The following is a 69957-nucleotide window of genomic DNA, read 5'->3' on the forward strand; positions in this document are numbered from 1 at the left end:
TCATGGATCTGTCATTGTGAGAACAAATGGAGCTGTCGTTCCCATCGAGTGTCATTATTTTAGGTAATAGATGAGTGATTTTTATTAATGAATTTTCAGTCCAATGCAAGTTCTCTGAAGTTGTCCTAAAATGACTCTCCTGTCCTTCCAGGAAGGGGAATGTGAGCAGTAACCCCATCAAGCCCACCTGGATCCCATTCAGCTCCACCAAGTCTGGAGAAGGGCATCTGTCATTCTCTCTGCGCCTAATGAATGGTATGTGATGGGTGGATGGGGAGTGATTTCCTGTACTCACCCACTGGGAGTTGTACCCACTGTCTCCAACCCTTGTCCTCTTGTACTTCAGATGACTGGCTTACAGAGCGCACCTCGACTGTCTACTACCTGGGTGACCTCATTCACATTGAGGCCTCTGTTTTAACGACCAACCACATGCCCCTGAAGCTCTACATTGACCACTGTGTAGCTACATTGAGCCCAGACAAGGATTCCACCCCGAGATACAGCATCATTGACTATAATGGGTAAGGAGCTCTCTGCTTTCTCCAGTTGGTCCCATCTCAATGGCTTCACTTGATTCAATTCATGTCCCTTTTTTGAATCTTTCTCCAGTTGCCTCCTGGACAGCAAAGCTGAGGACTCCTTTTCAACCTTCGTGTTGCCAAGAGACGAGCGTGAGCTGGACAAGCTCCGGTTTGACCTGGATGCTTTCCGCTTCTTTGGAGATGACCGTTCCTTGGTAAGAGGAATCTGATCATTGGGCCCTCCATGTTTGGAGGGAGTCACTAAATGACTTGTGTTGAAATTTATCCCTCAGATTTTCATCACCTGTCACCTGAAAGTTGCTGCAGTGGATCAGAGAGATTCCATGAACAAAGCTTGTACTTTCCAGAAGATGCAGAATGTGTAAGTTCCCTTTTCTCTCCTGAGGGATGTTGTATGAAAAGGTGATGGACAACCTGGTTGAGCAACTTTCTCTTGTTTAGCTGGACCCCATTGGAGCAATCCAACAATGACATTTGTGCCTGTTGCCATGTGGGTAACTGTGGTGCCACAAGGGAGTTCCGATTTCCTTCCAGAGGAAGGAGGGATCTTGTACCTGAAGCTGGTAGGACATTGATCCTCTAGATGTGGGAGGTCTCCCTTTACCCCCTCTAACTGGCATGTTTGATATTGCAGAGAGTGAAGCTGGATTGAAGTGGGAGGGTGAGGCCTCACTTGGACCCCTGCTCATTCTGGATACTGAGGTGACTGACCTGGCAACGGAGTCCTTGAATGAGGTTGAGCGAAGGCTGCAGGCGAGGTCTCCAGGTGGTGAGTTGGCTGACTGCTAGTTTCCATTTTCCCTTCAGTGTTTCCTTCACTAACCATTGGTATCTCATTGCTTTGTAGGTGTGGAGTCTGAGGTGGTCCTGATTGTGGCCCTGACTGTGACAGCTGTCTGTCTGATCTCTGCTTCATTGATTGCTTTGTTCCTGTACAGAAAACGCAAGCAAACTCCAGTTCTCCAATGATCAATAAAGCAATGATACTTGTATCTTTTTCTATTTATTTCGTGTCAGCCCAATGAACAACAGCCCAGTTTAGTGATACTAGAGCATTCTTCTAATTGTGAAATAGACCAATTTCTCCCGAACCTATTTCGGGTTTGGACTTGTCAAGTTGCAGCCTGACCTATCAGAAGGATTAGTGAAATGAATCCGATCTGAGCTGATTTATCTATTCAGCTGCATCTCAGTCCCATGTTGCTGAGATTTATCCACCAGTTAGAGGAGCTGTCTGGTTGGCCAATAAAGGTGAACATTCTGAGGTCCATGGATGTATCCTCTCCACCTGAGTTCATGTCAATGTCCCATATCCCTGTGGTTTTCTACAACCTAAGGGCATTGCTGTGCAGAGTTGAGGCTGGTTGTTAGTTTCCTTTTGGCTTTCATTGACAGCTTAGGTTTTTTTTTCATATGGGCATTCGACTGACTGTCACTTGTGGGAAGCTACAAGCATTGGGGAGGATGAGCAGTTTAGCTATGAGTTGCTTGGTCAAGTTCTCTAACTGTCGAAGACTAATTGGATTTTGAAGTTACTACCAAGTGAGTTGTTTGGCATGTTGTCTGTGGACCTCAAAGGTTCCCTGTAAGACTGAGGCAGCCTTTTCCACTTGGATGTGGTTTTGGGAGATACTAAGTGTTTATATTGACTGGGATGTGACCAGTGGTGATCCCTCGGGTTCTACAGTCTGTACTGGCTACTGTTACATGAAGGAATCTTGATGTGTTATATCCAAGTTTGCAGGTGATCTCCTGTGCCAATGAGAGCAGGAAGTTCCAAAAGGGGCACTGAGTGGATGGGCAGAGTGACAACTGCAGCTGACTGAAATTCTTCACTCAAGTCTGAAGATTAAAAATTTAAGTCAAATTCTCACCAATGAGATTTGAAGGTCCAAGTCCTTTATTTTAATAAACTATAGCAAACATTTTGCTGAACTATAGGCTTGTCACAAAGTGGAATGGCTGATGGTTCAGTTGCTGTGTACTTTGTCCAAACTCCAATGTTTTGGAGTACTAAAAATTTTGGGCACTACATCTGGGAAGGATACTGCTGGATTTGGTTGGGTTGTAGCACAGGTTGACCAGGGTTAAGTTGAGGGCTAGTTGCACAAACCTGTGAAGATGATTGGAAGAATGACCTAATCAAGGGCCTGTTAAATGTTAGGGTTTGATAGGATAGATAGACATTATGGGGAGGTGGTGGCCTAGTGGCATATCACTGGATTAGTAACCTGGAGACCCAGGGTATTTCTCTGGGGACATGGCTTCAAATCCCACCACAGCAGAAGGTGGAATTTGAATTCAATTAATAAATCTGGAATTAAAAAGCTAGTCTAATGATGGCCATGAAACCATTGTCTGTTTAAAAACCCATCTGGTTCACTAATTCCCTTTTTTTTTATAGGGAAGGAAATCTGCTGTCCTTACCTGGTCTGGCCTGCATGTGACTCCAGATCCACAGCAATGTGGTTAACTCTAACACTCAGTGCAAGGGCGATTGGGGATGGGTAATAAATGCTGGCCTGGCCTATGACACCCACATCCCGTGAAAGAATTTAAAAAAAAAAAAAAACTTAATGTGGGGTGTTAAAGGGAGCTAAACTTAATAGATTATTCAGGAGTTATCTCTTACTCAGCCATTGTGTTGTGACGTGTGTTTGTCAGGTTGTCTCTGACTATTTGAGCGGCACCATCTTTAGTCCTGGCATCCAGAAGTCGCAGTCCATGACGTTTTAGAGGCATTTGCGCATGTGCCACAGCACTGCCACCTAGTGGTAGTTTTTGGAGGGCCAGCAGCTCACCAGCCACAGTGGTGACACTGGGATGAGTGGTCACTGCTGGGACTGCACCCGGCCAGGAGCAACAAGATGGAACAGGTCCCAGAACCCAGGGAAGTGGGGTCAGGCTGACCGGGGCCAGTCAGGCAGGGTGGTAAGGGGGTTGTTGGCAAGGGCAGAGTGGAGGGTGTTTCAGTGGGGGCAGCCCTCCACCAGGTGTCCCCTCCATGGGCCACAGGGTGCCCGATCAGGAGGGCTTCCCCATAACCCAAGCCCACATGGAGGACGACAGCTTTTACTGGGTAGACTTCCCACGTGCTGGAGGGACTCCAACCCATCGGCCATTGGGGCTCAGGGCAGGAATGCCATCCTCCACCATCCCCCACCCCCGGTTGAACCAGATGGAGTCGGGAACGGCGACAGGCATTCCCCGTCCCGCTTTCCCTTCCGATTCCACGACCTCCTACGAACCTATGAATTAGGAGCAGAAGCAGGCCATTCAGCCCCTCGAGCCTGCTCCGCCATCAATAAGATCATGGATGATCTGTTTGTGTCTGAATTCCACACTGCTTGGAAACATGTGTTTTGTGTTGCAGGTCTGACTGACTGGGGGCCAGGAGAGCAAGTCATCGGCGTAAAGAAGTTCACAGATGAGTTTTTCCTGTACCTTTGTGTGAGTCTGAAGACGCCTGAGGTTGGAAAGGTCTCCATCAGTCCGGCAGTGAACGTAAACTCCATCCTCAAGGTCTTCCGTTGCCTGCTGCACCATCATGCTGTGCAGGAAACGCGAGCAAACTCTGATCATTGTCAAATGATCAATAAAGCAATGATACTTGTATCTGGTAGCTCATTTGTCACTGGATCCTCTTAATTGACTCATTTAATGTATCTAATCACTGGTATCAGCCTGGAACGAGACTTGAGGTGGTGAGGTAGAACTGGATGTTATCAACATATATGTGGAAACTGACTGTCTTTAGATCACCAAGGGGCAGCATGCCAATAAATAAGAGGGAGCTGATCGAACCTTGTGCCACACTGGAAAGTGTTTCTGGAGTAGCACGAGTAGATGTTCCTATGGCTCGGACTGGATTGCTAAGAATAGAAGCAGGTGACTTTAAAGCAGCTGCCCAATGAGGGAGAGGAATTGGAGAAGCAGGTTGTGGTTGCTCCTGGCAGACTGCAGCTAGGTCAGGAATGACGGAGGGATAGTTTATCACGGTTGCAACATTCCATTATGTTTTTGATGAGCCATTCTGGTGTTGCGATCGCCGTACTGCTAATTGGAGTGATGACAAACATGGGGGTCCCATTTGTCTGGAACTCAATATGGGAGGTGTCATGTTCAAGGATGTTGGTGATGGAGAGAGAGGTAGATTACAAGGACAGAGGGGTCAGCTTGCTTGAGAAGGGGGGGGTAATGATGGCAGATGTGAAGGGGAGTGGAACAAATGAGAAGCAAGTATCAGCTAATTTAGGGGCCGAGAAGGGAAATTGGGTGGTTTGCAGTTTAGTGGGAATAGGGTTGAGAAGATGAGGTGGGGTGTCAGACAAGATGAGCTTGGAGTGGCACTGAGGGAAGATAGAGGAAGATACATTTTAGGGCAGGGTGTCAGGTGATCCTTTAGCCCAGCAGGCCAAACATGTTGTTAGGAAGTAGCAGAAGCAGCTGAATGGTCTTTGTAGTTAGATGTGAGCGTGGGGTTAGAGAGTAAATCTCCCTCGACTCTGTCCCATCTAACACTCCCAGGACAAGTTAGAGTGTAGATGGCATGTAACCTCTGCAGCATGAGGGAAACCCTGGTCCATACGTACATCCTAGCTGCATCTACCCTGTCTATCCCTTTGAAACTTACAAAATACTTAATGAGATCACCTCTCATTCTTTGAAATGCGAGAGAATACAGGCTCAGTTTCCCCAATCTCTCTTCATAGGACAGTCCCATCATGCCAGGAAAAAGTGTGGGGAATTTCTGTTACACTCCCTCGATGGTAATAATATCCAGGTGCTGTCTAACCAAGGTTCTATACAATTCCCACGTTCTATTCCATCTGCCACATTCTTGCCCACTCACTAAGTCTGTCCAAATCCCTTTGAAGCCGCTTTGCATCTTCCTCACAACACACATTCCCACCTAGTTTTGTGTCATCCGCGAACTTGGAAATACTACATTTGGTCCCCACATCCAAATCATTGATATGTATTGCAAACAGCTGGGGCCCAAGCACTGATCCCTGCGGCACCCCACTAGTCACAGCCTGCCAACGTGAGAATGCCCCATTTATTCCTACTTTCTGTTTTCTGCCTGTTAACCAATCCTTAATCCAAGCCAGTATATTACCTCCTATCCCATGTGCTTTAATTTTACTAACCAACCTCCTGTGGGGGACTTGATCAAAAGCCTTCTGCTTATCCTCGTATACTACGTCCACCGACTCCCCTTTATCAATTCTGTTAGTAACATCCTCAAAAAAACTCCAAGAGGTTTGTCAAACATGATTTCCCATTCATAACTCCATGTTGAGTATGCCCAATCAGATCATTATTTCCCGGTGTCCCTTTATCACATCCTTTCGAAAAGATTATAGCATTTCCCCAACAGGTCTGTAATTCCCTGTTTCTCTCTCCCTTCCTTCTTATTTTCTACCTTCCAATCTGCAGGAACCAATCCAGAATCTATAGAATTTTGAAAGGTGATCACCAATGCATTCACTATCTGAATAGCTACCTCTTTCAACACTCTGGAATGTAGAATATCAGGTCCTGAGGACTTATCAACCTTCAGCCCCTTAATTTCTCCAATACAACCTGCTTACTAATACTAATTTCCTTCAATTCCTCATTCTCCCTAATCCCTTGGATCTCTAATTCCGGGAGATTTCTTGTATCTTCCTCAGTGAAGACAGACACAAAGTAATCATTTAGCTTCTCTGCCATTTCTCTATTCCCCATTATAAATTCTCCTGACTCTGTCTGTAATGCCTATGTACTGTCATGTGTATTCATGTATTTTCCCAATCCACCTCAGCCACTTAGGCCCTTATTCTTCAAAATTCCCTTTGTTCAAATTTAACACCCTGGCTTCAGATTGAACTACCTCACTTTCAAACATAATGTAATATTATGGTCACTCATCCCTAAAGGTTCTTTTACAACAAGATTATTAATTAGCCCTTTCTCATCACATATACTAGATGTAAAATAGCCTGTTCCCTAGTCGGTTCCACAACATACTGCACCAGAAAACCATCCCTAGCACACTCCAGACACTCGACCTCCACAGCATTAATGCTCATTAGGTTTACCCATTCTATAGTTATTTTCTTTGCATTTCAAAAGAAGTCAAATGCAGACACTATCAATCAATACCTGCCTGTGTCACACAGCTTCATGCAGCTTTTATGAAAACTTAGAAACTTCAAGCACACCGTGGACCAATTCTGTAGCACAATCCACTTACACACACACACACACACACACACACACACACGCGCACACACTCTCTCCCCAACTTTTTCTTCTGGTCACACATTCCAGAAGCATCAAGGTAATTAAACAATCAGAATCAACACAAATTGTCGACTCTGTGAAATAGCTTAGAAATTCCAAAATGCCAATTTCTGATGGAATACAGGGATAATAGGCTGGAGTAGATATATTTTCGGCATACTTAATATATTATACCTCTTAGAATTAAAGATTGAGTGAATGGTTAGGGTTTCAAGACTCACTGACATTCCCCTTTAAGAAGGTAGACTTAGAAATTTCGAGGTCCCTGTTGCAAACTTTTAAGTTGGAGAATCCATTTCAGTGCCTCTGTTGCGAGGGACTTGGTAGATAAACTTGCACATTGAAATATCCTGCGTCATATCAGTAACAGGTAACCATAAATTTAACTAATTGATGGTGTTGGTAAATGTCGACAGATTGACCCACAAGGGAAGTTCAAACTACAATAAAAAAGGCAATCAAGAGTACTCACAGGAACAAGAGGTCAGGTAAACACAATTATAAACATTTTGACCAGATAAATGCTCACAACTTCAAGAGCAAGAGAACTCCAGTAAAACATTAAGTGGAGATGGTAAAGATATGGATTTTAAAAAACAAGGAAAACACACACAGGAAGGTAACGCCTATATGCTAAAAGTCAGATGACACTTCAGAAACAGTAAAAACATGAGAAGTTTGAAGCAAAGATTAGAAATGTTGAATCCTCAAAAATGCTTCTCAACTACGGGGAATTTAAGGTAAAATTTTTACTTTAAATTTTGATGGAAATTCGGGATATTCTAAGATATTTTGCTGTAACATTAGCAAGGTTAAACTTTTGGATTCTATGTTAGAAATAAGATTGTGTTACATCTTTTAGTAATATTTAATATTGTAATATACTTATCCACTTAGACGTGTATTGCATGTTAACATTTATATATTTATTAAATAATTTAATAAATTGCCACATGTAACATTCTGTATACAACTGCAAAGAACCCCCTCTCTGTGTCTCTTTAAGTGGAGAGATACGTATTGAAGAGAGTTCCCAGACCCTGACAATATCTGGGATATTTATGACTTAGCCATAATTATTAAAAGTAGGCTATCCGAAAGATGGTAATATTCTCTGTTGGTTTTCTTTTCTTGAGGGAAACCTAGTACAATTCTTTGGACCCAAATAAGTGTCTGAGAATTTGTCTGGTTTGAACTTGATTAAAGGAGATTCATAGGGATGTACTCCTGATTTGGTTTGGTCCCTATAAGAGGTTAAAGTCATAAATCACTTCAAATTATTGATTTGATAATCTCATGTTCCAGAATTAGAGACTCTCATGCAATTCACAACAACCAGAATTTCACCGTGGCCGCAATAAAAGACCGGTTTTCACAACTTAATATGTTAATCAAACTGAACGTGTGCTCCTCGTGTCTCAGGAGCTGAAGAGGCATCTGACTGCTGCTCCTCCGTACATAATGTCTTCAGGCACATGGGAGACGGTGGTGGAAGTGGAAATGTCATTGAACTAGTACTCCAGAGGCCCAGGCTAATGACCTAGGGACATGGATTCAAATGCCACCATGGCAGCTGGTGGAAATTAAATATTCAATTAAACAATTAAAAAATCAATTAATTCACAAAAATCTGGAATCAAAAGGTAGTCTCAGTAACGGTGCCATGAAACTATCATCGATTGTTGTAAAAGCCCATCTGGTTCATGAATGCCCTTGAGGGAAGGAAATCTGCCATCCTGACCTGGTCTGACCTACATGTGACTCCAGACACACAGCAATGTGCTTGACTCTGAACTGCCCTCTGAAATGGCCTGGCAAGCCACTCAGTTCAAGGGCAATTAGGGATGGGCAATAAATGCTGGCCTTGTCAGTGATGCCCACATCCCAAGAAAGAATGAAAAGACTTGAACCATGCGGATTTGGGACTCCAAAGTTAGAGATGATAAAGTGGGATGTGGAAAGGAGCAGTGACCGCACTCCGTGTCCCAAAGCCCCCTTGTCAACTTTTGGAGCTATAGTTTCTGCTCTCATGGACTTACAATCTCACCTCACTTTATTCCAGATGAGAATTGAGGATGAAACACAATTCCCACAACATTGAGAAATAATAAAAAGGAGAAGAGAGTTTCAATCTGGCAGTGGTGATTAGGGATAGGTATTCCCACAGTGCTGTTGGGAAGGGAATTCCAGGATTTTGACCCAGCGACAGTGAAGGAACGGCGATATAGTTCCAAGTCAAGATGGTGTGTGGCCTGAAGGGGAACTTGCAGGTGCTGGTGTTCCCATGCATTTTCTGCCCTTGACCTTCTAGGTGGTAGAGGTCACAGGTTTGGAAGGTGCTGTCGAAGGAGCCTGGGCGCGTTGCTGCAGTGCGTCTTGTAGATGGTACACACTGCTGCCACTGTGCGACGGTGGTGGAGGGAGTGAATGTGTATGGATGGGGTGCCAATCAAGCGGGCTGCTTTGTCCTGGATGGTGTCGAGCTCCTTGAGTGTTATTGGAGCTGCACCCATCCAGGCAAGTGGAGAGTATTCCATCACACTCCTGACATGTGCCTTGTAGATGGTGGACAGGCTTTGGGGAGTCAGGAGGTGAGTTACTCACCGCAGGATTCCCAGCCTCTGACCTGCTCTGGTAACTACGGTATTTATATGGTTACTTTAGTTCAGTTTCTGGTCAATGGTAACCCCCAGGATGTCGATAGCAGGGAATTTAATGATTATAATTCCATTGAATGTCAAGGGGTGATGGTTAGATTCTCTCTTGTTGGAAATGGTCATTGCCTGGTACTTGTATGGCGCGAATGTTACTTGCCACTTATCAGCCCAAGCCTGGATGTTGTCTACACAGGCATTTCTACACGGATTGCTTCAGTATCTGAGGAGTCGCAAATGGTGCTGAACATTGTGCAATCATCAGCGAACATCCCTACTTCTGACCTTATGACTGAAGGAAGGTCATTGATGAAGCAGCTGAAGATGGTTGGGCCGAGGACACTACCCTGAGGAACTCATGCAATGATGTCCTGGGACTGAGATGATTGACCTCCAACAGACACAACCATCTTCCTTTTCACTAGGTATGACTCCATCCAGTGGAGAGTTTTACCCCTGATTTCCATTGACTCCAGTCTTGCTAGGGCTCCTTCATGCCATACTCGGTCAAATGCTGCCTTGATGATACCTCACCTCGAGAGTTCAGCTCTTTTGTCCATGTTTGAATCATGGCTGTAATGAGGTAAGAAGCTGAGTGGCCCTGGCAGAACCCAAACTGAGCATCAGTGAGCAGATTATTGCTAAGCAAGTGCCGCTTGATAGCACTGTTAACGACACCTTCCCTCACTTTACTGATGATCGAGAGTAGACTGATGGGGCGGTGATTGGCCGGGTTGGACTTGTCCTGCTTTTTGTGTACAGGACATACCTGGGCAATTTTACACATTGCCGGGTAGATGCCAGTGTTGTAGCTGTAATGGGGCATGGCTTATTTTGGGGCACAGGTCTACAGTACAATTGCAGGAATATGACTATGATTGTGCAGACAATGAAACCGTTGCCTAGATTGCAACATATTGGGGAAGGAGGGACAGTCAGTCGGAGTCTATGTTTGGTCTGATTAAAATCTAGTCAGAATTTGGAATATATCCCCCTCTGCTATAAACACATCTTTCCAATATTGTTTCCCTTTCTGAAGCCCCAGTTCCTTGGTACAGAATTCCCACATCTGGGGGGACAGCGATGGATTTACAGGCAGTAGGCAGATTACATTGCCTTGTAAAGGAGGCAGGTTTTGCAGCTGAGAGAGGAAGACACTTTTCACAGCTGATAAATCTTTCCCAAACATGTCTATTCTGTAAACATAGTTTCCCATTGGATCTCTGTAGGGAGCTGTGCCCAAACTCACAGCACGTGTGTTCTCCTTTCTATCTGCTATCCAGCTGATATCCCGCTTCAGTAAAATATCCAGGTTGCTCTCCAGTGGTTTGAATACGCCTCCTCTGTGAACGATTCTCCTGCCCGGCAGCACTGTGTCAATTACGGTTCTGTTCAGGAATACCGACCTCACTTCATCTGGTTGCAGGGAGATCGGTTCCCAATATTCAGCCCCACTTTTCTTCATGTTACTGATCAGCTCACTCTTCAAAGTGGGAACATTTATTGATGGAAATCGAAGAGAAATCAAGGACTGGAAACAAAAGATATCGGGGAAAGGGTTAGTGATGAAATGTGAGATGAGGATTAAATATTAAATACATGAAATTTAATGCAAAGTGATACATTTTGGTCAGGAGCACGAGGAGAGGCAATACAAAATAAAGGGTCCAATTCTAAAGGGGCTTCAGGAACAGAGGGACCAGGGGGCTATGTGTACACAAAGCATTGAAAGTGGGTAATAAGGCACATGGGATCCTGGGCTTTATAAATAGAAGCATTGAGTCGAAAGACAAGGAAGTTATGAAGGATCTTTATAAAAACATTAGTTTGGCCTCAACTGGAGTATTGTGTCCAATTCTGGACACTACATTTAGGAAGGATGTGAAGGCTTTAGAGAGGATGCAGAAAAGATTCACAAGAATGGTTCCAGGGATGAGGAACTTCAGTTACGTGGATAGATTGGAGAAGCTGGGGCTGTTCTCCTCCGAGAAGAGAAGGTTGAGAGGAGATTTGATAGAGGTGTTCAAAATGATGAGGGATCTAGACAGAGTAGATTGGGAGAAACTGTTCCTATTGGCAGAGGGGTCAAGAACGAGAGGACAATGATTTAAAGTGAATGGCAAAAGAACCAAAGGCAACATGAGGAATTATTTTATTTACACACAGCCAGTGGTTACGATCTGGAATTCAGGAGCTGAGAGGGTGATGGAGGAAATATCAGCAGGGCTACGAGGAAAGGGAGGGGAGAGTGGGACGGACTAAATTGTTCTTGCAGAGAGCCTGCACGGACATGATGGGCTGAATGGCCTCCTTCTGTGCTGTTATCATTCGATGATTCTATATTATTCACCAGTGGAATGTTTAATAGTAAAAATATTCAGAGAATCTCTCACTATCTCCTTCTTGTAAAATATGCATTTCTGACAAACCTTTTCTGTCAAACCTCATCTGAAACTATTTTCCAGTATAACAGAATTTGTTTATTACTGGGGTTTGTTAAAATATTCCAGGTGAAATCATTATGCTAATCAATGCAAATCTATGTGAGAGTTTAGCTGCATGTTAATCGCACCTGTTTGCCTCGTGGATGAAATCCCTTGAAAATGTCTTGCCCTGTGACACCGCTCTGGTTCTTCACCTCCGGGTACCTCGCTCTTATACACTGGAGAATGTGTTTGTAAATCAGCCGTCCAATTCCTTTGCCCCTTTCTGAAGGATGAACATTTAATGCTTCCATTGCAGCTGTCTGTCCATCATCCACGATGTGAGCAGAAACCAGAGCGACCTGGAAATAGAGAGGAAGACAGGGAGGATTCCCACTGGTGTCCATGTATCAGAAGCACAAGTGTATAAAGCAGAGCGACTGACCTGTTCTTTCTGCCTGATGCTATGGGTTTACATTGGTGTTTCACCTGAAACACTCCAAACTTCTAAGACTTTGCTTCAGATTTCCATCATCTGCAGATCTTTTGCCATTTGGTTTTAAAGAAAAACAAATCCAGAGTGCGGAGAGAACATTCTAGAATCCAACAGCACAGAAGGAGGCCATTCTACCCATCAAGCCTGTGCCGGCTCTCCAATTCGTCCCACTCCAGCCTCCCACGTTTTCATTCAATTTTCTCAATGTTTGGGGCCTTGGATAGTGAGGAGAGAGGGGGTAAATGGGCAGGTATTACACCTCCTGCGATTGCAGGGGAAGGTGACGTGGGACGGGGACGAGGTGGTGGGGGGTAATGGAGGAGTGGACCAGGGTGTCACGGAGGGAACGATCCCTTCGGAATGCTGACAGGGGAAGGGAGGGGAAGATACATTTGGTAGTGGCATCACACTGGATGTGGCAGAAGTGGCGGAGGATGATCCTTTGATCTGGAGGCTGGTGGAGTGGAAAGTCTGGACAAGGGGAACCCTGTCGCGGTTCTGGGAGGGAGGGAAGGGGTGAGGGTAGAGGTACAGGAAATGGGCCGGACACAGTTGAGGGCCCTGTCAACCACAGTGAGGGGGAATCCTCAGTTGAGGGAAAAGGAAGACATATCAGAAGCACTGTCGTGGAAGGTAGCATCATCAGAGCAGATGCGTCTGAGACGGAGAAACTGGGAGAATGGAATGGAGTCCTTACAGGAGGCAGGATGTGAAGTGTAGTCGAGGTAGCTGTGGGAGTCAGTGGGCTTATAATGAATATTATAAGCTCTCGTGCTCACATCTCTGTCCTGGGATTCCAGTGAACATCAACGCAAGCTCGACGAACAGCATCTCATTTACCGATTAGACACTGCAGCCTGCCGGACTGAACATTGAATTCAATAATTTCAGAGCATGATGGGTCCCACCCCCTTCTTATGTCTATGGAGGAGTTGAGGAAAATAGCTGAGCAGTGTGGGATCACTGTACGTGGCAAGGCTCGGAAGTCTGAACTCCTAAGGCTAGTGGCCAACCATTTTCCCCTTGAATCTGAAGAAGCAGAAGCAGTGTTAGAAGCAGACCCAGACAGGGTACTGCTAGAAAAGATACAATTGGATCAAAGGAAACTTGAATTAGAAGACAGGGAAAGACAGATAGAGAGAGAGAGACAGGAGAGGGAGAAAGAGAGAGCCTTCCAGAAGGAAAGGGAAGAAATAGGGAGAGAAGAGAGAGAGAAAGAAAGGCAGCAGAAGGAAAGAGAGAAAGAGGAGAGAGAGAGAGAGACAGAGAAAGAATATGCCTGAAAGAATCCAAAGAAAGAGAGCTGAAGTGGCTTGAGTTAACTAGGGGGCGACAGAGTAACCCCAGTGAAAGCATGGTCAATATGCAGGAGCATAATTCAGAGCTGGGTACGAAATTGTTAAAACTCGCCCAACTCATTCCAAAATTCAATGAGGAAGATTGGAAACGTTTTTTGTGTCTTTTGAGAAACTGGCAAGGCAGCTAAAATGGCCAGCTGCGACCTGGTCTCTCTTAATACAAAGCAAGCTAACTGGAAAAGCCCATGAGGTTTATTCCTTGTTGCCAGATGAGAGTTCTCCTCGGAACATATGAATTAGTACCCGAAGCCTACAACCAAAAGTTTAGAGCCCTCAAAAAGCAAGTTAATCAAACTTATCTGGAGTTTGAAAGAAGTAAGCAGCTGACTTTTGACCAGTGGCTGGTTGCTCTTAAAATACAGCTCAGCTATGAGACTCTCAGAGAAGTAGTTCTGTTAGAGGAATTTCAAATATCTCTCCCACTCACAATAAAGACCCAGGTAGAAGAGCAGTGGGTTCAGGGAGCCATTCGGGACGATGAGTTTGCTTTAATTTTTAAGTCGGTTTTCCCGGGGACAACCTTTCCTAATCACCCCACAAATCCGAAAGGGAAAAAGGGTGAGAAGGTGATATCTGCCCAGGCAGTCCTGGGAGAGAAAGGAAAGCAGGAGACACGGGCAGGTCTGGGGATTGGGGGGTCCTCCTCTAGCCAAAAAGGAAGGTGCTATGAGCAAGAGGACCTGCGTGCTTCCATTGTAATAAAGCAGGGCATTTTAAAGCTAACTGCTGGAAACTAAAGGGAAAACCAGTAGAGTTAAACAGGGCACACCCGCTCAGTGAAGACGGAATCCTGATGGAAGGCACAGAACAAGCTGTAACTGCATTACGAGTGCAACCCAGGAAGCTTACTGCGGCCAGTGCAAGAAAAGGTAATAAGGTTCCTGAAGGTTATCAGGGTTTTATGTCTGAAGGGGAAGTAACCCCATACCCCTCGAGTGGAGCAAGCAAGCCCATAGTGATTCTCAGGGATACAGGAGCCTCTAGATCCCTTTTCATGGGAAAAGGCCTGACCTTTCCCCCAGAGAGTGCAGTGAACATCACAATGGTGGTGAGTGATATTGGAGGGCAGTGTATACCTGTACCTGTACACTGGGTAAACCTGGAGTGCGACCTGGTTTCGGGACCAGTGACCATAGGGATTGTCTCTAGTTTGCCTGTGGACAGGGTTGACCTGCTCCGAGGTAATCTGGAGGGGGCAAAGGTGCTAGCGCCCCCAGTAGTGAAAGAAAGACCGCAGGAGGTCAGAGAGACAGGGCGGTGGCAGAAGACGGTCTCCTGCAGTTTCCCTGAATGTGTAGTGGGTCAGGCCATGATCAAACCAGATCCCCCAGAGGAGACTGCATTGGTGCTGCAGGCAGATGGCCAGGCTCGCCTGTCCGAGACTTTCTTTGGAAAGTTAGGAGACCGAGGGAATGAATTAAATGGATTTTCCCCAGCTGAGGCTTAGCGAGCTGAATCAGTATTGCGAGAGTTAGCACAGACTGCCCAGTCTGAAAGTGAAGCAGAGGGAGTCCCTGATTGCTACTATTTAAAGAATGAGGTAATGGTGAGGAAATTGAGTTCTCCTCACAGATCTGAGGGCAAGGAGTGGACCGTAGTCCACCAGTTAGTGGTGCTGCAGAGGTACCGGGGAGCAATATTAAGAAGGGCCCAAGAGACTACCGTGGCTGTACATGCTGGTATACGAAAGACCAAAGCCCGCATAAGACAACAGTTTGACTGGCCAGAACACCACAAAGATGTGGTGGAGTACTGCAGGAGTTGTCATGTGCCAGGTTGAGGGGAAACAGCAAGCTGCAGTGAAACCTGCACCCCTAAGTCCCGTACCAGTGTTAGGAGGACCCTCCAGCAGAGGGCTGGTGAACTGTAAGGGACCCCCGCCGAGAACAAAAGGGGACAGGCAGGCACACGGTTGGCAAAAGTGTGGAAAGAGAAGGGGAAAAAGTGACCAAGAGGGCAGGTTAAAGGAAACATTGGCACCTAGAAAAGACAATTCTAATCGGCTTTAAGATTGATGAATGAATGGAAGTGAATGAGAGAAATGCATGGTTTTTCTTTCTGTATCTTATATTTCTCTCAAACCTTTCAATGAAATGTGCCGTTTTTATTCAAATCACATTTCATTCCCCTGGGTGTGGAGGTGTCATGCAGACCCCCACCTGCCAAGAATGAGACACATATTTCACCACATGCACATTGATTTTTAAACTGTTAGTGGAGTAAAGAAAGAATTGGTTTAAGAAAAAACCACCAGACCCTTGACTGGACAGACATTTGCATAGTAACAGACTGTAATTGGAAAAGTCAAAAAGGGGCCACTCCCTGCTTCAATTTAATCCATAATGGACTTTTGATTACCAGACGTTGAAGGTGGAGAGGTTAGCATTCCATGTTAACTGCTAAGATGGCCGAATACACAAACAGACGTGGTCAGACCAGTTTGGTCACATGACTAACTGGCTTTTGGAGTTTTTTGAATTTGAACTTGCCACAGAGAATTTGAACTCAGAAAGCTGCTTGCTCCTGGATTGAAAAGACCTCGCTCCTGTTTGCTCATCTCTTTCTCACCAGCTTTGGAATCCATTGAAGACACAGGAACCCCAAGAGAGAAAAGTCTCCTACAGTGAACAAGGTTTAAGAAGAATACTGGGCCCCAATGAAAAGCAAGAATTGCCAACAAGCAAGAACTACCTATAAAAAGGACGACAGTGAGCTCGAAGCACAGGAACAAGAAATTCTTCTGATATTGCCTCAAACCTCTCCACTTTATTTTTCTTCTGCTCTTTTCTGTCTCTATTTGCATGTGCGTACGGCTTATGCATGCCAGTGTCGGGCGCGCCTTGTATCAGTAGTCGCTAACCGAATTAGAGTTTAAGTTTAGGTTTTAATAAATTTCGCTTTTCTTCTTTAAACCTAAGAAAGCCTGTTTATGCTCATTTCTTTGCCTTATAATTGGAAAGTGGTGAACAAGGATTCACCAAAGGGGGAGCTCAAAACACAGTGTGTTTAAAATTAAACCCTTGTTACAATAAGACCAGATGACGGCTGAGATAAACCCCTAGACATCTTTCTCACCTGGTCGTAACAGGACAAAATTGAACAAAAACAGAGATTTGTGGTGAATGGCTGTTTTTCAGACTTGAGAGGGGTATACTGTGGTGTTCCCCAGGATTCAGGACAAGAACAACTGATGTTTTTGATACCATTAATGACGTAAAATTGCAGGTAGAGGGCACGGTTTTGGAATTTGCAGTGTATGTGAAACTTCTTCTAAATGGTACACACTGCTGCCACTGTGCATCGGTGCAGGAGGGAGTGAATGTTGAAGGTGGTGGATGGGGTGCCAATCAAGCGGACTGCTTTGTCCTGGATGGTGTCGAGCTTCTTGAGTGTTGTTGGAGCTGCACCAATCCAGGCAAATGGAGAGTATTCCATCACACTCCTGACTTGTGCCTTGTAGATGGTGGACAGGCTTTGGGGAGCCAGGAGGTGAGTTACTTCCCGCAGGATTCCTAGCCTCTGACCTGCTCTTGCAGCCACGGTATTTGTATGGCTACTCCAGTTCAATTTCTGGTCAATGGTAACCCCTGGGATGTTGATAGTGGGGGAATTCAACAACCGTATTGCCATTGAATGTCAAGGGGAGATGGTTAGATTCTCTCTTGTTTGAGATGTCATTGGCTGGCACTTGTGTGGCCCGAATGTTACTTGTCACTTATCAGCCCAAACCTGGATATTGTCCAGGTCTTGCTGCATCGGGACACGGACTGCTTCATTATCTGAGGAGACACGAATGGTGCTAAACATTGTCCAATCATCAGCGAACATCTCACCTTATGATGGAGGGAAGTTCATTAATGAAGCAATGTCACACGGACACTTTCACCATTCCTCCACGACGATCACAGCAACAATCTCTGGGCTCTAACAATTAGTGAGATGATGGCTATCTAAAGAAAATGGTCCTGAGCAGAACGAGATACGATATAGGCCAATTAACGAGGAACGATGCAGCCAGATTTATATCGGCTTCCATTTTTGAGGAGACTGGATCAAAAGGTGCAGATGTTGTACCCGACTGTGACAAACTAGCAACGAATCCTTTGATCGGTTTTGATCCAATTCCTCTGTAACTGACAGACAAAGTTTTACCCTCAATATTAATGTGTTTATTACTGATATCACAGAGTGATTTCAGCTTCACTGATTTTGGTTGTAAATTATTTTAAATGGAGACAAGTGAAATTGTGATTTAAACTGGATTGATGCAAAGTGTAATCTAATAATCTATAACAGGATTATTTTCAAAATTCTAAAAGGAACTCACCACTCGACTGTTCCGTTTTGCTAAAATGACCATTCGGTTTCTCTCTTTGAGCCAGTGGTGGTAGGTGCTTGGCAAGTAATCTGTCTCGTTGACAAGGAGGGAGAGAACCTGCTCAAAATCCTCTTCTGTAGCCTGGGAAAAGTCCAGGTCTAACTCTGAGTACTTGACACATAAATAAAAGAAAAAGATTAATATCACAGCTGAATATAGCATGAGGTTTGGCTTCTGATTTACAGGCGGAATGCGATGATCCCAGGCCTCAGGGGCTGACAGTCACTCAGGCACCAAGTGCAGAGTTTCGTTTGATTCGATAGTTCGTGTCTGCGTCTATAGATGGTAATTGAGTTAACAAACATGAAGAGCAACAACACGTATCAAGCAACATTGATATATGGGGAAGGGGTGATATGCCAGTGGCAGCTGAACAGATGCTTAACATTTTCCAGCCCAGGCCTGGCGATGGACGGAGAAACCAATTGTGTGCCAGTTACATTGAAGTCTGCTCCCCTTGGATTTGAGATGGGCGAAGATGTGGGTCACACCTGGAGGAACCACGGTGAGAGAGAGAAAGAGTTTGACCAGGTGCAGGGAGACAATGATGGAAATGAGAGAGTGATTGAGCAGATCGGCAGCTGCAGAAGTGTTAGAGTGAATGGATGGCCAAAGGCTAGACAATAGGGAGTTTAAAAGTGCCACTGTAAATGGAGTGTGGGAGAGTTTCATCCAGGGTGGATATCGCAATGACTGATGTTGGAATGGAGTTGGGAGATTGCAAGTGGTGAGTGATACGAGGAAGTGATCAGAAATGGTTTTGTCTGTGATGGAGATGAAGGGATTCGAGAGACTATGAGGGACGGCAAGGTCGAGGGAGTGGCCATGGAGATGGGTCATTAATTTATATGGAAGCAGAGGTTAAGGGAGGATCGGGAGGGAGTGAAATGAGAGGAGAGAGGGTACGGGCAGTTGAGATATAGTTTGAAATCACTGAGGATGAGGAGTCACCTAGTGCAGAGGCTGAGGGAGAGACGGAGTGAGGGGATCTCAGAGTGAGGTTTGGGTGGATGGTGGAGGACGTGGATTTTAAAGAAGAGGTGATAGGGGTGGAACAAAGTGAAAGAGTAAAAGGAGGAGAAGGTGCCAGAGGGGATGGGGTGGAGACCAAGGTCTGATTTGGTGAGACCTCTGCACGACCAGCATAATGAAAGGAGCTTGATATAACTTACCCCCCTGGTACAGCACATCCTCACTCCCGGCCGATCCATCAGTCGTGTACCTGGTGTTCTCCGGTAAGTGTGGATCCCAAAACCTGTCAGTGCCCTGGATACAGGAGGGCTGGATGTGAGATGTGTGGAAGGGCAGAGCATGGAGGCAAATAAAATGAACTTTCAATGTAGTAATCTGAAACTGCAACATCAGTTTCTCCATGGAAACCGACACCCAGGTCCATCTCACCACCACCTCTCTCGACCCCTGTACTGTCTCTAAATTGTCAGACTGCTTGTTCAACATCCAACACTGGATGACTAGAAATTTGCTCCAACTAAATATTGGGAAGACCGAAGTAATTGAGCTGAATTTAATGCCGGAGGCGGTGGCCATGACAGTGGGCCGAAAAGCTGGGGGCAACCCCACCGTAACTGACAACTGGAGCCCCGACACGATTCTATTCCCATCAGGCAATTAACTGCCTGGCATTGGCCACCCGTTCCTTTCAGAGCGGAGATCCCGCCTCCAAGAGCTGCCAGCCAATCGGAGGGCCGGCAGCTCACCAGTCGCAGTGGTGACACTGGGAGGAGTGGTCACTGCTGGGACTGCACCCGGCCAGGACCAACAAGATGGAACATGTCCCTGAACCCAGGTAAGTGGGGTCAGGCTGACCGGGGCCAGTCAGGCTGGGTTGTTAGGGGGATGTTGGTGAGGGCAGAGTGGAGGGTGTTTCAGTGGGGGCAGCTCTCTCCACCGGCTGTCCCCTCCATGGGCCACAGGGTGCTCGATCAGGAGGGCTCCCCACAACCCGAGCCCACATGGAGGACGACAGCTTTTACTGGGTAGACTTCCCACGTGCTGGAGGGACCCCCAACCCATCGGCCATTGGGGCTCAGGGCGTGAATGCCGTCCTCCACCATCCCCCCCCCCGATTGAACTAGATGGAGTCGGGAACGGCGACAGGCATTCCACGTCCCACATTCCCTTCCGATTCTACGGCCTCCTACGAATCTACGAATTAGGAGCAGAAGCAGGCCATTCGGCCCCTCGAGCCTGCTCCGCCATCAATAAGATCATGGATGATCTGTTTGTGTCTCGAATTCCACACTCCCATCTAACCTGATTATCTTTGATTCCCTTACCTAACAATATTCAATGACCCCGCCTCCACCATCTCCTGAGGCAGGGAGTTCCACAGTCGCACAACCCTCTGAGAGAAAAAAATTCTCCTCCTCTCTGTCCGAAAAGGGCGACCCCTAATTTGAAAACAGTGCCCCCTAGCTCTGGACTCACCCACAAGAGGAAACATCCTTTCCACATCCACCTTGTCAAGACCGTTCAGGATCTTATATACTTTAATCAAGTCTCCCCTCACTCTTCTAAACTCCAGTGAAAACAAGCCCAGTCTGTCCAACCTTTCCTCATAAGACAACCCACTCATTGCAGGTATCAATCTAGTAAACCTCCTCTGAACCCCCTGCAACACAGTTACATCATAATAAAGGATAACATTCCATTAGCCTTCTTTATGACTTGCTCTGCCTGTATACTAACTTTTTGTGACTCCTGCATTAGAACACCTCGATCCCTCTGCACCTCGGAATTCTGCAGTTATTCTCTGTTTAAGTAATACTCAGATTTTTTTATTCTTCCTGCCAAAGTGAGCAACTTCACATTTCCCCACTTTATACTCCATCTGCCAGATTTTTTCCCACTCACTCAACCGATCTATATTAGTCTGCAACCTCTTCATGTCCTCTTCACAACATACTTTCCTACCTATCTTTGTGTCATCTGCAAATTTAACTACCATGCCATTGCTCCCCTCATCTAAGTCATTGATATAAATTGTAAAATGTTGAGGCCCCAGCACAGACCCCTGCAGGATTCCACTCGTCACCTCCTGCCAATCAGAGAATGACACATTTAGGCGTACTCTCTGCCTTCTGCCAGCCAGCCAATCTTCTATCCATGTTAATATGTTACCCCCAACACCATGAGCTTCTACTTTGCGCAATGACCTTTTATGTTTTGCACTGGAGTGCTGTCTTGGGTTGCATTAGAGTGCTGAAGTGTGAGTGTTGTGACTGAGGGTAATCAAGGTTTAGTTGTATCTAAAATCTAGTGTTACTTTTAAGTGGAAAATTAACTTAACAGTTGCTGTTTGGGTTGGAGAAGGTGAGTTTTAGACTAGCTTTAAACAGAGTTCACTCAGGCTCTGCTTGCAGCTGCACCTTGTTCATTAGATAATTGGCTTAAACCAGTTTTCAGGGACTCGAGTCAGACAGTATAAAAGTGGGCCATCTTACAGTACTGACTTTGTTTGCACTGGAGCGCTGACTTGGGTTGCATTAGAGTGCTGAAGTGTGAGTTTTGTGACTGAGGGAGTTCGGTGATGAGGGAGTGAGGAGCTCCTTTCATTTCCTACCTGTCCTCAAAGGGTGTGAGGGGAGCCGAGAGTTTCCACATAGCACAGCTGACTGGTGAGTAAGTCCTGGTGGGTATTTTTCAACCTGGATTGAATTGTAAGTCATTGTTTTAGCAAGACTTAGTTGAATGATTTTTTTTTACTATGATGGTCTTCTAAAGTTTTAAATTTAAAGGGTTTAGTAATGGCAGGAGAGCTTAAAACCGTGGGTTGCTCCTCTTGCTGCATGTGGGAATCCGGGAACATTTCCAGTCCCCGGGACCAGCATGTGTGCAGGAAGTGTGTCCAGCTGCAGGTCCTGGAAGCTCGGATTTCAGAGCTGGAACGCCGGCTGGAAACACTGTGGAGCATCCGCGAGTCTGAGAGCATTGTGGATAGCACGTATAGAGAGGTGGTCACACCGCAGCTGAAGGGACTTGAGGAAGAAAGGGAATGGGTGACCACCAGGCAGTCCAAGAGAATCAGGCAGTGAGTTCAGGAGTCCCCTGGGGTCCCGCTTGCAAATCGGTATTCCATTTTGGAGGCTGATGAGGCTGGTTCCTCCAGGGAACGCGGACCGAGCCAAGCTTCTGGCACCACAAGCAGCCTGTCTGCACAGGAAAGGGGAAAGAGAGGAAGAGCAATAGTAATAGGGGATTCTATAGTCAGGGGAACAGATAGGCGCTACTGTGGCCGTCAACGTGACTCCAGGATGGTGTGTTGCCTCCCTGGTGCCAGGGTCCGGGATGTCACTGAATGGCTGCAGGGCATCCTGAAGGGGGAGGGTGATAAGGCAGAGGTCATGGTACATGTTGGTACCAACAACATAGGTAGAAAGAGGGATGATGTCTTGCATCAAGAATTCAGGGAGTTAGGCAGTGGACTAAAAAGCAGGACCTCTCGGGTTGTAATCTCTGGATTACTCCCAGTGCTAGCGAGTATAGAAATAGGAGAGGCAAAATTTGGTTAGGAATAGTCAGCATGGCTTTGTCAGAAGGAGGTCATGCTCACAAATGTGATTGACTTTTTTGAGCATGTGACCAGGTGTGGAGATGAGGGTAGTGCAGTTGACGTAGTTTACATGGATTTCAGCAAAGCCTTTGACAAGGTCCCACACGGGAGCAAATGCACATGGGATACAAGGTAACTTGATAAGGTGGATTCAAAATTGGCTTAGCTGTAGGAGACACAGAGTGATGACAGACGGTTGTTTTAGTGACTGGAAGCCAGTGTCCAATGGCCTACCACAGGGATCTGTGCTGGGTCCCCGACTGTTAGTCATCTATGTCGTTTATATAAATGACAATGTGGGGGGTAGGATCAGTAAGTTCGCGGATGACACAAAGATTGGACGAGTGGTTAACAGTGAGGTTGAGTGTCTTGGGTTAGAAAATGGGCAAAAAAGTAGCAGATGGAATTTAACCCTGAAAAGTGTGAGGTGATACACTTTGGAAGGAGTAATGTGACATGGAAGTATTCAATGAATGGCCTGACACTGGGAAGTTCCGAGGAACAAAGGGACCTTGGCGTGTTTGTCCATAGATCTCTGAAGGCAGAAGGGCAGGTTAATAGGGTGGTGAAAAAGGCATATGGGACACTTGCCTTTATCAATCGAGGCATAGATTACAAAAGCAGGGAGGTCATGTTGGAGTTGTACAGAACTTTGGTAAGGCCACAGCTGGAGTACTGTGTGCAATTCTGGTCGCCACATTATAGGAAGGATGTGATTGCACTGGAGGGGGTGCAGAGGCGATTCACCAGGATGGTGCCTGGGATGGAACATTTAAGCTATGAAGAGAGGTTGGATAGGCTTGGGTTGTTTTCGCTGGAGCAGAGAAGACTGAGGGGTGACCTGATTGAGGTGTACAAGATTATGAGGGGCATGGACAGGGTGGATAGGGAGCAGCTGTTCCCCTTAGTTGAAGGGTCAGTTACTAGGGGACACATGTTTAAGGTGAGAGGCAGGAGGTTTAAGGGGGACTTGAGGAAGAACTTTTTAACCCAGAGGGTGGTGACGGTCTGGAATGCACTGCCTGGGAGGGTGGTAGAGGCGGGTTGCCTCACATCCTTTAAAAAGTACCTGGATGAGCACCTGGCATGTCATAACATTCGAGGCTTTGGGCCAAGTGCTGGCATATGGGATTAGGTAGACAGGTCAAGTGTCTTTAATGCATCGGTGCAGACTCGATGGGCCGAAGGGCCTCTTCTGCGCTGTATTATTCTGTGATTCTGTGATGTGGCACTTTGTCAAATGCCTGCTGGAAATCCAAGTACAGTGTGTCACTGGGCTCCACTTTGTCCACAGCACATGTTACTCCTTCAAAGCTCTCCAATAAATTGGTTAAACATGATTTCCCTTTAACAAGCCATGCTGACTATTCCCGATTACCTTGAGTTTTTCAAAGTGCCCAGCTATAGTCTCCTTAATGATCCATTCTAACACCTTCCCCATGATAGACATCAAGCTAACTGGCCTATAGTTACCTGTTTTCTGCCTCCTCCCCTTCTTGAAAACAGAGGTTATATTCGCGACTTTCCAGTCTGGTGGAACCTTTCTAGAATCCAGCGAAACTTTGAAAAATTAACACCAACCCATCTATAACCTCATTAGCCACCTCTTTTAAGACCCTCGGATGAAGCCCATCAGGACGCAGGGACTTGTCAGCCTCCCACCGCCTCACTACCCATTCCCGTCAGCTAGTTTAAATTCCACCCATTGTCCTCGGTTCCCACCATAAACTCCTCTCCCTAGCTACCAACTCCCTAGTAACTGCCTGAGGTTGAACCAGACTGTTCACAACATCAGTGTCATATTTAACCCCAAAATGAGCTTCCGACCACATCTCCGTACCATCACTAAGACTGTAACATCAACTGACTCCGCCACTGTCTCAGCTCATCTGCTACTGAAACCCTCATCCATGCCTTCATTGCCTCTAGACTTGACCATTCCAACGCTTTCCTGTTCTACCCTCTGTAAACTTCAGCTCCGAACTCGCACCGACTCCCATTCACACTTCATCCCTGTGCTCACTGATCTACTTTGGCTCCCAGTTTAGCAACAACTCGATTTGAAAATTCTCATCCTTGTTTTCAAAACCCTCCACAGCCTCGCCCCTCCCTATCTCTGTAATCTGCTTCAGCTTCAAGATCCTCTGAGATAACAACACTCTTCCAATTCTGGCCTCTCCACCATTCCTGATTGTAATCGCTCCACCGTTGGTGTCGGTGCCTTCAGCTGTCGAGGTCCTAATCTCTGGAATCCTCTCCCTAACCCTCTCCGCCTCACTACCTTCCTTTCCTCCTTTAAGTCACTCCTTAAACATCGCTCTTAGACCAAGCTTTCAGTCACCTGTCCTAATATCTCTTTATATGGCTCGGTGTGGTATGTTCCTTTACAACACTCCTGTGAAGCACCTTGGCTCATTTAGATCATCGTGAAGAGAAGCGGCCCCAACCACTACCGATAATGTCAACACTTTGTTTACCAGAACACAACCCATTCAATACGTCAATGATTCCAGGGTCTTCACCTCTATCATTCTGTTCAGAAGTCCCAACTAAGTATTGGCCACTCCCTGTTTATCATTCCTGATATCATTCCCAAAGTTACCTTTTACTATTCAAACCTGTGTCGTTTGTTTAACCGTTTCCATATTGTTCACTATCTTATATATCACAATAAGATCACTGCTCAGGTAGCTCAAACGCCCAAGTCACTCCAATCTTTCCTCATAACTCAGACCCTACTGCCTGGGGATCAGTCTTGTGTCTCTTCTCCTCACTGCCTCCGGTGTTTGAATGCCTCACTGGTGTTTCATTGACCAGAACTGAACGTAGTCCTCAAGCTGTGATCTGACCAGAGTTTGATTACAATTTCTTGCTGTTCTGATCTATGGAGTTCAACATTGCATTAACCCTTAAATATCGAGGTGTTAGTGTGGAGAAAGAGAGGGATAAGGGCAGGATAGAAAGGACATTGAGAAAAAGTGAGAGAGGTTTATTCATAAGGAGAAATCAAACGGACAAACAGGGAGACAGGATCAGCAGCGTGAGAGAGAAAGATGACTTACAGAGAAAGAGAATACACAGAGGCAACGATTTCCCCTTTACTGTCTGTGTTACAGAATCTACCTGGTGTCTGGTACCCAATAAAACAATTACCTGTAGGAAGCTGAGAGACAGCGCTCCATATTCTCGAATCTTTCTCTGTCGTGTCGAATACTGATCCAACAAACACAGCTCCCTGCGATCGATGTGCTGGTTAATTTGAATTAGATTCAATGATATTTGGAACAGACCAGCAAACAGCACTCGGCACCCCTTTCAGAGCCTGCAGTCGAGCCAGTTATATCTCAGAGCAGAGTTTGAAACTGTAGGAAGGGCTGGTAAAAAATACCTGAGGGAATAGATTAGGATTCGTCAGACTTGGCAGCTGGACAGAAAAGCTTGGCAGTGAGTGAGACAGAATAACTGAGAGAATCTTACCAGCGGGCAATGTGAAGCTGCCATTTGAGAAATAATGCAAAGTAACTTGTTATTCCTGATTAACTGTTCTGATAACAGCAATGTAGTTGGGAAACGAGTTTATCCTGTAACAAGCTCAGTTCAGTTCTAATGAAATAATTCCTCATCATTAGCTTCAATATGTGATCCCACACAATGTGTCAATTTAATTCCTTTCATTACACTGCAAGGGAATTGCTCCCATTCCTCTTGGCATTTCCTCGCTGATGAAGATTTTGGGAAGGTTGTACCCACCGGTTGCAGGCAAGCTGGTGGTTGGTCAGGCCTTTCCGTCATCAGCAGATTCTCCCACAGTGGGTACAAGTGAAGGTGTAGTGGCTGCTGGGGGTAATTGGATCTATCCTTCTCCTCCTTTTCTCTTTCATGCTGGTTCTTCGCTCAGTCTCAGAGGTGTCTGTAGCCCTCTTGATGTAGCATCTCCAGGCATCACGATCTATGGCCTGCACTTCCCACTGGCGATGGTCGATGTGACACACAGAGAGGGACTTCTTCAGGGAGTCCTTGAAACATTTGCATGGGCCCCCTCTGTTCCTTTTACCAGTGGTCAGCTTCCCGTACACCATGATCTTGGGCAGGCGACTGTCGTCCATCTGACTAACCTGACCCACCCAACACAGTTGGCTTTGCAGGAGGATGGCCTTGATGCTGGTGATGTTGGCTGTTTCCAGGACTTCAATGTTTGTGATGCAGTCCTGCCAGTGGATCTTGAGGATGCTGCGGACGCAGCACTGATGGAGGTGGTCTAGAAGGCGTACATGATGGCGGTATAGGACCCATGACCTGGTGCCATACAGAAGGGTGGTGAGGACTTTGAGTTTGTACACTTTGAATTTGGTCTTTGCTCTGAGGCTGTGGTTGCTCCACACACATTGGTATAGTCTGCCAAATGTACTGTTTACTTTTGAAAGCCTATAGTCCACTTCCATGTCTATGGTGGCATCAAACGAGATGACACTCCTCAAATAAGTAAATTGCTTGACGGCATTCAGCTCGGTTCCCTCGATGACCATGCTCGGTGGTCTATATTCTTCTTGGGGTGCAGGCTGACGCAGGTCTTCAGTTTTCTTCACACTGATTTTTAGTTCGAAGAGTTGTGCTTCCTTGGAAATGTGTTGTTATGTGTTGCAGGTCTGACCGACTGTGGGCCAGGAGAGCACAGTCATCGGCGAAAAGAAGTTCACGGATGAGTTTTTCCTGTATCTTTGTGTGAGCCTGAAGACGCCTGAGGTTCAAAAGATCTCCATCAGTCCAGCAGTGAATGTAAACTCCCTCCTCAAGGTCTTCCGTTGCCTTCTGCAGCTCAGCCAGCCAGTCAAGAGAAAAAGACAGCCGACCGTCAAGCATGCAGCACCCTTTGCAGCATCATGCTGAAAAAGATGGTGAATAGGGTCAGGGCCAGCACACATTGGAGATACGGAAGGGACTCAAGAGGTCGTTGTTTTGCTTGACTTGTCCGTACTGATTTTCATGAAACTGCTTCACCATGGCCAGGAACCTGGGTGGACATCCAAGTTTTACCAGGACTTTCCAAAGTCTATCTCTGTTCACAGTTTCGAATGCCTTGGTGAGGTCGACGAAAGTGACGTATGGGCCTTTGTTTTGCTCAAGACACTTTTCTTGTAATTGTCTGAGTGCAAATACCATGTCTGTGGCGCCGCTGTTTGCTCTGAAACCACACTGGCTCTCTGGGAGGTTTTCTTCCGCAATGGTAGGCACAAGCCTGCTCAAAGGTATTCCAGCCAGGATCTTCCCAGCAATAGAAAGGAGGCTGATCCCACGGTAGTTGGAGCAGTCTGATTTTTCTCCTTTGTTTTTGTACAAGGTGATGATAACGGTAGCACGAACATCCCGTGGAATCCTGCCCTGTCCCCAGCAGGCCGTGAAACACTCCTGGAGCTTGGTGTAGAGGGCAGGGCCACCTTGTTTTAAGGCTTCGGGTGGAATTCCACCGGCTCTGGGGGCTTTGTTGTTCTTCGTCTAGTTGATGGCGGTCACAGTTTCCTCCAGACTTGGGCTCTCACCCAGTTCTTCTTTGGCAGGCTGTTGTTGGATGTGTTTGATGGCAGTATCATGCACTGTGCACTTGGTGCTGAAGAGAGTTTCAAAGTGCTCTGACCAGCGTTCCAGGACTGACTCCTTGTCGGTGTGTAGGGTCTTGCCATCGGTGCTCCTCAGGGGGTTTTGGATTTGATTTGCTGGTCCATAGATAGATTTTAATGTTTCGTAGAAACTTCTTATGTGGCCAGTTTCAGCGTACAGTTGAGTTATTTCCACAAGTGTGATCCACCAGTCATTGTGGATGTTCCTCAGTTTACATTGTCGGGTGCTGCATGCTTGACGGTCGGCTGTCTTTTTCTCTTGACTGGCTGGCTGAGCCGGGTGACCCTGATGAGCTGACCTTTCTCCTTGTCATTTTCATCAAACCAGTCCCTATTCTTCTTGGTGCTGGGTCCGATGACCTCGTTGGAAGTATCCAATACAGAATTGCTCCCATTGGAGGAGAATCAAACATCGGAGACAGTGCGGATAAAAACCACGAGGTGGATTCCTAGCAGCGGGGTTCTGCGTTACGAGGAAAGTCGGGAGAGACTTGGGCTTTCCGACCTGTCTAAGAGGTGATCTTATAGACCAACAAAAGGTAGTAAATAATAGGGAGAAACTTTAACTGGTTTGAAATAAACTCTAAGGCCTCAGAATTGGGCTCCATCATGACGTCAGTGCCGGACTGACAGAAGCCCTGAAGGGAAATAATGGCGGATACGGGGAAAGAGCCAGGGAGTGGGACTTACTGGATTGCACTTCGGAAGAGCCGGCACAGACTCGTGCTGAACTATCCTATGATTTCATAGACTATCCCAGCACAGAAGGAGGTCATTGTGCGACAGAGGCTGAAAATCCACAGTGCGTCTTAAATGCCAAAGTACTGAGATGCACCCTCTCAAAATCATAATGCTTTCCTGTAGGAAACAAATGGAAAACAACAATCCAGTCCAAGACTTCAAAGTTACAGCCTGATCCTTTGTGGAGTATCCTAGAATCATACAATTATAGAATCTTACCCTACAGATGGAGGCCATTCGGCCCATCGTGCCTGTGCTGACTCTTTAAAAGAGCTCTCCAATTTCGTCCCACATCCCAGCATTTTCCCCATAACCCTGTAAATTAGTTCTCTTCATGTACCTGCCCAATTGCCTTTTGATAGTTCCAATGGAATCAGATTGTACCATCCTTTCAGATCATCTGTTCCAGATCAGAACAAGCCTCCGGAGGCAGGAGTTTCTCTTCATTACCTTTCGAGTTCTTTAGCCAATTATTTGAAATCGGTGTCCTCTGGTGACCCACCCACTTCCCAGAGGGAGCGGTTTCTCCCTACTTGCTCTATCAAAGCCCCTCACGATGTTGGACACCTCGATTTAAATCTCCCCTTAACCTTCTCTGCTCTAAGGAGACCAATCCCAGTTTCTCCAGTCTCTCCACATTACTGATTCCCTCATTCCTGGTATCATCCTGAAACTCTGACCCCTCTCCAAGGCTTTGACATCCTTCCTAAAGTACGGTGCCCAGAATTGGACACAATGCTCCAACTGAGGCTTAACCAGAGAGTTGTTTGAAAAAAAGAAAGTCTTGCATTCATATAGCACCTTTCACGAGCACAGGACATCCCAAAGCGCTTTATAGCCAATAAAACAACTTTTGAAGTGTAGTCGCTGTTGTAATGGAGGAAACATGGCAGCCAATTTGTGCACAGCAAGATCCCACAATCAGGAATGTGACATTGGCCAGATAATTCTAGATTATTGTATGAATAGTTTCCGTCAAAATGAGCAATCGTGGAGCTGATTTGTGTCAGGTGACATGGGGAAACTCAGAGTCACTCCTATTGGTCTAAATAAAATAGGCCCGCCTGGCAATGAATCCATGGGTTCTGCCATTGGGTGTAAATTGTGGAGATTGGGGCTGGTTAATTGGCTCAATGTTGCTGCTTCTGGGATCATTGGTGTCAGGTGACTGCAGGTTGTGTGTATAAAAGGAGCTGGTTGGTGGGTGAAGCAATGGTTGAGTTGTTTGGTATCATGGGGGATTTTGTAATGAGGGGTTTGTTCCCAGTGCTGGTGTTAGTTGGAATTGTCTGTTGCTCTGATACTTGGCAACAGTTTCGAGACCAGAGGTTTCCATGGAGAAGAGTGAAAGCCACCCCTGTGCCTCAGAGAGTCCCTCCAACTGGGTCTCCCTTTGGTTCCCGTTTCCATGTGTCTGAGGGTCGAAGTGTGTCTCCACTGCAGACTGTGACGGTGCAGTGTGGAGAGCAGAACCTGCTGGTCAGGGTCCAGATGGATTTATTTGGAACCAGGCACCTGATTAAAGCTGCTGACCTGACCCTGGGGACAGCAGGTTGTCGGCCGACCAGGATCTACTCTCAGAACCACACTGTCCTCTTTGACTATGGGCTCCATGAGTGTGGCAGCAGATTACAGGTAATGAGTCCTTGACTCTTGCTCTAAGCTGGGTGTGTAGATTGTTGCTAACTCTTCATTCCAATACATTGTGAAATGTCATTGAGTTGTCTGTCTCCTGCATTATCAAACTTCAATCTTGTTAGTTGTGTATTGTACTTTTGTTTTATCCAGTCTCTCCTTCTTTCCCACCTTTTATTATCAGCCCAATTGGTTTTGAACCTTCTCTTTGGTCTCTTCAAGCTTTCCTGTTTTTCTTATCCTCATTAATGAGTCTTTTCAGTTCTACTGCCCCTCATTAAACTGAACTTGAATCTTCAGTTTCAGTCCAGTTTTATTTAATCTGGTTGACTCTTCAATGAACGGAATGAAAAATTAGATTTGATGCCACATTTCCTGCTTTCCCTGTAACTGGATTATGTGCAGCCCTGCTTCAAGACTGGTTTATTTCTGAGCTCTAAATTGCTGTAACTTGTGGCTGTTAAGGGAATGGCCCAAAAGGACAGCTTCACTTTTATTTTGTTTAGTTCTTGTGCTCACAGTCTCTCCTTTTTACTTGTGTTAATTCTCCAGAGCAACATGCTGTACAGCCCCTCTAGCTGCTTTTAAGATTGTGCTTAAACTTCTCCTCAAATTCCATGTCCTCATCTCATTCTGATTCACTTTATGCCCAAAAAGATATCCATCCATCTTGAATATCATCCATGAGGATTTCTGTCTCGGGTAGAGAATTCCAAAGATTTATGGTTTTTTGAATGAAGCTTTTTTTAATCATGTCAACTGCAAGTGACCCTGTATCTGAGTCTACACTTCCTAATTTTACTAGTCAGTTGGGGAACTGACTCAGCACTACCCTGTCAAGCCCACTAAGAACTGTTTTGTTAGGATCACTTCATTCTTAACTCCTGTACAGAGTATTTTCCTTTTTTGGTCTGATCTCCCTGCTTCAATATGATGTCTTTCAGATGGCTGGAGATTTCCTGGTCTACACCACCCACCTGAACCACACCCCCCAGTATCATGGATCTGTCATTGTGAGAACCAATGGAGCTGTCGTTCCCATCGAGTGTCATTATTTTAGGTAATAGATGAGTGATTTTTATTAATGAATTTTCAGTCCAATGCAAGTTCTCTGAAGTTGTCCTAAAATGACTCTCCTGTCCTTCCAGGAAGGGCAATGTGAGCAGTAACCCCATCAAGCCCACCTGGATCCCATTCAGCTCCACCAAGTCTGGAGAAGGGCATCTGTCATTCTCACTGCGCCTAATGAATGGTATGTGATGGGTGGATGGGGAGTGATTTCCTGTACTCACCCACTGGGAGTTGTACCCACTGTCTCCAACCCTTGTCCTCTTGTACTTCAGATGACTGGCTTACAGAGCGCACCTCGACTGTCTACTACCTGGGTGACCTCATTCACATTGAGGCCTCTGTTTTAACGACCAACCACATGCCCCTGAAGCTCTACATTGACCACTGTGTAGCTACATTGAGCCCAGACAAGGATTCCACCCCGAGATACAGCATCATTGACTATAATGGGTAAGGAGCTCTCTGCTTTCTCCAGTTGGTCCCATCTCAATGGCTTCACTTGATTCAATTCATGTCCCTTTTTTGAATCTTTCTCCAGTTGCCTCCTGGACAGCAAAGCTGAGGACTCCTTTTCAACCTTCGTGTTGCCAAGAGACGAGCGTGAGCTGGACAAGCTCCAGTTTGACCTGGATGCTTTCCTCTTCTTTGGAGATGACCTTTCCTTGGTAAGAGGAATCTGATCATTGGGCCCTCCATGTTTGGAGGGAGTCACTAAATAACTTGTGTTGAAATTTATCCCTCAGATTTTCATCACCTGTCACCTGAAAGTTGCTGCAGTGGATCGGAGAGATTCCATGAACAAAGCTTGTACTTTCCAGAAGATGCAGAATGTGTAAGTTCCCTTTTCTCTCCTGAGGGATGTTGTATGGAAAGGTGATGGACAACCTGGTTGAGCAACTTTCTCTTGTTTAGCTGGACCCCATTGGAGCAATCCAACAATGACATTTGTGCCTGTTGCCATGTGGGTAACTGTGGTGCCACAAGGGAGTTCCGATTTCCTTCCAGAGGAAGGAGGGATCTTGTACCTGAAGCTGGTAGGACATTGATCCTCTAGATGTGGGAGATCTCCCTTTACCCCCTCTAACTGGCATGTTTGATATTGCAGAGAGTGAAGCTGGATTGAAGTGGGAGGGTGAGGCCTCACTTGGACCCCTGGTCATTCTGGATACTGAGGTGACTGACCTGGCAACGGAGTCCTTGAATGAGGTTGAGCGAAGGCTGCAGGCGAGGTCTCCAGGTGGTGAGTTGGCTGACTGCTAGTTTCCATTTTCCCCTCAGTGTTTCCTTCACTAACCATTGGTATCTCATTGCTTTGTAGGTGTGGAGTCTGAGGTGGTCCTGATTGTGGCCCTGACTGTGACAGCTGTCTGTCTGATCTCTGCTTCATTGATTGCTTTGTTCCTGTACAGAAAACGCAAGCAAACTCCAGTTCTCCAATGATCAATAAAGCAATGATACTTGTATCTTTTTCTATTTATTTCGTGTCAGCCCAATGAACAACAGCCCAGTTTAGTGATACTAGAGCATTCTCCTAATTGTGAAATAGACCAATTTCTCCCGAACCTATTTCGGGTTTGGACTTGTCAAGTTGCAGCCTGACCTATAAGAAGGATTAGTGAAATGAATCCGATCTGAGCTGATTTATCTATTCAGCTGCATCTCAGTCCCATGTTGCTGAGATTTATCCACCAGTTAGAGGAGCTGTCTGGTTGGCCAATAAAGGTGAACATTCTGAGGTCCATGGATGTATCCTCTCCACCTGAGTTCATGTCAATGTCCCATATCCCTGTGGTTTTCTACAACCTAAGGGCATTGCTGTGCAGAGTTGAGGCTGGTTGTTAGTTTCCTTTTGGCTTTCATTGACAGCTTAGGTTTTTTTTTTCATATGGGCATTCAACTGACTGTCACTTGTGGGAAGCTACAAGCATTGGGGAGGATGAGCAGTTTAGCTATGAGTTGCTTGGTCAAGTTCTCTAACTGTCGAAGACTAATTGGATTTTGAAGTTACTACCAAGTGAGTTGTTTGGCATGTTGTCTGTGGACCTCAAAAAGGTTCCCTGTAAGACTGAGGCAGCCTTTTCCACTTGGATGTGGTTTTTGGAGATACTAAGTGTTTATATTGACTGGGATGTGACCAGTGGTGATCCCTCGGGTTCTACAGTCTGTACTGGCTACTGTTACATGAAGGAATCTTGATGTGTTATATCCAAGTTTGCAGGTGATCTCCTGTGCCAATGAGAGCAGGAAGTTCCAAAAGGGGCACTGAGTGGATGGGCAGAGTGACAACTGCAGCTGACTGAAATTCTTCACTCAAGTCTGAAGATTAAAAATTTAAGTCAAATTCTCACCAATGAGATTTGAAGGTCCAAGTCCTTTATTTTAATAAACTATAGCAAACATTTTGCTGAACTATAGGCTTGTCACAAAGTGGAATGGCTGATGGTTCAGTTGCTGTGTACTTTGTCCAAACTCCAATGTTTTGGAGTACTAAAAATTTTGGGCACTACATCTGGGAAGGATACTGCTGGATTTGGTTGGGTTGTAGCACAGGTTGACCAGGGTTAAGTTGAGGGCTAGTTGCACAAACCTGTGAAGATGATTGGAAGAATGACCTAATCAAGGGCCTGTTAAATGTTAGGGTTTGATAGGATAGATAGACATTATGGGGAGGTGGTGGCCTAGTGGCATATCACTGGATTAGTAACCTGGAGACCCAGGGTATTTCTCTGGGGACATGGCTTCAAATCCCACCACAGCAGAAGGTGGAATTTGAATTCAATTAATAAATCTGGAATTAAAAAGCTAGTCTAATGATGGCCATGAAACCATTGTCTGTTTAAAAACCCATCTGGTTCACTAATTCCCTTTCTTTTTTTAGGGAAGGAAATCTGCTGTCCTTACCTGGTCTGGCCTGCATGTGACTCCAGATCCACAGCAATGTGGTTAACTCTAACACTCAGTGCAAGGGCGATTGGGGATGGGTAATAAATGCTGGCCTGGCCTATGACACCCACATCCCGTGAAAGAATTAAAAAAAAAAAAACTTAATGTGGGGTGTTAAAGGGAGCTAAACTTAATAGATTATTCAGGAGTTATCTCTTACTCAGCCATTGTGTTGTGACGTGTGTTTGTCAGGTTGTCTCTGACTATTTGAGCGGCACCATCTTTAGTCCTGGCATCCAGAAGTCGCAGTCCATGACGTTTTAGAGGCATTTGCGCATGTGCCACAGCACTGCCACCTAGTGGTAGTTTTTGGAGGGCCAGCAGCTCACCAGCCACAGTGGTGACACTGGGATGAGTGGTCACTGCTGGGACTGCACCCGGCCAGGAGCAACAAGATGGAACAGGTCCCAGAACCCAGGGAAGTGGGGTCAGGCTGACCGGGGCCAGTCAGGCAGGGTGGTAAGGGGGTTGTTGGCAAGGGCAGAGTGGAGGGTGTTTCAGTGGGGGCAGCCCTCCACCGGGTGTCCCCTCCATGGGCCACAGGGTGCCCGATCAGGAGGGCTTCCCCATAACCCAAGCCCACATGGAGGACGACAGCTTTTACTGGGTAGACTTCCCACGTGCTGGAGGGACTCCAACCCATCGGCCATTGGGGCTCAGGGCAGGAATGCCATCCTCCACCATCCCCCACCCCCGGTTGAACCAGATGGAGTCGGGAACGGCGACAGGCATTCCCCGTCCCGCTTTCCCTTCCGATTCCACGACCTCCTACGAACCTATGAATTAGGAGCAGAAGCAGGCCATTCAGCCCCTCGAGCCTGCTCCGCCATCAATAAGATCATGGATGATCTGTTTGTGTCTGAATTCCACACTGCTTGGAAACATGTGTTTTGTGTTGCAGGTCTGACTGACTGGGGGCCAGGAGAGCAAGTCATCGGCGTAAAGAAGTTCACAGATGAGTTTTTCCTGTACCTTTGTGTGAGTCTGAAGACGCCTGAGGTTGGAAAGGTCTCCATCAGTCCGGCAGTGAACGTAAACTCCATCCTCAAGGTCTTCCGTTGCCTGCTGCACCATCATGCTGTGCAGGAAACGCGAGCAAACTCTGATCATTGTCAAATGATCAATAAAGCAATGATACTTGTATCTGGTAGCTCATTTGTCACTGGATCCTCTTAATTGACTCATTTAATGTATCTAATCACTGGTATCAGCCTGGAACGAGACTTGAGGTGGTGAGGTAGAACTGGATGTTATCAACATATATGTGGAAACTGACTGTCTTTAGATCACCAAGGGGCAGCATGCCAATAAATAAGAGGGAGCTGATCGAACCTTGTGCCACACTGGAAAGTGTTTCTGGAGTAGCACGAGTAGATGTTCCTATGGCTCGGACTGGATTGCTAAGAATAGAAGCAGGTGACTTTAAAGCAGCTGCCCAATGAGGGAGAGGAATTGGAGAAGCAGGTTGTGGTTGCTCCTGGCAGACTGCAGCTAGGTCAGGAATGACGGAGGGATAGTTTATCACGGTTGCAACATTCCATTATGTTTTTGATGAGCCATTCTGGTGTTGCGATTGCCGTACTGCTAATTGGAGTGATGACAAACATGGGGGTCCCATTTGTCTGGAACTCAATATGGGAGGTGTCATGTTCAAGGATGTTGGTGATGGAGAGAGAGGTAGATTACAAGGACAGAGGGGTCAGCTTGCTTGAGAAGGGGGGGGTAATGATGGCAGATGTGAAGGGGAGTGGAACAAATGAGAAGCAAGTATCAGCTAATTTAGGGGCCGAGAAGGGAAATTGGGTGGTTTGCAGTTTAGTGGGAATAGGGTTGAGAAGATGAGGTGGGGTGTCAGACAAGATGAGCTTGGAGTGGCACTGAGGGAAGATAGAGGAAGATACATTTTAGGGCAGGGTGTCAGGTGATCCTTTAGCCCAGCAGGCCAAACATGTTGCTAGGAAGTAGCAGAAGCAGCTGAATGGTCTTTGTAGTTAGATGTGAGCGTGGGGTTAGAGAGTAAATCTCCCTCGACTCTGTCCCATCTAACACTCCCAGGACAAGTTAGAGTGTAGATGGCATGTAACCTCTGCAGCATGAGGGAAACCCTGGTCCATACGTACATCCTAGCTGCATCTACCCTGTCTATCCCTTTGAAACTTACAAAATACTTAATGAGATCACCTCTCATTCTTTGAAATGCGAGAGAATACAGGCTCAGTTTCCCCAATCTCTCTTCATAGGACAGTCCCATCATGCCAGGAAAAAGTGTGGGGAATTTCTGTTACACTCCCTCGATGGTAATAATATCCAGGTGCTGTCTAACCAAGGTTCTATACAATTCCCACGTTCTATTCCATCTGCCACATTCTTGCCCACTCACTAAGTCTGTCCAAATCCCTTTGAAGCCGCTTTGCATCTTCCTCACAACACACATTCCCACCTAGTTTTGTGTCATCCGCGAACTTGGAAATATTACATTTGGTCCCCACATCCAAATCATTGATATATATTGTGAACAGCTGAGGCCCAAGCACTGATCCCTGCGGCACCCCACTAGTCACAGCCTGCCAACGTGAGAATGCCCCATTTATTCCTACTTTCTGTTTTCTGCCTGTTAACCAATCCTTAATCCAAGCCAGTATATTACCTCCTATCCCATGTGCTTTAATTTTACTAACCAACCTCCTGTGGGGGACTTTATCAAAAGCCTTCTGATTATCCTCGTATACTACGTCCACCGACTCCCCTTTATCAATTCTGTTAGTAACATCCTCAAAAAAACTCCAAGAGGTTTGTCAAACATGATTTCCCATTCATAACTCCATGTTGAGTATGCCCAATCAGATCATTATTTCCCGGTGTCCCTTTATCACATCCTTTCGAAAAGATTATAGCATTTCCCCAACAGGTCTGTAATTCCCTGTTTCTCTCTCCCTTCCTTCTTATTTGCTACCTTCCAATCTGCAGGAACCAATCCAGAATCTATAGAATTTTGAAAGGTGATCACCAATGCATTCACTATCTGAATAGCTACCTCTTTCAACACTCTGGAATGTAGAATATCAGGTCCTGAGGACTTATCAACCTTCAGCCCCTTAATTTCTCCAATACAACCTGCTTACTAATACTAATTTCCTTCAATTCCTCATTCTCCCTAATCCCTTGGATCTCTAATTCCGGGAGATTTCTTGTATCTTCCTCAGTGAAGACAGACACAAAGTAATCATTTAGCTTCTCTGCCATTTCTCTATTCCCCATTATAAATTCTCCTGACTCTGTCTGTAATGCCTATGTACTGTCATGTGTATTCATGTATTTTCCCAATCCACCTCAGCCACTTAGGCCCTTATTCTTCAAAATTCCCTTTGTTCAAATTTAACACCCTGGCTTCAGATTGAACTACCTCACTTTCAAACATAATGTAATATTATGGTCACTCATCCCTAAAGGTTCTTTTACAACAAGATTATTAATTAGCCCTTTCTCATCACATATACTAGATGTAAAATAGCCTGTTCCCTAGTCGGTTCCACAACATACTGCACCAGAATACCATCCCTAGCACACTCCAGACACTCGACCTCCACAGCATTAATGCTCATTAGGTTTACCCATTCTATAGTTATTTTCTTTGCATTTCAAAAGAAGTCAAATGCAGACACAACATCAATCAATACCTGCCTGTGTCACACAGCTTCATGCAGCTTTTATGAAAACTTAGAAACTTCAAGCACACCGTGGACCAATTCTGTAGCACAATCCACTTACACACACACACACACACACACTCTCTCCCCGACTTTTTCTTCTGGTCACACATTCCAGAAGCATCAAGGTAATTAAACAATCAGAATCAACACAAATTGTCGACTCTGTGAAATAGCTCAGAAATTCCAAAATGCCAATTTGTGATGGAATACAGGGATAATAGGCTGGAGTAGATATATTTTCGGCATACTTAATATATTATACCTCTTAGAATTAAAGATTGAGTGAATGGTTAGGGTTTCAAGACTCACTGACATTCCCCTTTAAGAAGGTAGACTTAGAAATTTCGAGGTCCCTGTTGCAAACTTTTAAGTTGGAGAATCCATTTCAGTGCCTCTGTTGCGAGGGACTTGGTAGATAAACTTGCACATTGAAATATCCTGCGTCATATCAGTAACAGGTAACCATAAATTTAACTAATTGATGGTGTTGGTAAATGTCGACAGATTGACCCACAAGGGAAGTTCAAACTACAATAAAAAAGGCAATCAAGAGTACTCACAGGAACAAGAGGTCAGGTAAACACAATTATAAACATTTTGACCAGATAAATGCTCACAACTTCAAGAGCAAGAGAACTCCAGTAAAACATTAAGTGGAGATGGTAAAGATATGGATTTTAAAAAACAAGGAAAACACACACAGGAAGGTAACGCCTATATGCTAAAAGTCAGATGACACTTCAGAAACAGTAAAAACATGAGAAGTTTGAAGCAAAGATTAGAAATGTTGAATCCTCAAAAATGCTTCTCAACTACGGGGAATTTAAGGTAAAATGTTTACTTTAAATTTTGATGGAAATTTGGGATATTCTAAGATATTTTGCTGTAACATTAGCAAGGTTAAACTTTTGGATTCTATGTTAGAAATAAGATTGTGTTACATCTTTTAGTAATATTTAATATTGTAATATACTTATCCACTTAGACGTGTATTGCATGTTAACATTTATATATTTATTAAATAATTTAATAAATTGCCACATGTAACATTCTGTATACAACTGCAAAGAACCCCCTCTCTGTGTCTCTTTAAGTGGAGAGATACGTATTGAAGAGAGTTCCCAGACCCTGACAATATCTGGGATATTTATGACTTAGCCATAATTATTAAAAGTAGGCTATCCGAAAGATGGTAATATTCTCTGTTGGTTTTCTTTTCTTGAGGGAAACCTAGTACAATTCTTTGGACCCAAATAAGTGTCTGAGAATTTGTCTGGTTTGAACTTGATTAAAGGAGATTCATAGGGATGTACTCCTGATTTGGTTTGGTCCCTATAAGAGGTTAAAGTCATAAATCACTTCAAATTATTGATTTGATAATCTCATGTTCCAGAATTAGAGACTCTCATGCAATTCACAACAACCAGAATTTCACCGTGGCCGCAATAAAAGACCGGTTTTCACAACTTAATATGTTAATCAAACTGAACGTGTGCTCCTCGTGTCTCAGGAGCTGAAGAGGCATCTGACTGCTGCTCCTCCGTACATAATGTCTTCAGGCACATGGGAGACGGTGGTGGAAGTGGAAATGTCATTGAACTAGTACTCCAGAGGCCCAGGCTAATGACCTAGGGACATGGATTCAAATGCCACCATGGCAGCTGGTGGAAATTAAATATTCAATTAAACAATAAAAAAATCAATTAATTCACAAAAATCTGGAATCAAAAGGTAGTCTCAGTAACGGTGCCATGAAACTATCATCGATTGTTGTAAAAGCCCATCTGGTTCATGAATGCCCTTGAGGGAAGGAAATCTGCCATCCTGACCTGGTCTGACCTACATGTGACTCCAGACACACAGCAATGTGCTTGACTCTGAACTGCCCTCTGAAATGGCCTGGCAAGCCACTCAGTTCAAGGGCAATTAGGGATGGGCAATAAATGCTGGCCTTGTCAGTGATGCCCACATCCCAAGAAAGAATGAAAAGACTTGAACCATGCGGATTTGGGACTCCAAAGTTAGAGATGATAAAGTGGGATGTGGAAAGGAGCAGTGACCGCACTCCGTGTCCCAAAGCCCCCTTGTCAACTTTTGGAGCTATAGTTTCTGCTCTCATGGACTTACAATCTCACCTCACTTTATTCCAGATGAGAATTGAGGATGAAACACAATTCCCACAACATTGAGAAATAATAAAAAGGAGAAGAGAGTTTCAATCTGGCAGTGGTGATTAGGGATAGGTATTCCCACAGTGCTGTTGGGAAGGGAGTTCCAGGATTTTGACCCAGCGACAGTGAAGGAACGGCGATATAGTTCCAAGTCAAGATGGTGTGTGGCCTGAAGGGGAACTTGCAGGTGCTGGTGTTCCCATGCATTTTCTGCCCTTGACCTTCTAGGTGGTAGAGGTCACAGGTTTGGAAGGTGCTGTCGAAGGAGCCTGGGCGCATTGCTGCAGTGCGTCTTGTAGATGGTACACACTGCTGCCACTGTGCGACGGTGGTGGAGGGAGTGAATGTGTATGGATGGGGTGCCAATCAAGCGGGCTGCTTTGTCCTGGATGGTGTCGAGCTCCTTGAGTGTTATTGGAGCTGCACCCATCCAGGCAAGTGGAGAGTATTCCATCACACTCCTGACATGTGCCTTGTAGATGGTGGACAGGCTTTGGGGAGTCAGGTGGTGAGTTACTCACCTCAGGATTCCCAGCCTCTGACCTGCTCTGGTAGCTACGGTATTTATATGGTTACTTTAGTTCAGTTTCTGGTCAATGATAACCCCCAGGATGTCGATAGCAGGGAATTTAGTGATTATAATTCCATTGAATGTCAAGGGGTGATGGTTAGATTCTCTCTTGTTGGAAATGGTCATTGCCTGGTACTTGTATGGCACGAATGTTACTTGCCACTTATCAGCCCAAGCCTGGATGTTGTCTACACAGGCATTTCTACACGGATTGCTTCAGTATCTGAGGAGTCGCAAATGGTGCTGAACATTGTGCAATCATCAGCGAACATCCCTACTTCTGACCTTATGACTGAAGGAAGGTCATTGATGAAGCAGCTGAAGATGGTTGGGCCGAGGACACTACCCTGAGGAACTCATGCAATGATGTCCTGGGACTGAGATGATTGACCTCCAACAGACACAACCATCTTCCTTTTCACTAGGTATGACTCCATCCAGTGGAGAGTTTTACCCCTGATTTCCATTGACTCCAGTCTTGCTAGGGCTCCTTCATGCCATACTCGGTCAAATGCTGCCTTGATGATACCTCACCTCGAGAGTTCAGCTCTTTTGTCCATGTTTGAATCATGGCTGTAATGAGGTAAGAAGCTGAGTGGCCCTGGCAGAACCCAAACTGAGCATCAGTGAGCAGATTATTGCTAAGCAAGTGCCGCTTGATAGCACTGTTAACGACACCTTCCCTCACTTTACTGATGATCGAGAGTAGACTGATGGGGCGGTAATTGGCCGGGTTGGACTTGTCCTGCTTTTTGTGTACAGGACATACCTGGGCAATTTTACACATTGCCGGGTAGATGCCAGTGTTGTAGCTGTAATGGGGCATGGCTTATTTTGGGGCACAGGTCTACAGTACAATTGCAGGAATATGACCATGATTGTGCAGACAATGAAACCGTTGCCTAGATTGCAACATATTGGGGAAGGAGGGACAGTCAGTCGGAGTCTATGTTTGGTCTGATTAAAATCTAGTCAGAATTTGGAATATATCCCCCTCTGCTATAAACTCATCTTTCCAATATTGTTTCCCTTTCTGAAGCCCCAGTTCCTTGGTACAGAATTCCCACATCTGGGGGGACAGCGATGGATTTACAGGCAGTAGGCAGATTACATTGCCTTGTAAAGGAGGCAGGTTTTGCAGCTGAGAGAGGAAGACACTTTTCACAGCTGATAAATCTTTCCCAAACATGTCTATTCTGTAAACATAGTTTCCCATTGGATCTCTGTAGGGAGCTGTGCCCAAACTCACAGCACGTGTGTTCTCCTTTCTATCTGCTATCCAGCTGATATCCCGCTTCAGTAAAATATCCAGGTTGCTCTCCAGTGGTTTGAATACGCCTCCTCTGTGAACGATTCTCCTGCCCGGCAGCACTGTGTCAATTACGGTTCTGTTCAGGAATACCGACCTCACTTCATCTGGTTGCAGGGAGATCGGTTCCCAATATTCAGCCCCACTTTTCTTCATGTTACTGATCAGCTCACTCTTCAAAGTGGGAACATTTATTGATGGAAATCGAAGAGAAATCAAGGACTGGAAACAAAAGATATCGGGGAAAGGGTTAGTGATGAAATGTGAGATGAGGATTAAATATTAAATACATGAAATTTAATGCAAAGTGATACATTTTGGTCAGGAGCACGAGGAGAGGCAATACAAAATAAAGGGTACAATTCTAAAGGGGCTTCAGGAACAGAGGGACCAGGGGGCTATGTGTACACAAAGCATTGAAAGTGGGTAATAAGGCACATGGGATCCTGGGCTTTATAAATAGAAGCATCGAGTCGAAAGACAAGGAAGTTATGAAGGATCCTTATAAAAACATTAGTTTGGCCTCAACTGGAGTATTGTGTCCAATTCTGGACACTACATTTAGGAAGGATGTGAAGGCTTTAGAGAGGATGCAGAAAAGATTCACGAGAATGGTTCCAGGGATGAGGAACTTCAGTTACGTGGATAGATTGGAGAAGCTGGGGCTGTTCTCCTCCGAGAAGAGAAGGTTGAGAGGAGATTTGATAGAGGTGTTCAAAATGATGAGGGATCTAGACAGAGTAGATTGGGAGAAACTGTTCCTATTGGCAGAGGGGTCAAGAACGAGAGGACAATGATTTAAAGTGAATGGCAAAAGAATCAAAGGCAACATGAGGAATTATTTTATTTACACACAGCCAGTGGTTATGATCTGGAATTCAGGAGCTGAGAGGGTGATGGAGGAAATATCAGCAGGGCTACGAGGAAAGGGAGGGGAGAGTGGGACGGACTAAATTGTTCTTGCAGAGAGCCTGCACGGACATGATGGGCTGAATGGCCTCCTTCTGTGCTGTTATCATTCGATGATTCTATATTATTCACCAGTGGAATGTTTAATAGTAAAAATATTCAGAGAATCTCTCACTATCTCCTTCTTGTAAAATATGCATTTCTGACAAACCTTTTCTGTCAAACCTCATCTGAAACTATTTTCCAGTATAACAGAATTTGTTTATTACTGGGGTTTGTTAAAATATTCCAGGTGAAATCATTATGCTAATCAATGCAAATCTATGTGAGAGTTTAGCTGCATGTTAATCGCACCTGTTTGCCTCGTGGATGAAATCCCTTGAAAATGTCTTGCCCTGTGACACCGCTCTGGTTTTTCACCTCCGGGTACCTCGCTCTTACACACTGGAGAATGTGTTTGTAAATCAGCCGTCCAATTCCTTTGCCCCTTTCTGAAGGATGAACATTTAATGCTTCCATTGCAGCTGTCTGTCCATCATCCACGATGTGAGCAGAAACCAGAGCGACCTGGAAATAGAGAGGAAGACAGGGAGGATTCCCACTGGTGTCCATGTATCAGAAGCACAAGTGTATAAAGCAGAGCGACTGACCTGTTCTTTCTGCCTGATGCTATGGGTTTACATTGGTGTTTCACCTGAAACACTCCAAACTTCTAAGACTTTGCTTCAGATTTCCATCATCTGCAGATCTTTTGCCATTTGGTTTTAAAGAAAAACAAATCCAGAGTGCGGAGAGAACATTCTAGAATCCAACAGCACAGAAGGAGGCCATTCTACCCATCAGGCCTGTGCCGGCTCTCCAATTCGTCCCACTCCAGCCTCCCACGTTTTCATTCAATTTTCTCAATGTTTGGGGCCTTGGATAGTGAGGAGAGAGGGGGTAAATGGGCAGGTATTACACCTCCTGCGATTGCAGGGGAAGGTGACGTGGGACGGGGACGAGGTGGTGGGGGGTAATGGAGGAGTGGACCAGGGTGTCACGGAGGGAACGATCCCTTCGGAATGCTGACAGGGGAAGGGAGGGGAAGATACATTTGGTAGTGGCATCACACTGGATGTGGCAGAAGTGGCGGAGGATGATCCTTTGATCTGGAGGCTGGTGGAGTGGAAAGTCTGGACAAGGGGAACCCTGTCGCGGTTCTGGGAGGGAGGGAAGGGGTGAGGGTAGAGGTACAGGAAATGGGCCGGACACAGTTGAGGGCCCTGTCAACCACAGTGAGGGGGAATCCTCAGTTGAGGGAAAAGGAAGACATATCAGAAGCACTGTCGTGGAAGGTAGCATCATCAGAGCAGATGCGTCTGAGACGGAGAAACTGGGAGAATGGAATGGAGTCCTTACAGGAGGCAGGATGTGAAGTGTAGTCGAGGTAGCTGTGGGAGTCAGTGGGCTTATAATGAATATTATAAGCTCTCGTGCTCACATCTCTGTCCTGGGATTCCAGTGAACATCAACGCAAGCTCGACGAACAGCATCTCATTTACCGATTAGACACTGCAGCCTGCCGGACTGAACATTGAATTCAATAATTTCAGAGCATGATGGGTCCCACCCCCTTCTTATGTCTATGGAGGAGTTGAGGAAAATAGCTGAGCAGTGTGGGATCACTGTACGTGGCAAGGCTCGGAAGTCTGAACTCCTAAGGCTAGTGGCCAACCATTTTCCCCTTGAATCTGAAGAAGCAGAAGCAGTGTTAGAAGCAGACCCAGACAGGGTACTGCTAGAAAAGATACAATTGGATCAAAGGAAACTTGAATTAGAAGACAGGGAAAGACAGATAGAGAGAGAGAGACAGGAGAGGGAGAAAGAGAGAGCCTTCCAGAAGGAAAGGGAAGAAATAGGGAGAGAAGAGAGAGAGAAAGAAAGGCAGCAGAAGGAAAGAGAGAAAGAGGAGAGAGAGAGAGAGACAGAGAAAGAATATGCCTGAAAGAATCCAAAGAAAGAGAGCTGAAGTGGCTTGAGTTAACTAGGGGGCGACAGAGTAACCCCAGTGAAAGCATGGTCAATATGCAGGAGCATAATTCAGAGCTGGGTACGAAATTGTTAAAACTCGCCCAACTCATTCCAAAATTCAATGAGGAAGATTGGAAACGTTTTTTGTGTCTTTTGAGAAACTGGCAAGGCAGCTAAAATGGCCAGCTGCGACCTGGTCTCTCTTAATACAAAGCAAGCTAACTGGAAAAGCCCATGAGGTTTATTCCTTGTTGCCAGATGAGAGTTCTCCTCGGAACATATGAATTAGTACCCGAAGCCTACAACCAAAAGTTTAGAGCCCTCAAAAAGCAAGTTAATCAAACTTATCTGGAGTTTGAAAGAAGTAAGCAGCTGACTTTTGACCAGTGGCTGGTTGCTCTTAAAATACAGCTCAGCTATGAGACTCTCAGAGAAGTAGTTCTGTTAGAGGAATTTCAAATATCTCTCCCACTCACAATAAAGACCCAGGTAGAAGAGCAGTGGGTTCAGGGAGCCATTCGGGACGATGAGTTTGCTTTAATTTTTAAGTCGGTTTTCCCGGGGACAACCTTTCCTAATCACCCCCACAAATCCGAAAGGGAAAAAGGGTGAGAAGGTGATATCTGCCCAGGCAGTCCTGGGAGAGAAAGGAAAGCAGGAGACACGGGCAGGTCTGGGGATTGGGGGGTCCTCCTCTAGCCAAAAAGGAAGGTGCTATGAGCAAGAGGACCTGCGTGCTTCCATTGTAATAAAGCAGGGCATTTTAAAGCTAACTGCTGGAAACTAAAGGGAAAACCAGTAGAGTTAAACAGGGCACACCCGCTCAGTGAAGACGGAATCCTGATGGAAGGCACAGAACAAGCTGTAACTGCATTACGAGTGCAACCCAGGAAGCTTACTGCGGCCAGTGCAAGAAAAGGTAATAAGGTTCCTGAAGGTTATCAGGGTTTTATGTCTGAAGGGGAAGTAACCCCATACCCCTCAAGTGGAGCAAGCAAGCCCATAGTGATTCTCAGGGATACAGGAGCCTCTAGATCCCTTTTCATGGGAAAAGGCCTGACCTTTCCCCCAGAGAGTGCAGTGAACATCACAATGGTGGTGAGTGATATTGGAGGGCAGTGTATACCTGTACCTGTACACTGGGTAAACCTGGAGTGCGACCTGGTTTCGGGACCAGTGACCATAGGGATTGTCCCTAGTTTGCCTGGGGACAGGGTTGACCTGCTCCGAGGTAATCTGGAGGGGGCAAAGGTGCTAGCGCCCCCAGTAGTGAAAGAAAGACCGCAGGAGGTCAGAGAGACAGGGCGGTGGCAGAAGACGGTCTCCTGCAGTTTCCCTGAATGTGTAGTGGGTCAGGCCATGATCAAACCAGATCCCCCAGAGGAGACTGCATTGGTGCTGCAGGCAGATGGCCAGGCTCGCCTGTCCGAGACTTTCTTTGGAAAGTTAGGAGACCGAGGGAATGAATTAAATGGATTTTCCCCAGCTGAGGCTTAGCGAGCTGAATCAGTATTGCGAGAGTTAGCACAGACTGCCCAGTCTGAAAGTGAAGCAGAGGGAGTCCCTGATTGCTACTATTTAAAGAATGAGGTAATGGTGAGGAAATTGAGTTCTCCTCACAGATCTGAGGGCAAGGAGTGGACAGTAGTCCACCAGTTAGTGGTGCTGCAGAGGTACCGGGGAGCAATATTAAGAAGGGCCCAAGAGACTACCGTGGCTGTACATGCTGGTATACGAAAGACCAAAGCCCGCATAAGACAACAGTTTGACTGGCCAGAACACCACAAAGATGTGGTGGAGTACTACAGGAGTTGTCACATGTGCCAGGTTGAGGGGAAACAGCAAGCTGCAGTGAAACCTGCACCCCTAAGTCCCGTACCAGTGTTAGGAGGACCCTCCAGCAGAGGGCTGGTGAACTGTAAGGGACCCCCGCCGAGAACAAAAGGGGACAGGCAGGCACACGGTTGGCAAAAGTGTGGAAAGAGAAGGGGAAAAAGTGACCAAGAGGGCAGGTTAAAGGAAACATTGGCACCTAGAAAAGACAATTCTAATCGGCTTTAAGATTGATGAATGAATGGAAGTGAATGAGAGAAATGCATGGTTTTTCTTTCTGTATCTTATATTTCTCTCAAACCTTTCAATGAAATGTGCCGTTTTTATTCAAATCATATTTCATTCCCCTGGGTGTGGAGGTGTCATGCAGACCCCCACCTGCCAAGAATGAGACACATATTTCACCACATGCACATTGATTTTTAAACTGTTAGTGGAGTAAAGAAAGAATTGGTTTAAGAAAAAACCACCAGACCCTTGACTGGACAGACATTTGCATAGTAACAGACTGTAATTGGAAAAGTCAAAAAGGGGCCACTCCCTGCTTCAATTTAATCCATAATGGACTTTTGATTACCAGACGTTGAAGGTGGAGAGGTTAGCATTCCATGTTAACTGCTAAGATGGCCGAATACACAAACAGACGTGGTCAGACCAGTTTGGTCACATGACTAACTGGCTTTTGGAGTTTTTTGAATTTGAACTTGCCACAGAGAATTTGAACTCAGAAAGCTGCTTGCTCCTGGATTGAAAAGACCTCGCTCCTGTTTGCTCATCTCTTTCTCACCAGCTTTGGAATCCATTGAAGACACAGGAACCCCAAGAGAGAAAAGTCTCCTACAGTGAACAAGGTTTAAGAAGAATACTGGGCCCCAATGAAAAGCAAGAATTGCCAACAAGCAAGAACTACCTATAAAAAGGACGACAGTGAGCTCGAAGCACAGGAACAAGAAATTCTTCTGATATTGCCTCAAACCTCTCCACTTTATTTTTCTTCTGCTCTTTTCTGTCTCTATTTGCATGTGCGTACGGCTTATGCATGCCAGTGTCGGGCGCGCCTTGTATCAGTAGTCGCTAACCGAATTAGAGTTTAAGTTTAGGTTTTAATAAATTTCGCTTTTCTTCTTTAAACCTAAGAAAGCCTGTTTATGCTCATTTCTTTGCCTTATAATTGGAAAGTGGTGAACAAGGATTCACCAAAGGGGGAGCTCAAAACACAGTGTGTTTAAAATTAAACCCTTGTTACAATAAGACCAGGTGACGGCTGAGATAAACCCCTCGACATCTTTCTCACCTGGTCGTAACAGGACAAAATTGAACAAAAACAGAGATTTGTGGTGAATGGCTGTTTTTCAGATTTGAGAGGGGTATACTGTGGTGTTCCCCAGGATTCAGTACAAGAACAACTGATGTTTTTGATACCATTAATGACGTAAAATTGCAGGTAGAGGGCACGGTTTTGGAATTTGCAGTGGATGTGAAACTTCTTCTAAATGGTACACACTGCTGCCACTGTGCATCGGTGCAGGAGGGAGTGAATGTTGAAGGTGGTGGATGGGGTGCCAATCAAGCGGACTGCTTTGTCCTGGATGGTGTCGAGCTTCTTGAGTGTTGTTGGAGCTGCACCCATCCAGGCAAGTGGAGAGTATTCCATCACACTCCTGACTTGTGCCTTGTAGATGGTGGACAGGCTTTGGGGAGCCAGGAGGTGAGTTACTTCCCGCAGGATTCCTAGCCTCTGACCTGCTCTTGCAGCCACGGTATTTGTATGGCTACTCCAGTTCAATTTCTGGTCAATGGTAACCCCTGGGATGTTGATAGTGGGGGAATTCAACAACCGTATTGCCATTGAATGTCAAGGGGAGATGGTTAGATTCTCTCTTGTTTGAGATGTCATTGGCTGGCACTTGTGTGGCCCGAATGTTACTTGTCACTTATCAGCCCAAACCTGGATATTGTCCAGGTCTTGCTGCATCGGGACACGGACTGCTTCATTATCTGAGGAGACACGAATGGTGCTAAACATTGTCCAATCATCAGCGAACATCTCACCTTATGATGGAGGGAAGTTCATTAATGAAGCAATGTCACACGGACACTTTCACCATTCCTCCACGACGATCACAGCAACAATCTCTGGGCTCTAACAATTAGTGAGATGATGGCTATCTAAAGAAAATGGTCCTGAGCAGAACAAGATACGATATAGGCCAATTAACGAGGAACGATGCAGCCAGATTTATATCGGCTTCCATTTTTGAGGAGACTGGATCAAAAGGTGCAGATGTTGTACCCGACTGTGACAAACTAGCAACGAATCCTTTGATCGGTTTTGATCCAATTCCTCTGTAACTGACAGACAAAGTTTTACCCTCAATATTAATGTGTTTATTACTGATATCACAGAGTGATTTCAGCTTCACTGATTTTGGTTGTAAATTATTTTAAATGGAGACAAGTGAAATTGTGATTTAAACTGGATTGATGCAAAGTGTAATCTAATAATCTATAACAGGATTATTTTCAAAATTCTAAAAGGAACTCACCACTCGACTGTTCCGTTTTGCTAAAATGACCATTCGGTTTCTCTCTTTGAGCCAGTGGTGGTAGGTGCTTGGCAAGTAATCTGTCTCGTTGACAAGGAGGGAGAGAACCTGCTCAAAATCCTCTTCTGTAGCCTGGGAAAAGTCCAGGTCTAACTCTGAGTACTTGACACATAAATAAAAGAAAAAGATTAATATCACAGCTGAATATAGCATGAGGTTTGGCTTCTGATTTACAGGCGGAATGCGATGATCCCAGGCCTCAGGGGCTGACAGTCACTCAGGCACCAAGTGCAGAGTTTCGTTTGATTCGATAGTTCATGTCTGCGTCTATAGATGGTAATTGAGTTAACAAACATGAAGAGCAACAACACGTATCAAGCAACATTGATATATGGGGAAGGGGTGATATGCCAGTGGCAGCTGAACAGATGCTTAACATTTTCCAGCCCAGGCCTGGCGATGGACGGAGAAACCAATTGTGTGCCAGTTACATTGAAGTCTGCTCCCCTTGGATTTGAGATGGGCGAAGATGTGGGTCACACCTGGAGGAACCACGGTGAGAGAGAGAAAGAGTTTGACCTGGTGCAGGGAGACAATGATGGAAATGAGAGAGTGATTGAGCAGATCGGCAGCTGCAGAAGTGTTAGAGTGAATGGATGGCCAAAGGCTAGACAATAGGGAGTTTAAAAGTGCCACTGTAAATGGAGTGTGGGAGAGTTTCATCCAGGGTGGATATCGCAATGACTGATGTTGGAATGGAGTTGGGAGATTGCAAGTGGTGAGTGATACGAGGAAGTGATCAGAAATGGTTTTGTCTGTGATGGAGATGAAGGGATTCGAGAGACTATGAGGGACGGCAAGGTCGAGGGGGTGGCCATGGAGATGGGTCATTAATTTATATGGAAGCAGAGGTTAAGGGAGGATCGGGAGGGAGTGAAATGAGAGGAGAGAGGGTACGGGCAGTTGAGATATAGTTTGAAATCACTGAGGATGAGGAGTCACCTAGTGCAGAGGCTGAGGGAGAGACGGAGTGAGGGGATCTCAGAGTGAGGTTTGGGTGGATGGCGGAGGACGTGGATTTTAAAGAAGAGGTGATAGGGGTGGAACAAAGTGAAAGAGTAAAAGGAGGAGAAGGTGCCAGAGGGGATGGGGTGGAGACCAAGGTCTGAGTTGGTGAGACCTCTGCACGGCCAGCATAATGAAAGGAGCTTGACATAACTTACCCCTCTGGTACAGCACATCCTCACTCCCGGCCGATCCATCAGTCGTGTACCTGGTGTTCTCCGGTAAGTGTGGATCCCAAAACCTGTCAGTGCCCTGGATACAGGAGGGCTGGATGTGAGATGTGTGGAAGGGCAGAGCATGGAGGCAAATAAAATGAACTTTCAATGTAGTAATCTGAAACTGCAACATCAGTTTCTCCATGGAAACCGACACCCAGGTCCATCTCACCACCACCTCTCTCGGCCCCTGTACTGTCTCTAAATTGTCAGACTGCTTGTTCAACATCTAACACTGGATGACTAGAAATTTGCTCCAACTAAATATTGGGAAGACCGAAGCCATTGAGCTGAATTTAATGCCGGAGGCGGTGGCCATGACAGTGGGCCGGAAAGCTGGGGGCAACCCCACCGTAAATGATTCCTGGAGCCCCGACACGGCTCTATTCCCATCAGGCAATTAACTGCCTGGCATTGGCCACCCGTTCCTTTCAGAGCAGAGATCCTGCATCCAGGAGCTGCCAGCCAATTGGAGGGCCGCCACCTCACCAGTCGCAGTGGTGACACTGGGAGGAGTGATCACTGCTGGGACTGCACCCGGCCAGGACCAACAAGATGGAACAGGTCCCGGAACCCAGGGAAGTGGGGTCAGGCTGACCGGGGCCAGTCAGGCTGGGTTGTAAGGGGCTTGTTGGTGAGGGCAGAGTGGAGGGTGTTTCAGTGGGGGCAGCTCTCTCCACCGGCTGTCCCCTCCATGGGCCACAGGGTGCTCGATCAGGAGGGCTCCCCACAACCCGAGCCCACATGGAGGACGACAGCTTTTACTGGGTAGACTTCCCACGTGCTGGAGGGACCCCCAACCCATCGGCCATTGGGGCTCAGGGCGTGAATGCCGTCCTCCACCATCCCCCCCCCGATTGAACTAGATGGAGTCGGGAACGGCGACAGGCATTCCACGTCCCACATTCCCTTCCGATTCTACGGCCTCCTACGAACCTACGAATTAGGAGCAGAAGCAGGCCATTCGGCCCCTCGAGCCTGCTCCGCCATCAATAAGATCATGGATGATCTGTTTGTGTCTCGAATTCCACACTCCCATCTAACCAGATTATCTTTGATTCCCTTACCTAACAATATTCAATGACCCCGCCTCCACCATCTCCTGAGGCAGGGAGTTCCACAGTCGCACAACCCTCTGAGAGAAAAAAATTTTCCTCCTCTCTGTTCTAAAAGGGTGACCCCTAATTTGAAAACAGTGCCCCCTAGCTCTGGACTCACCCACAAGAGGAAACATCCTTTCCACATCCACCTTGTCAAGACCGTTCAGGATCTTATATACTTCAATCAAGTCTCCCCTCACTCTTCCAAACTCCAGTGAAAACAAGCCCAGTCTGTCCAACCTTTCCTCAGAAGACAACCCACTCATTGCAGGTATCAATCTAGTAAACCTCCTCTGAACCCCCTGCAACACAGTTACATCATAATAAAGGATAGCATTCCATTAGCCTTCTTTATGACTTGCTCTGCCTGTGTGAGTCTTGTGACTGAGGATAATCAAGGTTTAGTTGTATCTAAAGTCTAGTGTTACTTTTAAGTGGAAAATTAACTTAACAGTTGCTGTTTGGGTTGGAGAAGGTGAGTTTTAGACTAGCTTTAAACAGAGTTCACTCAGGCTCTGCTTGCAGCTGCACCTTGTTCATTAGATAATTGGCTGAAACCAGTTTTCAGGGACTCGAGTCAGACAGTATAAAAGTGGGCCATCTTACAGTACTGACTTTGCACTGGAGTGCTGACTTGGGTTGCATTAGAGTGCTGAAGTGTGAGTTTTGTGACTGAGGGAGTTCGGTGAGGAGGGAGTGAGGAGCTCCTTTCATTTCCTACCTGTCCTCAAAGGGTGTGAGGGGAGCCGAGAGATTCCACATAGCACAGCTGACTGGTGAGTAAGTCCTGGTGGGTATTTTTCAACCTGGATTGAATTGTAAGTCATTGTTTTAGCAAGACTTAGTTGAATGATTTTTTTTTACTATGATGGTCTTCTAAAGTTTTAAATTGAAAGGGTTTAGTCAAGGCAGGAGAGCTTAAAACCGTGGGTTGCTCCTCTTGCTGCATGTGGGAATCCGGGAACATTTCCAGTCCCCGGGACCAGCATGTGTGCAGCAAGTGTGTCCAGCTGCAGGTCCTGGAAGCTCGGATTTCAGAGCTGGAACGGCGGCTGGAAACACTGTGGAGCATCCGCGAGTCTGAGAGCATTGTGGATAGCACGTATAGAGAGGTGGTCACACCGCAGCTGAAGGGACTTGAGGAAGGAAGGGAATGGGTGACCACCAGGCAGTCCAAGAGAATCAGGCAGTGAGTTCAGGAGTCCCCTGGGGTCCCGCTTGCAAATCGGTATTCCATTTTGGAGGCTGATGAGGCTGGTTCCTCCAGGGAACGCGGACCGAGCCAAGCTTCTGGCACCACAAGCAGCCTGTCTGCACAGGAAAGGGGAAAGAGAGGAAGAGCAATAGTAATAGGGGATTCTATAGTCAGGGGAACAGATAGGCGCTACTGTGGCCGTCAACGTGACTCCAGGATGGTGTGTTGCCTCCCTGGTGCCAGGGTCCGGGATGTCACTGAATGGCTGCAGGGCATCCTGAAGGGGGAGGGTGATAAGGCAGAGGTCATGGTACATGTTGGTACCAACGACATAGGTAGAAAGAGGGATGATGTCTTGCATCAAGAATTCAGGGAGTTAGGCAGTGGACTAAAAAGCAGAACCTCTCGGGTTGTAATCTCTGGATTACTCCCAGTGCTAGCGAGTATAGAAATAGGAGAGGCAAAATTTGGTTAGGAATAGTCAGCATGGCTTTGTCAGAAGGAGGTCATGCATCACAAATTTGATTGACTTTTTTGAGCATGTGACCAGGTGTGTAGATGAGGGTAGTGCAGTTGACGTAGTTTACATGGATTTCAGCAAAGCCTTTGACAAGGTCCCACACGGGAGCAAATGCACATGGGATACAAGGTAACTTGATAAGGTGGATTCAAAATTGGCTCAGCTGTAGGAGACACAGAGTGATGACAGACGGTTGTTTTAGTGACTGGAAGCCAGTGTCCAGTGGCCTACCACAGGGATCTGTGCTGGGTCCCCGACTGTTAGTCATCTATGTCGCTAATATAAATGACAATGTGGGGGGTAGGATCAGTAAGTTCGCGGATGACACAAAGATTGGACGAGTGGTTAACAGTGAGGTTGAGTGTCTTGGGTTAGAAAATGGGGAAAAAAGTAGCAGATGGAATTTAACCCTGAAAAGTGTGAGGTGATACACTTTGGAAGGAGTAATGTGACATGGAAGTATTCAATGAATGGCCTGACACTGGGAAGTTCCGAGGAACAAAGGGACCTTGGCGTGTTTGTCCATAGATCTCTGAAGGCAGAAGGGCAGGTTAATAGGGTGGTGAAAAAGGCATATGGGACACTTGCCTTTATCAATCGAGGCATAGATTACAAAAGCAGGAAGGTCATGTTGGAGTTGTACAGAACTTTGGTAAGGTCACAGCTGGAGTACTGTGTGCAATTCTGGTCGCCACATTATAGGAAGGATGTGATTGCACTGGAGGGGGTGCAGAGGCGATTCACCAGGATGTTGCCTGGGATGGAATATTTACTATGAAGAGAGGTTGGATCGGCTTGGGTTGTTTTCGCTGGAGCAGAGAAGACTGAGGGGTGACCTGATTGAGGTGTACAAGATTATGAGGGGCATGGACAGGGTGGATAGGGAGCAGCTGTTCCCCTTAGTTGAAGGGTCAGTTACTAGGGGACACATGTTTAAGGTGAGGGGCAGGAGGTTTAAGGGGGATTTGAGGAAGAACTTTTTAACCCAGAGGGTGGTGACGGTCTGGAATGCACTGCCTGGGAGGGTGGTAGAGGCGGGTTGCCTCACATCCTTTAAAAAGTACCTGAATGAGCACTTGGCATGTCATAACATTCGAGGCTTTGGGCCAAGTGATGGCATATGGGATTAGGTAGACAGGTCAAGTGTCTTTAATGCATCGGTGCAGACTCGATGGGCCGAAGGGCCGAAGGGCCTCTTCTGCGCTGTATTATTCTGTGATTCTGTGATGTGGCACTTTGTCAAATGCCTGCTGGAAATCCAAGTACAGTGTGTCACTGGGCTCCACTTTGTCCACAGCACATGTTACTCCTTCAAAGCTCTCCAATAAATTGGTTAAACATGATTTCCCTTTAACAAGCCATGCTGACTATTCCCGATTACCTTGAGTTTTTCAAAGTGCCCAGCTATAGTCTCCTTAATGATCCATTCTAACACCTTCCCCATGACAGACATCAAGCTAACTGGCCTATAGTTACCTGTTTTCTGCCTCCTCCCCTTCTTGAAAACAGAGGTTATATTCGCGACTTTCCAGTCTGGTGGAACCTTTCTAGAATCCAGCGAAACTTTGAAAAATTAACACCAACCCATCTATGACCTCATTAGCCACCTCTTTTAAGACCCTCGGATGAAGCCCATCAGGACGCAGGGACTTGTCAGCCTCCCACCGCCTCACTACCCATTCCCGTCAGCTAGTTTAAATTCCACCCATTGTCCTCGGTTCCCACCATAAACTCCTCTCCCTAGCTACCAACTCCCTAGTAACTGCCTGAGGTTGAACCAGACTGTTCACAACATCAGTGTCATATTTAACCCCAAAATGAGCTTCCGACCACATCTCCGTACCATCACTAAGACTGTAACATCAACTGACTCCGCCACTGTCTCAGCTCATCTGCTACTGAAACCCTCATCCATGCCTTCATTGCCTCTAGACTTGACCATTCCAACGCTTTCCTGTTCTACCCTCGGTAAACTTCAGCTCCGAACTCGCACCGACTCCCATTCACACTTCATCCCTGTGCTCACTGATCTACTTCGGCTCCCAGTTTAGCAACAACTCGATTTGAAAATTCTCATCCTTGTTTTCAAAACCCTCCACAGCCTCGCCCCTCCCTATCTCTGTAATCTGCTTCAGCTTCAAGATCCTCTGAGATAACAACACTCTTCCAATTCTGGCCTCTCCACCATTCCTGATTGTAATTGCTCCACCGTTGGTGTCGGTGCCTTCAGCTGCCGAGGTCCTAATCTCTGGAATCCTCTCCCTAACCCTCTCCGCCTCACTACCTTCCTTTCCTCCTTTAAGTCACTCCTTAAACATCGCTCTTAGACCAAGCTTTCAGTCACCTGTCCTAATATCTCTTTATATGGCTCGGTGTGGTATGTTCCTTTACAACACTCCTGTGAAGCACCTTGGCTCATTTAGATCATCGTGAAGAGAAGCGGCCCCAACCACTACCGATAATGTCAACACTTTGTTTACCAGAACACAACCCATTCAATACGTCAATGATTCCAGGGTCTTCACCTCTATCATTCTGTTCAGAAGTCCCAACTAAGTATTGGCCACTCCCTGTTTATCATTCCTGATATCATTCCCAAAGTTACCTTTTACTATCCAAACCTGTGTCGTTTGTTTAACCGTTTCCATATTGTTCACTATCTTATATATCACAATAAGATCACTGCTCAGGTAGCTCAAACGCCCAAGTCACTCCAATCTTTCCTCATAACTCAGACCCTACTGCCTGGGGATCAGTCTTGTGTCTCTTCTCCTCACTGCCTCCGGTGTTTGAATGCCTCACTGGTGTTTCATTGACCAGAACTGAACGTAGTCCTCAAGCTGTGATCTGACCAGAGTTTGATTACAATTTCTTGCTGTTCTGATCTATGGAGTTCAACATTGCATTAACCCTCAAATATCGAGGTGTTAGTGTGGAGAAAGAGAGGGATAAGGGCAGGATAGAAAGGACATTGAGAAAAAGTGAGAGAGGTTTATTCATAAGGAGAAATCAAACGGACAAACTGGGAGATAGGATCAGCAGCGTGAGAGAGAAAGATGGCTTACAGAGAAAGAGAATACACAGAGCCAACGATTTCCCCTTTACTGTCTGTGTTACAGAATCTACCTGGTGTCTGGTACCCAATAAAACAATTACCTGTAGGAAGCTGAGAGACAGCGCTCCATATTCTCGAATCTTTCTCTGTCGTGTCGAATACTGATCCAACAAACACAGCTCCCTGCGATCGATGTGCTGGTTAATTTGAATTAGATTCAATGATATTTGGAACAGACCAGCAAACAGCACTCGGCACCCCTTTCAGAGCCTGCAGTCGAGCCAGTTATATCTCAGAGCAGAGTTTGAAACTGTAGGAAGGGCTGGTAAAAAATACCTGAGGGAATAGATTAGGATTCGTCAGACTTGGCAGCTGTACAGAAAAGCTTGGCAGTGAGTGAGACAGAATAACTGAGAGAATCTTACCAGCGGGCAATGTGAAGCTGCCATTTGAGAAAAAATGCAAAGTAACTTGTTATTCCTGATTGACTGTTCTGATAACAGCAATGTAGTTGGGAAACGAGTTTATCCTGTAACAAGCTCAGTTCAGTTCTAATGAAATAATTCCTCATCATTAGCTTCAATATGTGATCCCACACAATGTGTCAATTTAATTCCTTTCATTACACTGCAAGGGAATTGCTCCCATTCCTCTTGGCATTTCCTCGCTGATGAAGATTTTGGGAAGGTTGTACCCACCGGTTGCAGGCAAGCTGGTGGTTGGTCAGGCCTTTCCGTCATCAGCAGATTCTCCCACAGTGGGTACAAGTGAAGGTGTAGTGGCTGCTGGGGGTAATTGGATCTATCCTTCTCCTCCTTTTCTCTTTCATGCTGGTTCTTCGCTCAGTCTCAGAGGTGTCTGTAGCCCTCTTGATGTAGCATCTCCAGGCATCACGATCTATGGTCTGCACTTCCCACTGGCGATGGTCGATGTGGCACACAGAGAGGGACTTCTTCAGGGAGTCCTTGAAACATTTGCATGGGCCCCCTCTGTTCCTTTTACCAGTGGTCAGCTTCCCGTACACCATGATCTTGGGCAGGCGACTGTCGTCCATCTGACTAACCTGACCCACCCATCACAGTTGGCTTTGCAGGAGGATGGCCTTGATGCTGGTGATATTGGCTGTTTCCAGGACTTCAATGTTTGTGATGCAGTCCTGCCAGCGGATCTTGAGGATGCTGTGGACGCAGCACTGATGGAGGTGGTCTAGAAGGCGTACATGATGGCGGTATAGGACCCATGACCTGGTGCCATACAGAAGGGTGGTGAGGACTTTGAGTTTGTACACTTTGAATTTGGTCTTTGCTCTGAGGCTGTGGTTGCTCCACACACATTGGTATAGTCTGCCAAATGTACTGTTTACTTTTGAAAGCCTATAGTCCACTTCCATGTCTATGGTGGCATCAAACGAGATGACACTCCTCAAATAAGTAAATTGCTTGACGGCATTCAGCTCGGTTCCCTCGATGACCATGCTCGGTGGTCTATATTCTTCTTGGGGTGCAGGCTGACGCAGGTCTTCAGTTTTCTTCACACTGATTTTTAGTTCGAAGAGTTGTGCTTCCTTGGAAACGTGTTGTTATGTGTTGCAGGTCTGACCGACTGTGGGCCAGGAGAGCACAGTCATCGGCGAAAAGAAGTTCACGGATGAGTTTTTCCTGTATCTTTGTGTGAGCCTGAAGACGCCTGAGGTTCAAAAGATCTCCATCAGTCCAGCAGTGAATGTAAACTCCCTCCTCAAGGTCTTCCGTTGCCTTCTGCAGCTCAGCCAGCCAGTCAAGAGAAAAAGACAGCCGACCGTCAAGCATGCAGCACCCTTTGCAGCATCATGCTGAAAAAGATGGTGAATAGGGTCAGGGCCAGCACACATTGGAGATACGGAAGGGACTCAAGAGGTCGTTGTTTTGCTTGACTTGTCCGTACTGATTTTCATGAAACTGCTTCACCATGGCCAGGAACCTGGGTGGACATCCAAGTTTTACCAGGACTTTCCAAAGTCTATCTCTGTTCACAGTTTCGAATGCCTTGGTGAGGTCGACGAAAGTGACGTATGGGCCTTTGTTTTGCTCAAGACACTTTTCTTGTAATTGTCTGAGTGCAAATACCATGTCTGTGGCGCCGCTGTTTGCTCTGAAACCACACTGGCTCTCTGGGAGGTTTTCTTCCGCAATGGTAGGCACAAGCCTGCTCAAAGGTATTCCAGCCAGGATCTTCCCAGCAATAGAAAGGAGGCTGATCCCACGGTAGTTGGAGCAGTCTGATTTTTCTCCTTTGTTTTTGTACAAGGTGATGATAACGGTAGCACGAACATCCCGTGGAATCCTGCCCTGTCCCCAGCAGGCCGTGAAACACTCCTGGAGCTTGGTGTAGAGGGCAGGGCCACCTTGTTTTAAGGCTTCGGGTGGAATTCCACCGGCTCTGGGGGCTTTGTTGTTCTTCGTCTAGTTGATGGCGGTCACAGTTTCCTCCAGAGTTGGGCTCTCACCCAGTTCTTCTTTGGCAGGCTGTTGTTGGATGTGTTTGATGGCAGTATCATGCACTGTGCACTTGGTGCTGAAGAGAGTTTCAAAGTGCTCTGACCAGCGTTCCAGGACTGACTCCTTGTCGGTGTGTAGGGTCTTGCCATCGGTGCTCCTCAGGGGGTTTTGGATTTGATTTGCTGGTCCATAGATAGATTTTAATGTTTCGTAGAAACTTCTTATGTGGCCAGTTTCAGCGTACAGTTGAGTTATTTCCACAAGTGTGATCCACCAGTCATTGTGGATGTTCCTCAGTTTGCATTGTAGGGTGCTGCATGCTTGACGGTCGGCTGTCTTTTTCTCTTGACTGGCTGGCTGAGCCGGGTGACCCTGATGAGCTGACCTTTCTCCTTGTCATTTTCATCAAACCAGTCCCTATTCTTCTTGGTGCTGGGTCCGATGACCTCGTTGGAAGTATCCAATACAGAATTGCTCCCATTGGAGGAGAATCAAACATCGGAGACAGTGCGGATAAAAACCACGAGGTGGATTCCTAGCAGCGGGGTTCTGCGTTACGAGGAAAGTCGGGAGAGACTTGGGCTTTCCGACCTGTCTAAGAGGTGATCTTATGGACCAACAAAAGGTAGTAAATAATAGGGAGAAACTTTAACTGGTTTGAAATAAACTCTAAGGCCTCAGAATTGGGCTCCATCATGACGTCAGTGCCGGACTGACAGAAGCCCTGAAGGGAAATAATGGCGGATACGGGGAAAGAGCCAGGGAATGGGACTTACTGGATTGCACTTCGGAAGAGCCGGCACAGACTCGTGCTGAACTATCCTATGATTTCATAGACTATCCCAGCACAGAAGGAGGTCATTGTGCGACAGAGGCTGAAAATCCACAGTGCGTCTTAAATGCCAAAGTACTGAGATGCACCCTCTCAAAATCATAATGCTTTCCTGTAGGAAACAAATGGAAAACAACAATCCAGTCCAAGACTTCAAAGTTACAGCCTGATCCTTTGTGGAGTATCCTAGAATCATACAATTATAGAATCTTACCCTACAGATGGAGGCCATTCGGCCCATCGTGCCTGTGCTGACTCTTTAAAAGAGTTCTCCAATTTCGTCCCACATCCCAGCATTTTCCCCATAACCCTGTAAATTAGTTCTCTTCATGTACCTGCCCAATTGCCTTTTGATAGTTCCAATGGAATCAGATTGTACCATCCTTTCAGATCATCTGTTCCAGATCAGAACAAGCCTCCGGAGGCAGGAGTTTCTCTTCATTACCTTTCGAGTTCTTTAGCCAATTATTTGAAATCGGTGTCCTCTGGTGACCCACCCACTTCCCAGAGGGAGCGGTTTCTCCCTACTTGCTCTATCAAAGCCCCTCACGATGTTGGACACCTCGATTTAAATCTCCCCTTAACCTTCTCTGCTCTAAGGAGACCAATCCCAGTTTCTCCAGTCTCTCCACATTACTGATTCCCTCATTCCTGGTATCATCCTGAAACTCTGACCCCTCTCCAAGGCTTTGACATCCTTCCTAAAGTACGGTGCCCAGAATTGGACACAATGCTCCAACTGAGGCTTAACCAGAGAGTTGTTTGAAAAAAAGAAAGTCTTGCATTCATATAGCACCTTTCACGAGCACAGGACATCCCAAAGCGCTTTATAGCCAATAAAACAACTTTTGAAGTGTAGTCGCTGTTGTAATGGAGGAAACATGGCAGCCAATTTGTGCACAGCAAGATCCCACAATCAGGAATGTGACATTGGCCAGATAATTCTAGATTATTGTATGAATAGTTTCCATCAAAATGAGCAATCGTGGAGCTGATTTGTGTCAGGTGACATGGGGAAACTCAGAGTCACTCCTATTGGTCTAAATAAAATAGGCCCGCCTGGCAATGAATCCATGGGTTCTGCCATTGGGTGTAAATTGTGGAGATTGGGGCTGGTTAATTGGCTCAATGTTGCTGCTTCTGGGATCATTGGTGTCAGGTGACTGCAGGTTGTGTGTATAAAAGGAGCTGGTTGGTGGATGAAGCGATGGTTGAGTTGTTTGGTATCATGGGGGATTTTGTAATGAGGGGTTTGTTCCCAGTGCTGGTGTTATTTGGAATTGTCTGTTGCTCTGATACTTGGCAACAGTTTCGAGACCAGAGGTTTCCATGGAGAAGAGTGAAAGCCACCCCTGTGCCTCAGAGAGTCCCTCCAACTGGGTCTCCCTTTGGTTCCCGTTTCCATGTGTCTGAGGGTCGAAGTGTGTCTCCACTGCAGACTGTGATGGTGCAGTGTGGAGAGCAGAACCTGCTGGTCAGGGTCCAGATGGATTTATTTGGAACCAGGCACCTGATTAAAGCTGCTGACCTGACCCTGGGGACAGCAGGTTGTCGGCCGACCAGGATCTACTCTCAGAACCACACTGTCCTCTTTGACTATGGGCTCCATGAGTGTGGCAGCAGATTACAGGTAATGAGTCCTTGACTCTTGCTCTAAGCTGGGTGTGTAGATTGTTGCTAACTCTTCATTCCAATACATTGTGAAATGTCATTGAGTTGTCTGTCTCCTGCATTATCAAACTTCAATCTTGTTAGTTGTGTATTGTACTTTTGTTTTATCCAGTCTCTCCTTCTTTCCCACCTTGTATTATCAGCCCAATTGGTTTTGAACCTTCTCTTTGGTCTCTTCAAGCTTTCCTGTTTTTCTTATCCTCATTAATGAGTCTTTTCAGTTCTACTGCCCCTCATTAAACTGAACTTGAATCTTCAGTTTCAGTCCAGTTTTATTTAATCTGGTTGACTCTTCAATGAACGGAATGAAAAATTAGATTTGATGCCACATTTCCTGCTTTCCCTGTAACTGGATTACGTGCAGCCCTGCTTCAAGACTGGTTTATTTCTGAGCTCTAAATTGCTGTAACTTGTGGCTGTTAAGGGAATGGCCCAAAAGGACAGCTTCACTTTTATTTTGTTTAGTTCGTGTGCTCACAGTCTCTCCTTTTTACTTGTGTTAATTCTCCAGAGCAACATGCTGTACAGCCCCTCTAGCTGCTTTTAAGATTGTGCTTAAACTTCTCCTCAAATTCCATGTCCTCATCTCATTCTGATTCATTTTATGCCCAAAAAGATATCCATCCATCTTGAATATCATCCATGAGGATTTGTCTGTCTCGGGTAGAGAATTCCAAAGATTCATGGTTTTTTGAATGAAGCTTTTTTTAATCACGGCAACTGCAAGTGACCCTGTATCTGAGTCTACACTTCTTAACTTTACTAGTCAGTTGGGGAACTGACTCAGCACTACCCTGTCAAGCCCACTAAGAACTGTTTTGTTAGGATCACTTCATTCTTAACTCCTGTACAGAGTATTTTCCTTTTTTGGTCTGATCTCCCTGCTTCAATATGATGTCTTTCAGATGGCTGGAGATTTCCTGGTCTACACCACCCACCTGAACCACACCCCCCAGTATCATGGATCTGTCATTGTGAGAACAAATGGAGCTGTCGTTCCCATCGAGTGTCATTATTTTAGGTCATAGATGAGTGATTTTTATTAATGAATTTTCAGTCCAATGCAAGTTCTCTGAAGTTGTCCTAAAATGACTCTCCTGTCCTTCCAGGAAGGGGAATGTGAGCAGTAACCCCATCAAGCCCACCTGGATCCCATTCAGCTCCACCAAGTCTGGAGAAGGGCATCTGTCATTCTCTCTGCGCCTAATGAATGGTATGTGATGGGTGGATGGGGAGTGATTTCCTGTACTCACCCACTGGGAGTTGTACCCACTGTCTCCAACCCTTGTCCTCTTGTACTTCAGATGACTGGCTTACAGAGCGCACCTCGACTGTCTACTACCTGGGTGACCTCATTCACATTGAGGCCTCTGTTTCAATGACCAACCACATGCCCCTGAAGCTCTACATTGACCACTGTGTAGCTACATTGAGCCCAGACAAGGATTCCTCCCAGAGATACAGCATCATTGACTATAATGGGTAAGGAGCTCTCTGCTTTCTCCAGTTGGTCCCATCTCAATGGCTTCACTTGATTCAATTCATGTCCCTTTTTTGAATCTTTCTCCAGTTGCCTCCTGGACAGCAAAGCTGAGGACTCCTTTTCAACCTTCGTGTTGCCAAGAGACGAGCGTGAGCTGGACAAGCTCCGGTTTGACCTGGATGCTTTCCGCTTCTTTGGAGATGACCGTTCCTTGGTAAGAGGAATCTGATCATTGGGTCCTCCATGTTTGGAGGGAGTGACTAAATGACTTGTGTTGAAATTTATCCCTCAGATTTTCATCACCTGTCACCTGAAAGTTGCTGCAGTGGATCGGAGAGATTCCATGAACAAAGCTTGTACTTTCCAGAAGATGCAGAATGTGTAAGTTCCCTTTTCTCTCCTGAGGGATGTTGTATGGAAAGGTGATGGACAACCTGGTTGAGCAACTTTCTCTTGTTTAGCTGGACCCCATTGGAGGAATCCAACAATGACATTTGTGCCTGTTGCCATGTGGGTAACTGTGGTGCCACAAGGGAGTTCCGATTTCTTTCCAGAGGAAGGAGGGATCTTGTACCTGAAGCTGGTAGGACATTGATCCTCTAGATGTGGGAGGTCTCCCTTTACCCCCTCTAACTGGCATGTTTGATATTGCAGAGAGTGAAGCTGGATTGAAGTGGGAGGGTGAGGCCTCACTTGGACCCCTGCTCATTCTGGATACTGAGGTGACTGACCTGGCAACGGAGTCCTTGAATGAGGTTGAGCGAAGGCTGCAGGCGAGGTCTCCAGGTGGTGAGTTGGCTGACTGCTAGTTTCCATTTTTCCTTCAGTGTTTCCTTCACTAACCATTGGTTTCTCATTGCTTTGTAGGTGTGAAGTCTGAGGTGGTCCTGATTGTGGCCCTGACTGTGACAGCTGTCTGTCTGATCTCTGCTTCATTGATTGCTTTGTTCCTGTACAGGAAACGCAAGCAAACTCCAGTTCTCCAATGATCAATAAAGCAATGATACTTGTATCTTTTTCTATTTATTTCGTGTAAGTCCAATGAACAACAGCCCAGTTCAGTGATACTGGAGCATTCTTCTAATTGTGAAATAGACCAATTTCTCCCGAACCTATTTCGGGTTTGGATTTGTCAAGTTGCAGCCTGACCTATAAGAAGGATTAGTGAAATGAATCCGATCTGAGCTGATTTATCTATTCAGCTGCATCTCAGTCCCATGTTGCTGAGATTTATCCACCAGTTAGAGGAGCTGTCTGGTTGGCCAATAAAGGTCAACATTCTGAGGTCCATGGATGTATCCTCTCCACCTGAGTTCATGTCAATGTCCCATATCCCTGTGGTTTTCTACAACCTAAGGGCATTGCTGTGCAGAGTTGAGGCTGGTTGTTAGTTTCCTTTTGGCTTTCATTGACAGCTTAGGTTTTTTTTTTCATATGGGCATTCGACTGACTGTCACTTGTGGGAAGCTACAAGCATTGGGGAGGATGAGCAGTTTAGCTGAGTTGCTTGGTCAAGTTCTCTAACTGTCAAAGCCTAATTGGATTTTGAAGTTACTACCAAGTGAGTTGTTTGGCATGTTGTCTGTGGACCTCAAAGGTTCCCTGGAAGACTGAGGCAGCCTTTTCCACTTGGATGTGGTTTTTTGGGAGATACTAAGTGTTTATATTGACTGGGATGTGACCAGTGGTGATCCCTCGGGTTCTACAGTCTGTACTGGCTAATGTTACATGAAGGAATCTTGATGTGTTATATCCAAGTTTGCAGGTGATCTCCTGTGCCAATGAGAGCAGGAAGTTCCAAAAGGGGCACTAAGTGGATGGGCAGAGTGACAACTGCAGCTGACTGAAATTCTTCACTCAAGTCTGAAGATTAAAAATTTAAGTCAAATTCTCACCAATGAGATTTGAAGGTCCAAGTCCTTTATTTTAATAAACTATAGCAAACATTTTGCTGAATATAAGCTTGTCACAAAGTGGAATGGCTGATGGTTCAGTTGCAGTGTACTTTGTCCAAACTCCAATGTTTTGGAGTACTACATAAATTTTTGGGCACTACATCTGGGAAGGATACTGCTGGATTTGGTTGGGTTGTAGCACAGGTTGACCAGGGTTAAGTTGAGGGCTAGTTGCACAAACCTGTGAAGATGATTGGAAGAATGACCTAATCAAGGGCCTGTTAAATGTTAGGGTTTGATAGGATAGATAGAGATTATGGGGAGGTGGTGGCCTCGTGGCATTATCACTGGATTAGTAACCTGGAGACCCAGGGTATTTCTCTGGGGACATGGCTTCAAATCCCACCACAGCAGAAGGTGGAATTTGAATTCAATTAATAAATCTGGAATTAAAAAGCTAGTCTAATGATGGCCATGAAACCATTGTCTGTTTAAAAACCCATCTGGTTCACTAATTCCCTTTCTTTTTTTAGGGAAGGAAATCTGCTGTCCTTACCTGGTCTGGCCTGCATGTGACTCCAGATCCACAGCAATGTGGTTAACTCTAACACTCAGTGCAAGGGTGATTGGGGATGGGTAATAAATGCTGGCCTGGCCTGGCCTATGACACCCACATCCCGTGAAAGAATTAAAAAAAAAAACTTCATGTGGGGTGTTAAAGGGAGCTAAACTTAATAGATTATTCAGGCGTTCTCTCTTACTCAGCCATTGTGATGTGACGTGTTTGTCAGGTTGTCTCTGTGTGACTATTTGAGCAGCACCATCTTTAGTCCTGGCATCCAGAAGTCGCAGTCCATGACGTTTTAGAGGCATTTGTGCATGTGCCACAGCACTGCCACCTAGTGGTAGTTTTTGGAGGGCCAGCAGCTCACCAGCCGCAGTGGTGACACTGGGAGGAGTGGTCACTGCTGGGACTGCACCCGGCCAGGAGCAACAAGATGGAACAGGTCCCAGAACCCAGGGAAGTGGGGTCAAGCTGACCGGGGCCAGTCAGGCTGGGTGGTAAGGGGGTTGTTGGCGAGGGCAGAGTGGAGGGTGTTTCAGTGGGGGCAGCCCTCCACCGGGTGTCCCCTCCATGGGCCACAGGGTGCCTGATCAGGAGGGCTCCCCATAACCCAAGCCCACATGGAGGACGACAGCTTTTACTGGGTAGACTTCCCACGTGCTGGAGGGACTCCCAACCCATTGGGGCTCAGGGCAGGAATGCCATCCTCCACCATTCTCCTCTTCCCCCCCCCCCCCCCCCCCCCCGGTTGAACCAGATGGAGTCGGGAACGGCGACAGGCATTCCCCGTCCCGCTTTCCCTTCCGATTCCACGACCTCCTACGAACCTATGAATTAGGAGCAGAAGCAGGCCATTCAGCCCCTCGAGCCTGCTCTGCCATCAATGAGATCATGGATGATCTGTTTGTGTCTGAATTCCACACTGCTTGGAAACATGTGTTTTGTGTTGCAGGTCTGACTGACTGACTGGGGGCCAGGAGAGCAAGTCATCGGCGTAAAGAAGTTCACAGATGAGTTTTTCCTGTACCTTTGTGTGAGTCTGAAGACGCCTGAGGTTGGAAAGGTCTCCATCAGTCCGGCAGTGAACGTAAACTCCATCCTCAAGGTCTTCCGTTGCCTGCTGCACCATCATGCTGTGCAGGAAACGCGAGCAAACTCTGATCATTGTCAAATGATCAATAAAGCAATGATACTTGTATCTGGTAGCTCATTTGTCACTGGATCCTCTTAATTGACTCATTTAATGTATCTAATCACTGGTATCAGCCTGGAACGAGACTTGAGGTGGTGAGGTAGAACTGGATGTTATCAACATATATGTGGAAACTGACTGTCTTTAGATCACCAAGGGGCAGCATGCCAATAAATAAGAGGGAGCTGATCGAACCTTGTGCCACACTGGAAAGTGTTTCTGGAGTAGCACGAGTAGATGTTCCTATGGCTCGGACTGGATTGCTAAGAATAGAAGCAGGTGACTTTAAAGCAGCTGCCCAATGAGGGAGAGGAATTGGAGAAGCAGGTTGTGGTTGCTCCTGGCAGACTGCAGCTAGGTCAGGAATGACGGAGGGATAGTTTATCACGGTTGCAACATTCCATTATGTTTTTGATGAGCCATTCTGGTGTTGCGATCGCCGTACTGCTAATTGGAGTGATGACAAACATGGGGGTCCCATTTGTCTGGAACTCAATATGGGAGGTGTCATGTTCAAGGATGTTGGTGATGGAGAGAGAGGTAGATTACAAGGACAGAGGGGTCAGCTTGCTTGAGAAGGGGGGGGTAATGATGGCAGATGTGAAGGGGAGTGGAACAAATGAGAAGCAAGTATCAGCTAATTTAGGGGCCGAGAAGGGAAATTGGGTGGTTTGCAGTTTAGTGGGAATAGGGTTGAGAAGATGAGGTGGGGTGTCAGACAAGATGAGCTTGGAGTGGCACTGAGGGAAGATAGAGGAAGATACATTTTAGGGCAGGGTGTCAGGTGATCCTTTAGCCCAGCAGGCCAAACATGTTGCTAGGAAGTAGCAGAAGCAGCTGAATGGTCTTTGTAGTTAGATGTGAGCGTGGGGTTAGAGAGTAAATCTCCCTCGACTCTGTCCCATCTAACACTCCCAGGACAAGTTAGAGTGTAGATGGCATGTAACCTCTGCAGCATGAGGGAAACCCTGGTCCATACGTACATCCTAGCTGCATCTACCCTGTCTATCCCTTTGAAACTTACAAAATACTTAATGAGATCACCTCTCATTCTTTGAAATGCGAGAGAATACAGGCTCAGTTTCCCCAATCTCTCTTCATAGGACAGTCCCATCATGCCAGGAAAAAGTGTGGGGAATTTCTGTTACACTCCCTCGATGGTAATAATATCCAGGTGCTGTCTAACCAAGGTTCTATACAATTCCCACGTTCTATTCCATCTGCCACATTCTTGCCCACTCACTAAGTCTGTCCAAATCCCTTTGAAGCCGCTTTGCATCTTCCTCACAACACACATTCCCACCTAGCTTTGTGTCATCCGCGAACTTGGAAATATTACATTTGGTCCCCACATCCAAATCATTGATATATATTGTGAACAGCTGAGGCCCAAGCACTGATCCCTGCGGCACCCCACTAGTCACAGCCTGCCAACGTGAGAATGCCCCATTTATTCCTACTTTCTGTTTTCTGCCTGTTAACCAATCCTTAATCCAAGCCAGTATATTACCTCCTATCCCATGTGCTTTAATTTTACTAACCAACCTCCTGTGGGGGACTTGATCAAAAGCCTTCTGCTTATCCTCGTATACTACGTCCACCGACTCCCCTTTATCAATTCTGTTAGTAACATCCTCAAAAAAACTCCAAGAGGTTTGTCAAACATGATTTCCCATTCATAACTCCATGTTGAGTATGCCCAATCAGATCATTATTTCCCGGTGTCCCTTTATCACATCCTTTCGAAAAGATTATAGCTTTTCCCCAACAGGTCTGTAATTCCCTGTTTCTCTCTCCCTTCCTTCTTATTTGCTACCTTCCAATCTGCAGGAACCAATCCAGAATCTATAGAATTTTGAAAGGTGATCACCAATGCATTCACTATCTGAATAGCTACCTCTTTCAACACTCTGGAATGTAGAATATCAGGTCCTGAGGACTTATCAACCTTCAGCCCCTTAATTTCTCCAATACAACCTGCTTACTAATACTAATTTCCTTCAATTCCTCATTCTCCCTAATCCCTTGGATCTCTAATTCCGGGAGATTTCTTGTATCTTCCTCAGTGAAGACAGACACAAAGTAATCATTTAGCTTCTCTGCCATTTCTCTATTCCCCATTATAAATTCTCCTGACTCTGTCTGTAATGCCTATGTACTGTCATGTGTATTCATGTATTTTCCCAATCCACCTCAGCCACTTAGGCCCTTATTCTTCAAAATTCCCTTTGTTCAAATTTAACACCCTGGCTTCAGATTGAACTACCTCACTTTCAAACATAATGTAATATTATGGTCACTCATCCCTAAAGGTTCTTTTACAACAAGATTATTAATTAGCCCTTTCTCATCACATATACTAGATGTAAAATAGCCTGTTCCCTATTCGGTTCCACAACATACTGCACCAGAAAACCATCCCTAGCACACTCCAGACACTCGACCTCCACAGCATTAATGCTCATTAGGTTTACCCATTCTATAGTTATTTTCTTTGCATTTCAAAAGAAGTCAAATGCAGACACCATCAATCAATACCTGCCTGTGTCACACAGCTTCATGCAGCTTTTATGAAAACTTAGAAACTTCAAGCACACCGTGGACCAATTCTGTAGCACAATCCACTTACACACGCACACACACTCTCTCCCCAACTTTTTCTTCTGGTCACACATTCCAGAAGCATCAAGGTAATTAAACAATCAGAATCAACACAAATTGTCGACTCTGTGAAATAGCTTAGAAATTCCAAAATGCCAATTTGTGATGGAATACAGGGATAATAGGCTGGAGTAGATATATTTTCAGCATACTTAATATATTATACCTCTTAGAATTAAAGATTGAGTGAATGGTTAGGGTTTCAAGACTCACTGACATTCCCCTTTAAGAAGGTAGACTTAGAAATTTCGA

General features: G+C 46.0%; 5 protein-coding genes across 5 annotated transcripts in view; 3 read left to right on the forward strand and 2 right to left on the reverse strand.

The window, feature by feature from the left end:
• The window catches only part of LOC137357455 (zona pellucida sperm-binding protein 3-like), a 4037-nt gene extending 2523 nt beyond the window's left edge, over positions 1–1514 (forward strand). The window contains exons 4-11 of the mRNA XM_068023800.1: positions 1–63; positions 152–255; positions 347–524; positions 613–739; positions 818–906; positions 987–1095; positions 1182–1314; positions 1393–1514. The exon at positions 1–63 is cut by the window's left edge and continues 53 nt beyond it. Coding sequence (XP_067879901.1) covers positions 1–63; positions 152–255; positions 347–524; positions 613–739; positions 818–906; positions 987–1095; positions 1182–1314; positions 1393–1514 — 925 coding nt within the window. The remainder of the gene's footprint in view (positions 64–151; positions 256–346; positions 525–612; positions 740–817; positions 907–986; positions 1096–1181; positions 1315–1392) is intronic.
• An 8934-nt stretch (positions 1515–10448) lies between these two features.
• On the reverse strand, positions 10449–20217 carry LOC137357456 (histidine N-acetyltransferase-like). The gene is made up of 5 exons (XM_068023801.1): positions 20116–20217; positions 18092–18253; positions 16515–16619; positions 12060–12272; positions 10449–11018 (listed from the first exon to the last, which is right to left on the reverse strand). The coding sequence occupies exons 1-5, from the start codon at positions 20215–20217 to the stop codon at positions 10449–10451; spliced, it is 1152 nt and encodes a 383-aa protein (XP_067879902.1).
• A 10087-nt stretch (positions 20218–30304) lies between these two features.
• LOC137357457 (zona pellucida sperm-binding protein 3-like) lies at positions 30305–33217 on the forward strand. Its single transcript, XM_068023802.1, has 9 exons — positions 30305–30706; positions 31651–31766; positions 31855–31958; positions 32050–32227; positions 32316–32442; positions 32521–32609; positions 32690–32807; positions 32903–33017; positions 33096–33217. The coding sequence occupies exons 1-9, from the start codon at positions 30305–30307 to the stop codon at positions 33215–33217; spliced, it is 1371 nt and encodes a 456-aa protein (XP_067879903.1).
• An 8916-nt stretch (positions 33218–42133) lies between these two features.
• On the reverse strand, positions 42134–53249 carry LOC137357458 (histidine N-acetyltransferase-like). The gene is made up of 5 exons (XM_068023803.1): positions 53085–53249; positions 49780–49941; positions 48203–48307; positions 43745–43957; positions 42134–42703 (listed from the first exon to the last, which is right to left on the reverse strand). Exons 1-5 carry the CDS (start codon positions 53247–53249, stop codon positions 42134–42136), a joined length of 1215 nt encoding a protein of 404 aa, XP_067879904.1.
• Positions 53250–59847: 6598 nt separating this feature from the next.
• LOC137357459 (zona pellucida sperm-binding protein 3-like) lies at positions 59848–64381 on the forward strand. The gene is made up of 11 exons (XM_068023805.1): positions 59848–60008; positions 60088–60313; positions 61548–61868; positions 62815–62930; positions 63019–63122; positions 63214–63391; positions 63480–63606; positions 63685–63773; positions 63854–63962; positions 64049–64181; positions 64260–64381. Exons 1-11 carry the CDS (start codon positions 59848–59850, stop codon positions 64379–64381), a joined length of 1686 nt encoding a protein of 561 aa, XP_067879906.1.
• The last annotated feature ends 5576 nt before the right edge of the window (positions 64382–69957 follow it).

The sequence above is a fragment of the Heterodontus francisci genome, chromosome 48 (genome assembly GCF_036365525.1).
Source record: "Heterodontus francisci isolate sHetFra1 chromosome 48, sHetFra1.hap1, whole genome shotgun sequence".
NCBI lineage: Eukaryota > Metazoa > Chordata > Chondrichthyes > Heterodontiformes > Heterodontidae > Heterodontus > Heterodontus francisci.

What these genes read in the sequence shown, in the direction of transcription:
- LOC137357459 (XM_068023805.1), top strand. Translation starts at nt 59,848, where the DNA reads ATGACCTCGTTGGAAGTATCCAATACAGAATTGCTCCCATTGGAGGAG. An exon ending in CTCTCTGCGCCTAATGAATG is followed by an intron (nt 63,123 to 63,213) that starts GTATGTGATGGG and finishes CTTGTACTTCAG; the next exon opens with ATGACTGGCTTACAGAGCGC. An exon ending in TTGGAGATGACCGTTCCTTG is followed by an intron (nt 63,607 to 63,684) that starts GTAAGAGGAATC and finishes TTTATCCCTCAG; the next exon opens with ATTTTCATCACCTGTCACCT.
- LOC137357457 (XM_068023802.1), top strand. Translation starts at nt 30,305, where the DNA reads ATGGGGGATTTTGTAATGAGGGGTTTGTTCCCAGTGCTGGTGTTAGTT. An exon ending in CTCACTGCGCCTAATGAATG is followed by an intron (nt 31,959 to 32,049) that starts GTATGTGATGGG and finishes CTTGTACTTCAG; the next exon opens with ATGACTGGCTTACAGAGCGC. An exon ending in GCAGGCGAGGTCTCCAGGTG is followed by an intron (nt 33,018 to 33,095) that starts GTGAGTTGGCTG and finishes ATTGCTTTGTAG; the next exon opens with GTGTGGAGTCTGAGGTGGTC.
- LOC137357456 (XM_068023801.1), bottom strand. Translation starts at nt 20,217, where the DNA reads ATGGTGGAGGACGGCATTCACGCCCTGAGCCCCAATGGCCGATGGGTT. An exon ending in CAAAACGGAACAGTCGAGTG is followed by an intron (nt 16,620 to 18,091) that starts GTGAGTTCCTTT and finishes TAATTCGGTTAG; the next exon opens with CGACTACTGATACAAGGCGC. An exon ending in ATAAAGTGGAGAGGTTTGAG is followed by an intron (nt 12,273 to 16,514) that starts GCAATATCAGAA and finishes CTCTATTTCCAG; the next exon opens with GTCGCTCTGGTTTCTGCTCA.
- LOC137357458 (XM_068023803.1), bottom strand. Translation starts at nt 53,249, where the DNA reads ATGCTCTCAGACTCGCGGATGCTCCACAGTGTTTCCAGCCGCCGTTCC. An exon ending in AGCAAGAGGAGCAACCCACG is followed by an intron (nt 49,942 to 53,084) that starts GTTTTAAGCTCT and finishes TTATGTGTCAAG; the next exon opens with TACTCAGAGTTAGACCTGGA. An exon ending in TTCATCCACGAGGCAAACAG is followed by an intron (nt 42,704 to 43,744) that starts GTGCGATTAACA and finishes TTTTGTTTCCAG; the next exon opens with TCCTTGATTTCTCTTCGATT.